Source organism: Coturnix japonica, chromosome 12 (genome assembly GCF_054131305.1).
Source record: "Coturnix japonica strain WE chromosome 12, WE-NBRP24, whole genome shotgun sequence".
Lineage (NCBI taxonomy): Eukaryota > Metazoa > Chordata > Aves > Galliformes > Phasianidae > Coturnix > Coturnix japonica.
Genome location: NC_140674.1, coordinates 22,172,419 through 22,235,421, shown reverse-complemented (window position 1 = coordinate 22,235,421; position 63,003 = coordinate 22,172,419). Strand labels below are relative to the sequence as shown.

The window sequence follows — 63,003 nt, the reverse complement described above, 5'->3', positions numbered from 1 at the left end:
AGCACCACTGCTGCCAACAGGGGTCTCTTGTTGAGCCAGGACCATTCTGGAGATGAGGCACACAGTGTAGCACTCAGCTCTGGGTGCTGGGGCTGCCAGGTCCTGCTGGCTTTGCCCGCAGCCTCGGGTCACATCCACGATGGGATATCCATACTTCCTTCCATATGCACGGGAGCATTTTACAGAGAAATGCTGTCTGCATCCTGAGGAGCTGCCACGTTCCGGCATCTCAGTTTTAACACCACGCAGTGTGAAAACACGAACATTTTGACTCCAACTATGGAATGACAAATGTGAGCGCCAGACATCTGCCACTCATTGCAGAATGCCACCGTTCCCCACAGCACAGCAGAGCTGGCTCAGGGCTGCGTGGAGCCCCAGGGCTGTGCTGCTCCTTTGCTCCATCCCTGCCCACAGTGAGGGATCCCAGCAGGAACACGCCATTCATACTGCACAGTGTGTGCCTGGGTCAGGGGCTCAGCTCAGCCAGCAGGCACGGTGCTGTTTGCAGAGCTCTTCATGCACAACAGCTGCTTCTGCTGAGCGGCAAACTGTGTGGGAAAGAACATCGATAAATAAGAAGTTATTAAATGTAAACAAAGGCTGTGCAGGAACAGCTGAAGGTTCAGAAGTTGGGACCATCATGGACTCCTTCCGTCATCCCTTGGGAGACAAATGGGACTTCTCAAGAGTGAGAACTGCTTTCCTTCCCTGCAGACCTGCCTGCACTCACTTCCCCCTGGCTGCAGCTGTGTGCAGACTGAGCCGTGCACACCTGGGAGCTGCACAGGGACACCAAGCTGCCTGGAAGCACCTCCTGCTGCAGTGTTCCTCCATGTAGGGCAGGTGGAGGAGAGCAGCACTGAGTGGTGCAGCAGCACCCAGCACAGCATGCGCTGCTTTCTGCTCCACTCAGTGCTGTTGGTTCCCGCGGGCTGTGGGTAGGATGGGGCCCATCTCGCCCTGCAGTGCTGCAGGAAGGAGCTGGCAGCAGTGGCCCCAGCATGGTTTGCAGGGAGGAAACCAACGCATGTGGCTGCACAGCTCTCAGTGCAGCACGGGGCGACGTGCAGATGCAGCAGGCTAATAGCCATGGCCAGCAGCATGCACTTAGCGCATGGAGGGCTGTCACATTCCTTGCCCCACATCACACTCTGCGTTTGCTCTGCAGCGAAGTGTGGGTGAGAACGCTCAGCCACCCAGTGCAGGTTCATGCAGCACTATTGTACGCCACAGGGCATGACTCGAGTGCTGCCCCAAGACGAGAGCCCCCAGTGCAGCCCCGGTCCCACACAGCCCCCGTGCTCCCACTGCTCACCCCAAACCTGTGTGTGTTCCCAGTTGGACCGCAGGGTGGAAGAGCCCGTCTTTCCAGGGGTGCGGTGGATGCCTGTTGAAGAGCAGCCGGCCCCTCTGCCTCCACTGTGAGCAGCCCTGTGAGTGCAGCACTTTCTGTAGCTGCAGGAGATGGATGCAGTGAGCTTCACGTCCCACTGGCTGCTCGCTGCTTTTTGCAGCTGGCTCTGAGAATTGCCAGTAATTAGGAAAAATCTATAACAAGAAGTACAAACAAGTCACAGTCTGCCATTAGCCAGCAAGTCTGCCCTCCGCCTCAGCTACAGCTTGATTCAATCAGAATAATGAAGCAGAAGCTGTACAGAGGGAAACAGTGCTTGGAGAAGGTCTGAAAACACAGAGGCACAGCTCAGAGAGCAGGTCTTGCAGTGGAACCTGAAGTGACGGGGTGTTGTGGGCTGGTGCTGGGCCAGAACCTCTGTGAGCACACAGCAGCCCATGGTGTGTCCAGGGGGCACTGGGGAAAGGCACCACACACAGAGTGCAGGGAGCAGAGCCCTTCCCCTGTCCCACTGCACAGCTGCTGTCCCACCCGCACCCCCAGGCCCATGGAAGTGAACGTGCTGCATTCATGATGAACCAGACCCTGTTCAGTGCCTGCACAGCTCCCCTGGCTGTGCTCATGCAGCACGGGCTGCAAACATTGGGACACGGCATGGGGATGCTGCAGAGGGCTCAAGGGGGGGCAGGCAAGGGGTGGCACCACAGCCAGCTGAGGCTCTGCACTCACAGCACAGCTGCACTGCTACCAGCACCACCAGCACATCACAGCTGCTCTCCTAAAGCTGTGCATTGGGATGGGGTTGCACTGGGATGGGGCTGCACTGGGAGCGTGACATGAGAAGAAAGCAATTTGTATTTACTGTTCTGCCACGTCCCAGTCGCTTCCTGTAAACCATGTGGCCACGGGGAACTGACCTCTTGCATTCCTCATGTTTAGCAGGCCTGGAGTCAGTGAAGATGGGTGGCATTGTGCGGTGACACAACTGCTGGGGGTTCCAGTATGGGGAGGGGGCTCTGGGGCTGGGGGAGCCCCTCTGAGCATCCAACATTAATGGATGGGGAGCCCCTGGCCGAGGCAGTGTGTCCCTCCTGCCAGCCGTTCTGTGCTGAGCCAGATCTGCCCCCATTAAGTGCAAGACATTAAAATCAATCATTAATAACTTTAAGAGGTTTGTGTAACAGCAAACGCACCCGCTCATGTTTGAACATTAACAGAGGTAATTTTCCTTCTTTAACTTCTCGCAGATAAAATCTAGAGATTACAAAAGGATTTGATAATTCCAATTGTGTTTTCCAGTGTATTTTCAGAGCAGTCTCTGCACCAGGCTGCTGGGGCTCCAGCCCTGGAAGCAAAGTTTGATCCCCAAGAGTCCCCCAGCCCAAGCAGCTCAGGCTCTGCCTGGCACAGCCCTCACCCCCCATCCCGGCTCTGCAGACCCCAGGCAGTGCCCACCCACATCACAGCAGGGCACTTTGGGTGTGCGAGGCAGCGGGTTCAAGGCTTGGCTCCCTCACTATGCAGTGCCTGCTCTTGTGCCTGCCTGGCTGTTGGGGAAACGTGAGCATCCTCTGAAAGCTGGCTGGGATTGTCCTCCTGTGCCAGTAGCCAAACCAAATGGTTTATCTATGGAGAATGGAAATTCCATTTAGAATGGCAGTATGGGCAGTGCCCTGGGATGAAATGAGAGCAGTTCTCTGGTACTCGCTGGTATCTTTAAACCATGAAATGTGGCTGCTCGGCTGGGACCACGAGGCCGCTTCCTCTGTGCAGCACGGCAGCGGTGTGGAGCGGGAGCCACTCGCGTGCTCTGGAATTCAGAAAGCACTCCAAGCTGCAGTTCAGTTACCCTTTGGTTTATAGTATGAGGAAGTTTTCATCAGAGAGGGAGAAGAAAAGACACAGTTTGTCTGTCTGGAAATGCATGACAGTCACGCTGGGTACTGTGCAGTATGGACTATGCACTCCAAGTTCTCATGTTACCCATTGCTGACCATAAAATTGTAATCTATAGATTACGGGGCTGTACTCTATACCCTAATTGCTGCTACCAGCCCCAGCCCACCAATGGCTCGCATTGCCAAGAGCCAAATGTCAGCTCAGGTACAACACGCACATGGCAGCACTGCTCCCACCAGATGGGACAGGGCAGAGCAGTGCACAGGGTGTGCCCTGGGCTGGAGGCACTGACCCCCCCAGGGATGGCCGTACACAGCAGCCAACCCTGGAGACACCACCGGGCTCTGCTCAGCTGCTGCAGTTGGGCAGGCAGCAGCCAAGCTGCTTCCCGGCAGCAGCGCAGACCCGATCTGCTACAGACACCCCACAGCCCTTATCAGCCCCACGCTGACGTCCCTGGCTTCCTGCACACAGGGGCATGTGGTGCAGGGGGGCCCTGATCAGCCCCAGCCCACAGGGTGCAGGCAGGAGGCAGAACTCACTCATTGCTCATCCTCAGCTTGGAGCAGCTCTTTGCACACCTTGCACTCACATTTCCCAAAAGCATTGCTCCCAAGTCACGGCCAAGCACGGGCACTCTCAGCAAGAAAAATGATGCTGGCAGATAGTGATAACTGTGATGAGCAGCCATTGCTAACAGGCTGTTGTTAAGCCTTTTTAAACAGCCATGAATAAGCCTTGCACCTCTTGCATGGAGTTTACCCACATCCGTTACACCAGACTTTGCCGAGCCGGCACTTTTCTGCACACACACACACGCCTGTACCCAGAGATGTGCCCACACCTTCACCACCAGCAGCTGTTGTGATGCTCACGCCCAGATCCCAGGCAGGAGCTCAGGCCAACTCGTCCCCCTGGCGCCCCAACGTACAGAGCTCTGCACCATTTCCCCCTCATGCTGTGGCCCCGCAGCCATCCTGGGCCATCCCTGCACACCCACACACGGCTGCGGTGCGGTGCTCATCGGCCCGGCTGGGAATTTCTGCGTGCTCTCCAGTGGGTTTTCATTTCTCATTAGGGATGTATCATCCCTTGAAGTTAAATCAGCTGTTAAAAGAACAAAACATTAGGTTTAATGGAAGCTGGCATCACAAAGCCCGGCGTGTGCAGGAGGGGAGCTGGGATGCAGAGCTGCAAAGGGTGGGAAACGGCTCCCAGCAGCATGTGCAGGAGCACGGAGGAAAGGTGCGAGTGGAACATGTTGGATGGTTGTGCTCCAAAATAAGAACAGATCAGTGGCACAAGCAGGAAGACGCTAATTTGCTGCCTGCAGATGAAGTCATGTAACAGCATGGCTGCTAAAAAATATGCCTCGTTCTTCCCTGGCGGAAGCGCCGGGCCTTTAACCGTTGCAGCGCTGCAGCCGGAACGTGCAAACTTTGAAGCGGAGCGTGGGACCACGGGAGGAAGGAGGACTTGAACTGCGTGAAAGGGGCTTAAACTCCGCGTGAAAGGGAACGTCCCGGTGCTCGCAGTGGCAGCTGCTCCGCGCTCCTCCCGGGGCAGCGGGTGAGGCGGGCACGGGGAACTCGAGGGCGCTGCGCCGGCAGCATCGCGATGCCGCGTCCGCCCTACAAATAGCAACAGGGAGATGGAAGCACCGGGAGGCCCGGGGGGGAGACGGACGCCTCGAGAACTCCGCCCGGCACACGGCGGCGGGGTCCTCACGGCGGCACGCGGCCCTCGGGGCCGAAGGCCGATCGGTGCCGGGAACGGATTCGGTCCGGCCGCGCTCCCGCAGTTCTCTTATGTACATCTTCGCATCCGTCCCCGACTGCCCGCGTGGCCCCACCGCAGCGTCACACCGAGGGCCACCTCTCCGCGCTGCCGGGACAACGTGGGGAGCGGGCGGTGCCCGGAGCGCGGCTCGTTGGCCGGCAGCGCAGCTTCTCGTTTCAGTGTCCGTCCTTGCACGAGCCCCGTCTGTCTCCAGGATTGACCCCGGCTGCCCGCGGCGGGACGCGGCTCGCACCGCGCTGTGCCGGGCTCCCGGACCGAGGCTGCGGCCGAGGGCACCGCCCCGCCCCGCCCCGCGCCTCGTCTTTCTCTTCCTTTCATGTTAAAGTTCAGCAAAGCAGCAACCGTGCAGTTATAGAAAAATGGGTGTACGAGCAGGAAAGCGCCCGTTAGGACAGAATTCCAGACGTTGCTTCGAAGTGGCAGCACCGGGCGGACGCCCCCCCCCCCCCCCCCCCTCAAGCACAGCGCCGGGCGGGACCCGGTTCAGCTCGACGGAGCGTTCCTGTAATTGAGCCAGACTCCGAAGTTTGAGGGGTGAATCCATATGCATGAGGCACTAATAACGCTCAGTCTCAGACGCGGCTTTAAGCCCAGAGCCGCTCCGACCGGCTCGCGTCTCGCCCGGCGAGAGTCTGAATCCGAGGCGAACGAGGAGAGATGGCAACGAGCGGCGGAACGAGCATCGCCACGACGAGCAGCACCGACGCGCGGAGCGGGGCGCGTGGGGGGCTCAGGGGGGGCCGAACCCACCGTGGGGAGCAGCGGAGCTGGCGGGGCGGGCACGCGGCGGGGCCGGGGGCCGCGGGCGGGGCGGCGCGGGGCCGGGAGCGCCTCCCGACGGGGCGGTGCGGGGCGGTGCGGGGCGGCGCCCCCCTGGGCCGAGCGCTGCCCGGGGCCGCCCCCAGCGCCGCTCCCCGCCCGGCTCGGGCGCTGCCTCCATCCCGCGGCGCGGGGCCGTGAGGCGGCGGATGGAGTCGCGGCCCCGCCATGGGCACGGCTGCGGGCGGGACGCCTCCTCGCGTCGCCGGGGAGCGGAGGGGAGAGCGCGGAGCGGAGCGCGGCGAGGGAGGCAGGTGGGGCGGCGCGGGGCCGAGGGGGGGGGAGAGAAGAGCTCGGCGCGGGCGGAGCTGCCATCCGCCGCCGGGTGCCCCGCACCGCTCCCACCCCGCGCTGCTCTCCGCGGACGGCGGCGGGTCGTTGCGCGGTGTGCCGGGCTGCGCGGCTCCGCTCGCCTTCCCGCCCGACTCCCCTGCTTTATTCTCCCTTTCCAGATGCGTTGCTATTCCCGTAGAGCCTTCGCCGCTTCGCCCCAGGCCGATGTGAGCGCGCCGGGAGGATCATGACCGAAGCCCTCATCTCTGCTGCTCTGAACGGGACGCAGCCCGAGCTGCTGGCCGGCGGCTGGGCCGCGGGGAACGCCACCACCAAGTGCTCCCTGACCAAAACGGGCTTCCAGTTCTACTACCTGCCCACCGTCTACATCCTCGTCTTCATCACCGGGTTCTTGGGCAACAGCGTGGCCATCTGGATGTTCGTCTTCCACATGCGGCCGTGGAGCGGCATCTCGGTGTACATGTTCAACCTGGCGCTGGCCGACTTCCTGTATGTCCTCACGCTGCCCGCCCTCATCTTCTACTACTTCAACAAAACCGACTGGATCTTCGGGGATGTCATGTGCAAGCTGCAGAGGTTCATTTTCCACGTGAACCTCTATGGCAGCATTCTGTTCCTCACGTGCATAAGCGTGCACAGGTACACGGGCGTCGTGCACCCGCTGAAGTCACTGGGGAGGCTGAAGAAGAAGACCGCCGTGTATGTCAGCTCGCTGGTGTGGGCCCTGGTGGTGGCCGTCATCGCGCCCATCCTCTTCTACTCAGGGACGGGGGTGAGGAGGAACAAAACCATCACGTGCTACGACACCACGGCCGACGAGTACCTGCGGAGCTACTTTGTGTACAGCATGTGCACCACGGTGTTCATGTTCTGCATCCCCTTCATCGTCATCCTCGGCTGCTACGGCATGATCGTGAAAGCTCTGATCTACAAGGACCTGGACAACTCTCCTCTGCGGAGGAAGTCCATCTACCTGGTCATCATTGTCTTGACGGTCTTCGCCGTCTCCTACCTCCCCTTCCACGTGATGAAGACCCTGAACCTGAGGGCCAGGCTGGATTTCCAGACCCCACAGATGTGTGCCTTCAACGACAAGGTGTACGCCACCTACCAGGTGACGCGGGGGCTGGCCAGCCTCAACAGCTGCGTCGACCCCATCCTCTACTTCCTGGCCGGGGACACCTTCCGCCGTCGGCTCTCCAGGGCCACCCGTAAGTCATCCCGGAGGAGCGAGCCCAACGTGCAGTCCAAGAGCGAGGAGATGACACTCAATATTTTGGCAGAGTACAAGCAGAACGGGGACACCAGTTTGTGAATGGATGCAAAAGGTGTGGGGACGGTTTGCAGTAGCCCTGCACCCTGGCAGAGCCGGACAGCACCGCACGCGTGTGTCGGGATGATCTGCCCGGCCCCTTTCATTTTAGATAAAGGCTCTTTTTCTAAGATTAGAAAAACCTTAACACAGTATGTGAAAGAATTTTAATCTTAGCAGAGAATAACATGTCAGAATTCAGCTTTGCTGCTCCTTACAGTGTTCTCATTTCTTTCTGACTTGTGTCAGATAAAGTAAAATGAAGCAAATCCCCTAAAGGAAGAAAGCAATCAAAGTGCTTCTGTTTTAATGGCTCAGGCTCCCACACTCCTAAAGGATCTTCGCCGGCCTCCCTTGCAAACAGGAAATGCAGACGAGGAGCTCAGCACGGCCCCCGGAGCTGCCCGTTTGGTAGCAGCGCACGGCGTGCCGGCTCTGCAGGCTGAGCGCTGCTGCTCCTTCCCGGCCTCGGCGATCGCCCGGCGCTTTGGCAGCGCTGGCACCGAACTCCGGCGTCGCCGAGCCGTGCCGACCGCCGCGCTCACAGGATGCTGCGGGGGGCGGCCGGGACAGCGGGCAGCGGGCACGGGTCGCTCTGCGGGCGGGGCGGCACCGCCTGGCACACGCGGGTGCAGCCGTCGGCGCCGTGCGGGGCCGGGCCGCGCTGCCGGGGGCTTCCTGCGGTTCTCACGGTGCAGCGCCAGGAGCGCGTGCTGGAAACGGCTCCTCCCAGACGAGCGGGGCTGCGTTACTTGAGCTGCCCGCGTCCTGCTGCGGGCAGGAGCAGCGCCGAGCCGCGGCCCTTCGGCAGCACGAGCGGCTTCCCAAGAAAATCGCCATCCAAATGAGGATAGAGACACGGCTGGTGTGCTACATCTGAGTATTGGGAGGGAACCGATCTCTTGTTTTGTGACAAATCGCTGCATTAGCGAGATGTTGTGAGACAGCACAGGCTAAACCCACTGCTCGGGGTGCACCTTCTCCCAACACAGAATAGGTCATCTAAAATTAGTTTAATGTTGCGTAACACGAGAGCGGTCGGAGCGCGGCTGAACTCCTCCATGGGCGGCCTGAACATTTCCTCATGTTTTTAAGAACCGTGTTTGAAAATATTGTGCTAAAACATTATGAAAGCATGCTTTACGTTATAGATTCAGTGTGCAGAATTGGGTTCTGTGTGGTGCTGGGGGTGACTGCAGCACATCCTCGTTCCTCTGCTCTTCACGGTAAGAGTGATGCGGCTCCCCGCTGCTCACAGACTCGAGCGGTGGGTAAGGAGCAGGAGCAGGAGCAGGATCAGGAGCAGGAGCAGCCCTGCTTACTGCCTGGCAGCTGCGCAGCAGCTTCTGCTCGGACACACAGCTCAGCCTGCAGAACCCCTATTTATTGAACTTATTTATTAGGAGACTAAGTGTCGAGTTTGTAAAGTGTGGTTCTGTGTTCATATCAGAATTGGGCGTTAGTGGGAAATTTGGCAGCATGTTCAAGTCACTGTAATACCGTGTCTTCTGACAGAGCATCTTTATAATAAACTCAATTCCACCCTGACTTCTCACTCTTATATGTAACCCAGAGATAACTTCAGCTCATGGATTGCCCATTGATAAATTAAATGCTGCTCAGGAAGCAGAGCTTCTTGAAGCGGCTTTACAAGCTCATTTAGCACCATAAGGTGAAGAACACAGAGAGGAAAAAGACCCCAACCAGGGGTCAATTGCTAATGAATCCCTACTGACAAACAGTGCTGAACAGCACAGCCTGCTCATACCAACAGAGAACAACTGAGCAAGTGCTGCAGTGTGAGGCTGGGCAAGCACTGATGGCAGTGGGCAGTGCTGCCTCCACCCCTCATCTCACTGCAATGCCAGCTGAGAGCTCATCTCCCCTCACTGTGCTGCGCCCACCTTTGGCTACAAATGGGGTTCCATGCATCAGGATTCCAGGTCACACCTCTGTATGGGAACTGCTGAGTCCCAGCTTGAACCACTGATGGAGCACCTGGGGAAATGACCCTGGCAGCACTGGCAGCACAGGTGAAGGCAATTCAGTGGTGTGGCTGGAAGGGGTGGAGCCTGGCTGCACTTCTCTTAGACCCCATTGAGGGGCTGCCTGGCACTGGGGAAGGTTGTCTGGTTGGAGATCCCTCCTTGGTGGGGCTTTTCCTGTAAGCTCAGGTCTGCAGAGATTGGTGAGTGCTTTCCTTTTTAATTTGTACTACCTTTCTAAAGTGCTTGTCCCTCTGTCATTACACCTCCTGTATCGCCAGTCCATTGTGTTGGCTTTTCTGAATGTTACACACTTCTAGCCTCTTTCTCCTCTATTTGAGAATCTTTTAATGAATGCAATCACTCCCAGAGGATGCCAATAGCAGCCTGAGGTAAGAAGCTCTTTGTAAGCCCAAGGCTGCCACTGCTGAGCGTGCAGGGATCCATGCAGGAAGGGGTCACTGTCAGTGGCCACACTGCATTGCTGCTGCTCGTGGGCTGCTTTTCTTCTCATTTACACCCATTAACTCTCACTTGTGGTAATCTTTAATACAAAAGTCAGGATGAAATACACGCAGGCTCTGCTGTCAGCACGGGCACCTTCATAGAACAATGCTGAGGATCAGCAGGTCCCTTCCAGCTGAACCACCCTGTTTTTCATTCTGAACCCACCCCATAGAACACAGAGGTGATGAGATGTTGGCCAAGAGCTGTGAGCGGAGCTCACTGAGCACCTCAGGCCCTGCACTGCAGCAATGGCTGGAGCCCCACCCTGTGCCATCAGAGCCCATTGCTGACCAGCACATCTGCCCAACCACATCACCACACCTCCCAATACTTTGCTGCCATACAACTTGCAGATTAAAGCTGCTGTTGTTTTGTGACTGGGAAATGCAGTGCACTTCAAGGGTATTTGTGAGAGTGTTTGTTTTTTCTGCTGCTCTGTGATTTAACGCTGTTGAGTTCCATTTTTGTGGGGCTACATTGAGATCTGGCTTTGCAGCACCCATGGAGACGTCATTACCTCTCAGTACTCGAGCTTTGAAGTTTCTCAGCTTACTCGACTGCTTTCATTAAACAGCAGTGAATAAATCCCTATTTGCATAATTGTAGTGACCAGGAGCTGTTCCTCCAGCCCAGCCCGGCCGTGCTCCGCGCCAGGCACAGCTCTGCAGCCGGGACTATTTTTAGTGGCCCAGCACTGCAGCGCGCAGCTCTGCACCTAGCAACCTGCATGGGAAGGGCTCAGCAGCAGCGCTCCTCCTGCCTTTGTGCTCCTGCCATTAGCTCACCCTCCTGGGCAAATCCTCAGACAGCAATTCGTGCTTAAAAATAGATAATAAAAGGTTTGCAAAATATGTATGCAGTGAGATGCTCTGAGGAGACCGATGGACCTCTCCCAACTCCAGCACACAGCCCAGGCAGCTCCTGCACCAGCTCCTTCCTGCACACTCACTGCTGCTCCCTCTTAGTGCTAATTGCTCTAATGAGGACAAGGTGAGTGCAGTCCTCCCCTTTCTCTCATATTGCTGGCCTTTTGCTATGGGAGACTCACTGAATGGCCTTGGCCTTATGAGATGTGGCTTTGCTCCTTCTAAGCCTCCTGACAGCCATCCTGGGAGCACTTGTGGTTGGTGCTGTGGTGGCCACAAGCGCCTTGTGCAGGGCCACTCTGCTATCAGTGCTCCAACATGAGCATCCCAACCTCGCTGTGCAGTGTGGGCTCTGAGAGCCCAGAGCTTATTCCTGCCCTACTAAAGAGAACCTAGAGCTCCTTTCTGCCCCACGGCTATGTGCACCACATGGCACAGTGTGGCTTCGTGCAGGTAGGCAGTGCTGGTGGTGCAGCAGATAGCCATGGTTTGGGCCACTCACCACACAGAGAAATGCTTCTTGTGCTCTAAGAAGAGCCTCACTAGTGCCAGGGACCCCTTCTGGAACAGTATGGCCCTCAAAACTGTGAATTAATTCAAAGCGAAGCAATGCAGGTTTTGTCACAGCCCGGGGACAGCCCAGGACACCCAACAGCACCCCTGGCAGCAGGAAATGCTGTGGTTTTGTTCCTGCTCTGAGTTGGTGACCCTGCCTTTGTGCTGCCAAGGACCCGCAGTGTGCCACAGGAAGCCAGCACTGGCAGAGACTGAAATGTCCCAGCAGAAATAATCAACCACTTTGCTAGTAGGAGGAGACTGCCCCAACGTGCTTCATCTGGAAGAGTTAAACAGGAATGTCAAATCCCCTTCAGACACCCTGTGCGTGAGCCCTGCAGGTGCTGGGATCACGGGGTTCTGGGGACAGTGGGAGCCCACTGCGAGGTCCTGGGATGCACCGGAAAGGAGCACAACAGCACTGGGTGTGCATGCATGTAGATGCTCCCTTTCTGTTGCTTTCTGTTATACTAATTTCATTGCAGCAGTGCTTACCTCCATGGGGCTGCTCAGGATGGCAGCACGGTGCAGGGATGACTCCCATTTCCACCCCCACCTCATCCTCACTGCTGCTCCATGCAGGACGCAGCTCTGCCAGGCACAGGATGGGCTTCACCTCTCCCTGGCACACCCAGGACAGGCTCTGTTACCAGGGGACGAAGCTCTGCAGTTGTGCAAATACCTGAACAAAAGCCTGTGAGGATCCTGTGCCATCCCCTGTGAGCAGCAGCCACCAGGCAGACAGCAGCGCAGCACGGCTCTGCCTGGCTCTGTCTGTGCTCCCTCCCAGCTGCAGCTCCCCTCCACCCCAGATGTGCTGGGGCACGTTGGGCACAGGGAGAAGCAAGTTGTCTGATATTCTGCATGTCCCAGGGCTGCGGTGTAGATGCTTCCTGCAGAAAATGCCCACGAGTGTGTGTGCTGTTACAGGACTCTGTGACACCAGCACTGGGCAGGGAAAGCAGCCCTGTTCCCCCTGCATGCGGCCGGCTGCCCATTAACATCCTGCTCACGCTCTCACACAAGGACTAATTTTGGCAGGAGCCACTCTTGCCCTACATTTCTGGAGGCTGCTTGCTTTAAACAAAATCACTTTGGGGAGGCGAGAGCCCAGGGAGCTGCCCCCAGGCCTGCACCAGGGCCCCTCCATGGCACAGTGGGAGCTGGGGGTGTCAGTTCCCATCAGAGCTCAGCGTGAGCTGGGACTCAGCAGTGGGAATGAGAGTGATCCAACGCTGCTGCTGACATTTACACACTAAAAATAAAGCTGCCGGTGTTAAACGCTTTCAGAAAACGATGCCAATATTCATATATTACTTAGGGGACTCAATTCAGAGCAGAAGCTCCTGTTCCGTGAGCCTGCTCCTGCTGCAGGCAGAGAAACACCAAAACGACCTTCTGAGTGCTCTTTTGCTGGGCAAAAAGCAACTGGCAGCAGCACTGAGTCCTGTGAGGAGCAGAGGAAGGGACCTGGGCTGCCCGGAGCAGCACGATGGGGATAAGCACAGAGTGGGGAGCAGCACAGCACAGCCCTCACTGCGAGCAGATGGGAGAGGCTGACGGAGCGCTTGGATGGCATTCAATGAACATGTTCTGCAGCCTCCCATTCTGCACAGGGAATGAATCTGCAAAGAAGAGCACTTCTCGGTGAGGTTGGGCTGGTATCGTCCCACTGATATCTGCATTGCTCGGCCAGCAGCATGTGCGTTCCTGAGTGAGCACCCAGGCAGGTTCCTCTGGCTGCTGCAGGCTCCTCAGCCACTGCCCAGGGCTGAAGGATGCAAAATGCCACTTGGCCACCACACCCAGGCGGTGCTGTGTCAGCAGCTGCATTAATGCACACATGGGGAGGCACAAATGAAGGGCTGGTCAGCAGCATCCCAGCTGCAATGCCCCAACTGCAATTCTGGTCACACTGCCCCAGCCCACAGCCCTGCACCAGGGTCGGGCTGCCCAGAGCTTTGCTGCTTGGAGCAATTCTACAGCCCATGCTGGAGGGATGACTCAGCCCCAAGTATAGTGCCCTGCATCCAAAATAGAGTGTAGGGCAAGCACCAGCAGCAAGCTGAGGTGTGCAGGGGAAGGTGGTGAGAGCTGGTTCCAAACACCCACTGCTGGCCCAGTGTGCCTGCTGCAACAAGTCCTGCCACGTGCACCCTGCTGCAACGAGTCCTGCTGTGTGCGTCCTGCTGCAACGAGTCCTGCTGCTCTTCTGGACCAGTACAGCTCTTTGTGGAGCTACTGGGACTGAAGACTTCAGCTGTTATTTTTCTCAATCAGTTTGTGCTAACCAGAGAGCTTACGGGTGGGATCAGTTTGCATTGTACCTAAAAATATACCATGAGCTGCATGCACACGGACACGCATATATCCATGCGAATAAATCTGCGTGTGCATATATACAGAGCGCCAGGAGACAGTGATGATTTACATCCCCTTTCCACTTTCAGTGCCCCATTGGTCACTGCTCACTGTGACACGGGGAGCGACACTGTGCACTTTTGGTCTCAGCTCCCATTGCAGCTGCTTAGAAATGGTCAAAGAGACAACACCAACACTGCAGTGTGGCCACGAGCACTGAACCCAGCGCAGAGCCGCAGTGCTGTCCCAGGCAGCCCTCTGCTCTTGCACTGCCCTGCAGCCACTGCTGTGAGTGCTGTGGGTCTTCTCTGCTGGAGACTGCCGCCTTGCTGCAGCTCAGAGCAGGGGGAGCAGACAGCGAGGTGCCAAGCAGAGTGCAGGTGGGATCCTGCTGTGCTCCAGCTGCAGCACCAGGGCCAGGAGCCACATCCATCCCAGCATCACAGTGATCCAGCAGCCACACTTGCCCTCCAGTATGAATTGTTGAGGACGCCAGGTCATATTCTGCCCCTCACAGTAAGATAAAACAATTACATCTAACTACATCTGGACAGGGTCTGCAGCACCACGTCACAGCACCATGTCACAACACCACATTACCACACCACGTCACAGCACCATGTCACAGCACGATGTCACAACACCATATCACAGTGCCATACTGCAGCACTGTGCCCAGGGTTCCCACCCAGGGGCAGGCATGGGGCTGGTGCATCTTTGCCCGCCCCAACCTGTGAGCTTCCAGGGCCAGAAATATGCACATGAGACCACTCCAAGTGAGTCACCCGTCAGTGTCATCTAATTATTAGCTATATTACATGATATTTGCCAGCTCATGTTGTAAACAGAGCTGCTCTATGGAGCATATGGGGAAGGGTGTTGGGCTGCTAGGGGTTTTCACAGCCTCTGCGTTGGAAGTGGTTTGCATGTGACGCTGTGTTCATAGGCTCCAAACCTGGGAAGCTGTTACTGTGCCTCATCCCTCCATCAAGTGTGGCAAAGAAAATGGTGTGGAATGCCTTTACTGGCACTGCTGGGATTTGAGGAAATGTCAGTTGCAGCAAAAGAAAAGCAAAACGGTTCCATGCACCGCTGTTCCCTGCTGCACAGCAACCGCACGTCAGGGCTGGCACCACTTCCTTCCCTCATATATACCTTCACTGTCAGATTGCAAGCTATCAGCTGATCTCCAGCCTGCTGCTTTCCTCGTAGGCTGCAATTTGCCATTTGCAGATGTTAATGCAAAAAGAAGTAGACTCAGCCCTTTGATAAGCGGCTCTGGTGCAGGAAGGGCCAAGTCTGCAGCAGCAGGCAGGTGGCTGCAGGACAGGGCATGGCTGGGAGCCGCCTGCCTTGCACCACGTGCTCACACACAGAGCGGAGGGGCACTCCCAGCAAAGCAAAGCTGCTGAGCTCTGGGAGAGGCCACCAGGCCTGGGCTGGCAATCAGCACAGCAGCAGACTCAGTGCAGGGACGTGGCCCTGGGGTTGGCAATGCTTGCAGGGTTTATCCATGCCCCCAGAGCAAAAAGACGCCCTGTTCCAAGGGGAGCAGTGCGTGGGAAGCAGTCCTGTCCCTTTCACACCCATCTTGGCACTGGCTGTGGTTCTCTCCTCCCAGACCAGCCATGGGGTCAGTGCTGCTGCAGTGACATCAGTTGTGTGGTTGTGGCACTCAGCCTGGTGTCCCGCTGCTGGGGGCAGGAGGTGGAGCAAGCAGCAGACAGAGCTTCCAGCCTTACTGCCCCCACAGCCCCAGTTGCAGCCATACAGGGAGCTGTGGGGTGGCCCATGGCCACAGAGAGCCCCAGCACGTGGCTGGACTCTCCATCTGAGTCCATCCACCTCAGCAGCATGCACAAACCAAGCACTGCACCCACAGTGTGTGGCACCCACAGCGTGCAGCACCCTCCAAGCGCACAGAGAACTCAGCACACGCAGTGAGCCGCAGCCGGTGACACCCCAGGACAGCAATGGTGCAGATGAACCGACACCATCAGCCACACCTGGGTGGTAACTCACTGCTGAGCAGTGCCTGGAGCACTTCCAGCATTGAGCACGGCCCTGCTGCTCCCTCACACACAAACAAAGCATTCCCCCCAGCCCCCGTGGCATCCCCAGGCAGTGTGTGCCCTGCGCCCTGCACTGCCCAAACAGTCGTGACTTAGCAGTAATCAGAGCTAAAACTGAGGGTATTTATTTAGCAAGGCCTTCCATGAAGGTGATGAAGTGCAGCCCACCACATTTCCAACAACTTAATTAGAAACGGGACACGGTAGGAAATTATCATACCACATCATTTCAACAGAAAGCTATTCAACACAAAGATTAAACAACTCCACAGCACACTAAGGTAGGAGCAGGTTGTAATTACCACTGACCTCACCTCATCAGCAGCATTTAATTGATGTCAGGGTCTTTGTCTGCCTGTTCAAATTAATCAGCATCTTCGTCCCCTAAACACCACGTCGCACACCCCCTCGGGAAGCAGAAAGCTTTGTGTTATTTTCTCTCTCTCTCCACCAGTCCCACCCACATTGCTGCCGGTGTGGGCACACACTGCTGTGCTGTGAGCCCAGCACGGACAGAGCACCGGGCACCGCCTGCTGCTGGGCTCCCCGGCTGTTGGCTGCTTGCTGGAAATGCCATTTCACACCTGGAGGAGCAGGCCAGCCATTGTGAGCTGCAGTATCCCCTGTTGGTCCCCACGCAGCCCACAGGTCTGCACTGTGCTGAAGGCACCAGGGAGCTGATGGTGCCAGGACTGAACTGAGCAGGGTTTGAGGAAGCTGTGGAGCTGACCGTGCAGCTGGGCACAGTGTGAGTGGTGCGGGCACCCGTGGGGCACAGGGCAGGAACGGGGCTCCCTGCATCACACCACGCCACACTGTGCCTGTCATTGCACTAAGCTGATTAGTGCCATTAAAACTGAAAGAGGTTTAATTCTATACTGTAGCAAATCTTCTCTACCAAATGCATTCAGGAGTAAAATGCCTCTTCTCAGCAGCCCAGAATCATTAGGAGAGATTTGCTGCCGGGGTCCACTCTCTGCCCACTCCATACGGTCTCCCAGTGCGCTGGGCTTTGTTCAGACTCCATTTGTTAACTGCACAGGGAAATATGTCACGCCAGCACTGGGCTGAAGTTGGAGCATGTCACAGACAGACACACTATGTGTCACCTCCATGAGCACAGCACAGTGTCACTGGAGCTCCTGAGTCCATCTCTGAGCACTGCTCTGCACCACAGCACTCTGCTGGAGCTGGCCCCGCTTCCTGCAGCAGTGCCAGAGGGCAGCTGTGCCATCCCTGTGCCTGCAGAGCATGGTGAACAGTGCCCACGTGCAGCGTGCAGCCAGCACACCAGCAGCCCTGCGCCACAGCACAGGGAGCAAAGCCCTGCTCCAGAGCACCCTTCCTGTGTGCGCAATTGTGTGAGCTGTGCTTTCAGCCCAAAGCTGGAAACAATGAAAGGAACCACTGCAGGAGAGTGATTGCTGTCACTCAGGCTAGGAGCAGCTCCCATTGCCCAGTGCTCCCACCCCAGCTGGCTCCTGCACACCACCCCAAGCCCCTGCTCTGCCACGGCCTGGCCAGTGCTTGGTGTGTTCACCGAGCACAGCGCCCACACTCTGGGCTCAGCCTGCACTTCAGATAACATTTAGTATTGCACAGCAGACAGGAACAGAAATGTTATACAAGGGATACCACGCACCCACGTTTGCTTTTTCCTGCAATAGCACAGCGTTTTGGGCTCCGCCAGCCCACGCACTTCTGCAGCCTCAGCTCCGTCCCCCCACCAGTGCCTGCAGAAGGAACCAGGGGGGAGCAAAATCTAAACTGCTGTTGTGGAGGGGAACAAATGTTAAACTGCTTCTGTGGGGAGAACAACACTGCAGCTGTGTGTGCTCCCTTTGGCTGCAAGGAGATGCAGCAGGGGCCTGGCTGCTCACACCGCACAGCACTGAGCACAGCACCCAGCCCACAGGCTGCAGGACAGACCCTCTGGCTCTGGCGGAGTGGGGGCAATGCTGGCAGCACCGGGCCCAATGTCAGTGCAGAGCAGCGATGCTCTGCTGCCTGTGCGTGATGCGGGCAGGGGGAGCGGTTCCATTTCATATGTTGTTTACAGCAGGCTGAGCAATTCAGAAGGCTTCTAAATGTAAATGAGGGGGAAAACTGCTGCTGATTTAGAAAGTCATTTTGTGCTTGGAACCAGCAAGCAGCTGTTTGCTGCCCATCACCCTTCCAGCAGAAGCCTGCCCTCCTTTTCAGCACCCCGTGCCTTGGAGGTGTTCCAAGGAGCCAGGTGCATCTCTGTGTGCCCAGGTCCTGCAGCAAGCAGCCCCGGCCCTGCCAGCACAGCACTGAGCACAGCGTGTGGTGCCACAGCAGCGGGGAAGGCAGGAAGGGGCCCAGAGCAGAGCAGTGGTGTTTTGGTGAATCACAAAATGTTCCAGCAGCGTGCTCAGAAAACAGCGACCTGAGTATGGAGGGTGGAAACAAGGCAAAGGATGTCTGCTCACCCTGGCAGCTGACAGAGTGCTCCAGCACTGAGGACTGTTCAGATGGGTCAGTAACAGGAGGCTGCAATGAAATCAGGAAGGGTTCTGTTTCTGGAGAGGTGATATATTGCTTTGGAGCTCCATAGTGTCCCAACCCCACTAAAAGAGAGACGAGGTTCTAATGTGAGCTCCTAAATAATGTATCATGGGTCAATTTAGAAGTGTGCCAGACTGTTGAGAACTGAAGGTTCTCTATTCCCCTTAGGTATGGTAATGCACTTGTTGGATCCCAGCATATCAGTGTATCAGAGCCTCTTCCTATCACACACGCACTGCTTGGCATGGGTCAGGGTTGGTGCTTTCTAATGGGCCTCTTTCCATATTGCAAAGCTTCAGGATCTGCCTTCAGACGGTGGCAGTGCAGGCAGGGGCACTGCCAGCCCCAGCAACACCCTCAGCTGGCTGGGGGGGCTGCAGGGAGACGCACTGCCACACTCCATCCACACACAGCCATGTGCATGGCATGGCTCCCTCTGCAAAGTTCCCAGCTCCAGCACAGCCACATCCTGCAGGGATCCCACACCAGTTTGCTGCTGCACAGAAAGCATGAAGAGGAGGCAGAGCACAGTGATGGCCTCCTCCCAGTGAGAGGAACCACAGCTGGGCACTGCAGATCGTACAGCAGAGGTGACAATGACAGCGGTCATCTCTGCTGGTGTGGATTTTGACAAGCGTGGCATACGGCTCTTACTCATCAGCGGGTGAAAATGCACAGCTAATGGTGGTGACTGTGTTGAAAAATAGTGTTTTGTAGCTGAGAACGTGCTCTCTCAAATGTAGCCAGAGCTAAAACAACAGAATGGGGATGAGCTGGTGTATGGCACCACTGCAACTTGGAGCGCAGTGCACGGAGCGGAGGCGGAGGGCCGTCTGCTTCCCTTCGTTCCGCACACAGCGGGTCCTGCTGCTCTGCCCACAGCCCCGGGAGGGACAGAGCGCACGTCGGGCCGAGCGGCCCCGAGCAGCAGCGCGAGGGTCACGGTGCGCTTCGCACCGGCACCAGGACGGAGCTGCGGCATTGACGGGGCCCAGGCAGCGGTCACGGCCGCACGCTGCCGGAGCTCGGGGAGCGCTGGGACACCGCGCGGATTCGCTTCGGGCGGTCCCTGTGGGTCCCTTCCAGCCCGGGACGCTCCGCAGTTCTGCGACCTGCGGCTTGAAGGAGTTAAAGGACCGCAGCCTTGCGGTAACTGCTGTAACTGGGGAGATCCGTCGCCACCCGCCCGGTCAGTGCCGCCCCGCGCTGCAGAGCACCCGCAGGGTCCGAGAGCGGAGCTGTCCCGCTATAACCGTTCGCATCCCGCTGCGCTGCGTGTCCGATGCACCAGGGGGCGGACGTGGGGCTGCGGTACGGCCCGGAGGAGGGAAAAAGGAGGAGAAGGGAAAGGAAAAAGGAAACGGTAAGGGAAGGGGAAAGGGAAAGAAGTGCAGGCAGGTGGGTGCCCATGGCTGATCCGACGTCAGCACCCAGTGCTCCCTGCCTAGGGGAGACCCCAGCCCACCTGCAGGATGTCCCAGCTCCTTCCCATTCTCCAGACATGCGGCTTCTCCCCAGGCAGGGCAGGGCCCCTGCTGACCAGGAACGCAATTTACTGTGTTTGGACAAAGCAGTTGTGCTTGGAGCCACCTGCAAGGTGGTCAGTGCTTAATCTCTCCTTGTAGCATTCAGAAGCTGTAACCAAATCACAGTAATTCTCTGTTGGACCAGAGAGCTCTTAGTGCTGAGTGCTGCTTAGAACTGGACCTTCAGTTTCAATCCATATCTGAGTGAGGGGCAGAGGCTGTTTTGGGGGGTTCTGTTGTCTTCATTCTTAAATCAGAGTGACCAAACTGCAGTGATTAGAAGACAGAAGGGTATAACTCAGCCCCAGGTGTGCTCCTGGTGCACCCTGTGGGCTCAGGACGTGCTGCCTGCTGAGCATCACAGGCTGTGCTGCGTTGCCTTGGAGACATTTGTCATGCAGCACGTGCAGGGCTCCAATCCTACAGCTCCTTGGCACAGTGCTGGGTCGGGGTGCTGGGGGCTGCCACAGGACAGGCGGTGGCTGCTGCTCCTTCTGTGCCCTGCAGGAAAAGTGCAGCTGCACACCTGGCCCTTGCAGGGGCACAACGGGAGGGAGGTGCTGCCCACGGGTGGGTGAGCACCAGCTGACCACGGGCTGCCTGGTGTGGCTGCTTTGTCTCCAGCTGAGGGCTGCTCAGTGCTCTCTGCTCTCATCCCAGCTCCCAGCCCTCTGTGTGCACACGAGCCCTGCAGCTCACACCCCGGGCCAGGATCATGCTGTGCAGTGGCTGTGGCTGTGGCTGACTGCCAGAGCTGCTGGAGAGACTCTGACCCTGGGGCAGCCACAGGTGTGAGCACCAGGCAGAGAGCTGAGCACTGAGCCTTGGGTCTGGGACTGCTGCCTACCTGGTGCTGCCTACCTGGTTCCGCCTACCTCCTGCAAACCAGCACGAGAGGTAGCAGCAAGGTGGCACCAGGCCACAGTCCTTATAAGCTCCCCAGGACTCAGAGTTTATACACTGGGGCAGCTCAGTGGAAGCCAGTGGAAGTGCAGCAGCCTCCCCCCACTGCTCAATAGATCCATGAATTCTTTGTGCACTCTCATCGCTGGGCTGTTCCTGGCCTGGCCAAGCAGGTGGCTCCTGCTGACCCTTGTCTCCCACAGCACAGCCCAGGGCACTCACGGTGTGATGGAGCTGTGTGTCCTTCAGTGCAGCACACAGCCATCACTGTGCCTCTGTGGCTGCACAGTTCCATGTAGCTGCTCTAAATGCACAGCCTGCTTGAACAAGTGGTTCTCATAGAATCATAGAATACTGAACGTTAGCACAGAACTCCAGAATCACCACCATGCTCCTGGATACTCACTGTCTGAACATTAAACATCTCCTTTGTGTGTGGCAGCTCACACACCCACCAGAATTTTATTTGGTTGGGCACATTCTGCCCAGCTCAGAGTAGCTGTGGCTTTACGTGATGCAGGAACATCCCTCGCCCTGAACCATTACACAGCTTTGATGTCATCTGGTTGAGGTGTCCCCCTGCTCCCTCACCCCACCCCAGGGGCTCTCCATTTCCACCAGACCTTGGCAGCTCCAGATGGTGCTGAGCACAGCGGGACTCCACAGAGCTCTCAGCACAAACCCCACCATGTGCTGGGGCTGGGGGCTCTGCAGAGCAGGGCACTCCTCTGCACAGGGTTTCAGTGATGTTATGTGACCCAGCAATGAGAACATGAGCAAGAACTGATGACTTCGTGGCAATGCTTATCAGTCTGGCAGTGCTTATCTGTCTGTGTCCTTCTGCCTCCTGCACTGAGATCTGCAGGAGCAAACCAGCTTGCTTCCCAAAGCCCTGAGGCAAACAGAGCTCAGTGCCGTGTATCAGGTTACAGGATATGGGCCCTGAACTGGTTCTGAACCAATGACCTAATCCCATTCCCAACCCTGTGAGTCATTCAGGTCCACCAGGAGCTGGTCAAGTATTTTGTGTTTCATGAAACTCACTGGGAAGACCCAGCATTTTGGAACTCCCTGGCCGTGCTGCTGCTGTGCTGTGGGTGCAAAGCGCTCTCACAGGCCCCAGGCAGCTCTTGTTCACAGCAAGGACATCACAGGAGCACGAGCAGCTCAGCCCTGGTCCTCTGCAGACTGAGCCCTGAGCAAGCTGTCCCCAGGCAGAACCCTGCCAAGTTCCATTTATCTGTTTAGGTCCGTGAAACAGCAGAGCTACCCCACACAGCTTCTGTGTATCTTCTAAAGCAAGCAAAAAACAGGAAGGCAAGAGAAAAAGCACACCAGGAACTAACTAGTGCCATCAATCATGGGCTCCAATCTTACAGCTCTGAGTGAAGATTTTGGCCAAAATGATGAACGAGGACAGCCCAGGCTGTTACTCCGTGTCTGGATGACTCTGTTTCAGAAAATATTGGACAAGGGTTTTTTTTCTTTGAAGATGCTGGTACTCACCGCACTAAGCTGCACCCTGCAGCCTCCCTGTGCAGCAGGGCCACCTCTCCTCCCATCACAGGCCCCACTCACACATCCCTCCAGGCCCTGTGCTCTGTCCCAGGCCATCCTCATAGCACCGTGCCAGAGCTGTGCTCAGCTCCTGCTCTGCCATTGGGCTGGAAGTGGACACTGTGACTCTGTGCTCCGTGCAGAGCCGAGCGGACAGCACGCCCTGTGTTCTGAAATGGTTCCTTTGTCATTAATCGAATTCTAATGTACGCCTCAGCTGCTCCCTTAGATTCTAATCCACAAACTATGGAGCAGCAGCGGTTATCTGCTGAATTAAGTAGTCTGAGTAGAAGAATCACATATATTGTTCCCAGGCAGTGGACACCATGAATGGAGCTTATGTAAAATTACTGGGAATGCATGAGCCATTTTGCAAAATGTTATGGAATTTCTTATCCCAGAGTCCATGTGAAGCATAAGTTACATTCAGATACTGACAGCTGAATCGTACTCAGCATTTATACAGCACTTCATAGATCCCAACTGCCACAAAACTTTCATTAAGGAAGACATCTCCTAATTCTGAGAAAGTGCACTTAAGGAGGCTCTGTGTGCTGAGCAGTTGGTGCCTGTGGGCCGTGCATGGTGAGGACCAGCACCGAGCTGCCCCTCCACGTCCACACGTCCAGGCAGGGCAGTGCAGGAGGACTGAGCCCAGCTCAGTGAGTCTCTGATTCTACCTCAGTGTTACCAATTTGTTCTTCCCACTGATCAGAAAACTGTGAGACTCAGCTGTCGGCAGTCCAGGTCAGCTCAGCACCTTTCCCACCAGCTGTGGGCCTGGCAGACTACAAGAAAGCTCAATGCACATTTATTATACACCAAGGACCACCCTCCCCAGGTCCCCCAGTGCTGTCACCAGGCCCTGCTGCTCAGCCCTTGCTGTGGTGGGATGCTTTGATTTGCCCTTACACAAAAAGGATCTTCTCACAGGGTGCAGCAGCCTGCTGGCTTCACCAGTCGGGTGATGCCAAAGCAAGAAAGTGGAGGATGGTTGAAAAGTGAACATCTCTGGCCATCGTTACTTTAGTTATGCTTGCAGGATAGCACCTCATCTGCTCCACTCATCCTGAGAGATCCTCAGAGTTCACCTCTTCCTGAGCAATCAGAACCAGCCCATATGAGCAGAAGCATGAGTAAACCTGCTTGGGGCAGATCCTGGGACCAGATATTGTGTTTGCTGTTTATGAGTGGAACAAACAAGCAGAACTTGGTTCTATCCTGGAGAATAGATATTTACATCCTGTAAATAAAGTAACTCGTGTACATTTCCTGTTTACTACAGATCAGCTCCTGACAGGTCACTGCACTTTTACCCACACACATTTCTCAGGTAAGCCTCGTGTTCTTTCCCATGTGGCCAGTCTGTGTTTTACTGGCACACACTGAGCAACAGAACCTTCGTAATGATCCTGCTGATGTCAAAGCATACAGAAATATAAACATGTCCTGATTCAGTGAGCAGTGATACTTTGTACGGATTGCTGCAGTTACAGTCGGTAGCACAGGGTGGTCTGCAGCACCAGGAGCACAGAGCAGTGGGCTCAGGGCAGTCAGGGGCCTGTGGGGTGGGGGGCCTTGCAGGAGCAACCGGTGTGCTGGCAGTGTGCGAGCATCACCACTTCCACATGCATTCTCTAAGGCTTGTGGTCACATCAGCATTCCTGGCTGTCTGAACTGACAGCACTGAGCACAGCTTACAGATCAAGCAGAATCAACATCACTTCATCTTATCTGTACATTCTCATGAGGTCACCTGTCAGTAGAGCAGAGGTTGTTGATGCACTGCGACTCAGCCTGGAGTCAGGCTGGGTGGGGTTATCTGCAGAGGCCAGGTGTTGCAAGACTTGGTTTGCTCCCACATTTGTGGCAATCTGGCCCAGCAGCCACAGGTCTGGGAATATGAAAGTGCTTGGTGAGGGCACTGATGGCACAGCCAGCAGTCAGCCTCCAGCAGCCCTCCAACCCTGACCAGACAGAAGTAAGCCTAGCATAAGCTATAAGCAGCAGGCCTCTTACAACACACAGAAAAGGATATGTTTGTTAATGTGGAGGACTTGGAGAGATTTGAAGTCTATTGAGGCTGAAATAGATGCCTGAGCCTGCCGTGTACCTTGGTTTCCTTAAAAAAAAGCTACGCTGTTGATGTGCTTACCCAAGATGTGCTTGGAAATACTCAAATACAACGTACACGTGTAAATAATAGCAACCAACATCTACATTTAAATGTTATCAATTACCTGACTGTAAGGTGGAATGACACAAAGATGGTAACAGATATTCAAAAGGTTGCCTCAGCTGATTAATCAGAGGTTCAGGCTGTGATTACCAATTTCCCATACACTGACATAGCAAAGAGCTTTGCTGATTACAGGGGAAGTATATATACTTTATAAAGAATAGTGTTGCTTTCCACACTGAAATGAATGCTGCATTCATTTCTAAGATCTTGCCTTATGTATTCTTCTAGGGTGACTGAAGAGTGAAATTATGCAACTGGCACTGAAATGGTTCTCACTGACCTGCCATGTGGCCGTTAGAAAGGCTGACAAATCTGGCACAGTTGTTTCATAAACTGCCATTGCCCATATGGCCACATAGCTTGCAGAGATTTGCTGAGCCTGCGGTCTGCCTGTGCATTGCAAAATAAAGTTCAATGGAGCAGGAGGGTCCCCTCGTCTGGCTTAATTTCTTTCCTCTTTAGTCCCTCAGAGTAAGGCTGAGGGATCCAGGGCTTCCTGGCTTCATGGGAGCTCGACGTGCTCAGTTCAACAAAGGGCCATGCTGTAAAGCTGCAAATATTTTACATGTTTGCACCAAGTACCTTAAGATGGGGGCAGTTTCTTGTGAGCTTCCCTAAGTCTAGAAATGTCACCCTTGACAAAACTGTGTGCAGCCAGACTCAGGGAGAAGAACATGCTGTGTGTCAGCGTTCCACCCTGCACAGCTCTTACCATTGAATCTCTCAGCCAGGAGTAACAAATAAAAATAGATTTGCTTTTAAAAAAAAGGAAAAAGCAGACAACTGTGCTCTGTGCATTCCTCTGGTGTTAAAGCTTTGACAGCTCACTGTCTATTGTACAATGCTTGTTAAACCTGGAGAGACAAACTGCAGCCCGTCTTTAGCAGCCATCAGAGAAATGCTATTTTAAGCCATTTTCAGCACTATCTGATTTGGCTCGGGAGCCTAAAGGTTGGGTCTGCTACCGCAGGATGGCGAACAATGAGTCAGTCTGCAGAGCCGCATTGATCTACCAGCTCACCTGCAGAGTTATGTCAGTGTTCCTGCAGGTAGAATATGTGAAATTCCTTCTTAGCCCCATCCAGTTTGTCACAATCACTGTTCCCAACTCAGCGTTTTCCTCTTGTAACCATCAGTAAACAATAAAGACCCTAAAAATGAAAACCTTTCTGTGTGCTTTTGCTACAGCTCCATCCACAGATACACCCTCATTTTTTCAAATGAGAACATGCTCTTCCCACTGGTACCTAGGTGAGAAATCCCCAGACTTTAGCAGCTCCCAGTAACTCCAGCCATAATTTCACATCACAGACTGGGGCAGAAGATGAACTGTGGCAGAATCCCATAGCCCAGCGAAGTGCACAGCCTGCCTCTGCCTCCTCGGGACTGCTGGAAATTCCCACCTCTCTTACCAGACAGGATAAGATCGCAGCTGAAAGCACTGGTGCCTCACTGCCATGTGACCAGAAGTGTCTGTCAGGGGCAGCTCCTTGTTCCTGGTCAGGTGATGGAAGAAGCAACAAATTCAACTAATGAAAGAGGGAAAACTCTCCACGCTTCAACTTGCTGCTGCTTACTGCCAGCAGAGTTCATAGTGCACCAGGCCAGGGGTCAAGGAGGAAAAGGCATTTTTTGACAAAAAGGGCAGTTGCTGCAGACAGGAAGTTTATTTTTGAAATTAGTCATCAGTTTCGGTTCATGACGATGATACCATTTCCATTAACATACAATAGCTCTGTTTCCACACAAGTGCTATCAAGATTACATTTATGGTTCCACAAGCCCTTTCAGCACTCCTGCCTGCTGCATGCACTGACAGATAAGCCTTCTCTCTTGGTTTCACATGCTAAAACCCCAACCCTCACCACTTCGTATTTAAGCTGCTTCCGAGGTAAATGTGAGGGGATTGATACTTGGTGACGAGCTGTAGAAGTAGATCTGAACTTGGATGTATTATGCATGTTTTTACTAGAAACACTGTATCTATGAGTGGGATACAAACAAGGCACTGAACACAGAGAAGTAAGCCGGCATCATTACACCGGTTCTAATGAGACTGTGCAGTGAGCTGTGGCAGCATGGGCTGTATTTACAGCAGGGACCGAGTGAGCTGGGAGAAAGCAGCTGACACTGCTGCAGCACCTCACACTGCAGCACTAGGCAGCGCCTTTGCCCTGAGTCACTGTGCAACCCGTCTTATCAGTTTCTTTCTGATTATCTGGGTGGAACAGATGGAACGGTTTCACTTACAATAAAACGGCTCTGCCCGTGGAATTACCCTAATTGACTTCTGCATTTAGCGCCATATGTAGGCATCTTGATTTAGAATAAGAATAGTTTATGCCACAGGCTGAAGATAAACAGAAATTAGGCAGCCTTGTTTTAGATATCTTTTCACACTCAGAATTACCAGGAGTAGCTCAAGGTGTAGACAGGATAATTATTGCTGGATTTAAAGTCTCTTGAAATGCCAGATTATTTTTTGTGAAGAATTTGAAGGTTCTTTCCTGTTCTTTTCTATCTTAAATATGAACCTCCTGTAGGAAAACAAGTGCAACGTCACTGACAGTCCCATAGCTGAGACACCGGAGTGTCCACTGTGCGCACATTTTGGGGGGGAGAGCACAAGAGTAGCATAGTTCATTACAGCAACCTGCTGCACTGCTGTCTGATCAGCACTCTGACTTCCTGTTATTGGAAAGAGGAAGGATGGAGCCGGAGAAGCAGAGATGGGATGAAAGAGATCTTCAGTCACCCGCTGCCAGGATGTGGTCACGCGTTCAGAAGCAGTCAGCAGCTTCCACTGCTATTCCTAAAACACGTTCACACCCACCGCATAGAACTTTCTTGCTGACTTCTGGTTAAATCTGGCAGCAGGTTTTGAGGGCTGGGTGTCCCTGTTGCACAATGCTGAGTGCAGTGCTGCTGTTCAAGGGGAGCAATCTGGTTTCAATGAGGAACGAGGATGCTGTTTCAGAGCAAAAGAGACACATCGAATGTCAGTATTAACATTATTAGATATTACTGTGGCAGAATGAACTGAATATCAACCAGGGCCACTCACAGCTAATGAAGGGGCAAGGGAAGGCATTTCTGGCCATGTGAGCACACAAAATCTTAAGAATTGTACTTTTTCCCAAATCATTATTAAAAATGGCAGATCCTTTAAGCTGTGAATACTCACATATTTGTGCTCAGCAGCTCATCTCCCTCCTCAGCTCCCTAAGCAATGTGCAGTCAAGCAGCTGGTGAATCCACAACGAAGACTTCTGTGTGCTGCTGAGTTGAAAATGAGTTCAGGCCCACAGATCATTCACATTCATGTATTCCAAATGAATAAACATGGAACATTTTCTCCAGATTTGTCCAATGCCAGAACACATTTGGTGTAACTCAGTACCTTGAACTCATGGAGATTAATTCATCTTCTAGCTCCCCTCAGTCAGTATTCTCCCTTTACTTACAGTACCCTGATAATACCCATGTTATGTATTGGCGCTACAGGAGCAGGAGAACAGCAGCTCTTTCCAAACGATTCCAGATCCTCTCAGTGTAATTGTTCTACACTGGATGATGAGCCTTCTAAGTCACAACCTAAGTGAAAAGAAGCAGATCTCTGACCCAGGGCACAGGTCAGCTGTGAGGCAGTGAGACAGCTCTGTGCACAGTACTATGCAACCATAACTGCCCATCAGGGTTTCTTAGCAGCAGTGCTGAATTAAGACATCCTCAACCCCAGTGGGGCTGCTAAAAACACATCAATTCCCTGTTCAGTTCTTAGTATGTGGCCCCAGTGGCCCACAAGCATTTAAGCAAAACCCACAACAGAAGGATCTATTCCTGCCACGGATCAGTTGATGGTTGTTGTAGGGCCTGGTTACACCATGGGTCTAAAAACAACTGCTGTATAACTGAGGGCAAAAAGAAAAAAAAAGGGTGTGAGGCCATTTAGTCACATTGCCAAGGAGGAAAGGAGGAAGAAGGTGTATGGAGCTGCATCTTCCATTGAAAATTGTTACATAAAAACATGCTAAACATTGTTACTATAATCATTACTGTTTCATTAAGTTAAAACTAATATATTTAGTATTGTTTGTAGCTTTAAAGTCCAATCGTCACCACACCTACCCAGCCGGTGGCAGAGCACCTAGATCTTGGATGAACTCATTCAGTCAGAAGCATTTCCCATGTATTAATAAACATGATTTAAATGAACAGCCACTGTCAGAAGCCAGAGGAAGCCTAAATGAAAGTTCTTGTCTCCTTCCACTTGAACTTGAAGGAGTTTCAGACACAACCACATCTACACACACCGAATTGTGAGCGTATTTTCACAGGGGCTGTTTTAACCAAAGCAATGCATTTCCTGCAGGCTCTGGTTCCTTTGCAGAGCTCAGGCCTTCTGAAGTCTGGAAGCACACAAACTCCAGCTAAGCAGAACACATCTCACAGCTCAGCCCACCACCCTTCTGTCCTTCTATTATTCCACAAACACAGCACAGGTTTTCTATCAAATACTCATCTCAAACAAGCTCAGCTGGACTTAATTAGCACTCAGGTTATGTACCCCTTAGTTAACACTGACTCTGGTGGGGGGTAACACTGTGTGTGTAAGCAGTTTGGCTGCATCTGCTCCAAGAGGAGCAGCAGAGGAGCTGGCTGGATGGTTGTACCAGAACACCTCCACCTGTGCTCTGGGTGTCACATCTTGATGTCATCAGACACTGATGGACATCCATGGTACTGGGATTTACAGTTCCGTATGTGCTGCTGATTTAGCCTTTACCTGTAGTTATTTAGGTATATTCGGGGGGAAATCAAAACAGAGCAAGCAACACTGCTTTGGAGCTGCGTGATGCTGATACTCATCTGGACAAATGGAAAAGGCCAATGGCTTGATCTTCTACGTCACACAGGGAAATAAGTGTTACCTGTCTGCTGGTTTCCTGAATGAGCAGGGTTACCCCACACAGCGGAAGCTGGTTGCAAGTGTAAATACTGTATGGCAAACTGTCTACCAACCATGTCTGTGCTTTTTATGCTGATTTGTACATGACATTTCTGAGATGTCAGCAGCATAACCAGCACGTTTTGCTCTGAACACAGTACATTCTCTTCTTCAGAAGTAACAACAAGCACTCCCATTGTGTGGCATGAAAAACCAGACACTGACATCTTATTGTCACTAAGAACAAACAAACAGAAAGAAAATAACAACAACAAAACCCAGCTCAACAGCAAATTTGGATTTAATGGGCCGATTCAATCCAGAACCATCATTATCTGATCTTTGTAAAAGCTGCTCCTGCCATGTTAGAAAATGCAGTGTAAGTCACTTTCGTGTGAGTTTGCTATGGAGGAGACAGAGGTAAACAAACATGTTTGTCCCCAAAACCTTGGAGCACTGTAAGTGAAACAAGTCGGCAGAAAATTGTTTTGTCTCCAGTACTGCAGCCTGCAGACACCATGCAGACACCATGCAGACACCATGCAGACACCATGCAGACACCATGCAGACTGGGCGGGCTGGGAAACCTGACGGAGCTGCATGTGTCCCAATGTTGCAGGGGAGCTGGGCTGACGGCCCTCAGAGGTCCCTTCCAACTCAAACCATTCTGTGATTCTATGACTCTTAAAGTATCCCGTCCATCTCCAGGTTGGTCCGTACAGCTCTGCAGGCGTTACCTGCAAGGAACCTGCAGCCAAAGTTTGCAGATGTGAGTGCAGCTGGGGAAGCAGGCGGCAGCCTGGCGGAGCTGTGGGATCCCAGCAGGCAGACCCACACCCACAGACCGAGCAGGAGAGTGCTGGGTTTCAGGTGTGTGATCTGAAGAAGGCTGCAGCCCAACACTTTGATTTTATCCTGGGTGAATGCAACATCCCTTACCTGCAGCCGCAGCACAGCACTGGGCGCTGCTGGCAGTAGGAACAGTTTGAGCAGCCACCGCTGGCACAGCAGGGCTGGGGGAATGCAGCTCTGTGCTCGTCGTTGGCAACAACATGACCAGCAACACAGGGGTTTTGTGTGAGCTCCTGGCTAGAGGTGCGGCTCTCACCCACAGATGGACGCAGCTCTCAGTAACAACAGTGTGCAGCTGATGGTTTATTTGGGGTACTTTACCTTCGCCTACCAAGGCCCGTGTCACCCACGGGTGTGCCCCAGTGACACCTATCAGCCTGTAGTCAGCAGGACGCACGTGTTGCAAACACTTGAATAAAGGTTGGGAACCGTAAGGAACCGGGTGAGATGTAAACGCAAAACCTTATGGTGCCGAAATAACCGGCGACACGTCCTGGAAAGGAACGTCCTCTGGACAGAAAGTGCAAGGAAGCCCCGTAAGAACAGAGGCGAGCAGGCAGTGCCCGCACCTCAATGCGCCCGGCCGGAGAGCTGGCAGCGGGCAGATCCGCTCCGCCCTTGGTGGATCCTGCGCAGCGCTGCCCGACGGCGCTCCGGCATCAGGGAGCGGCTGCCGCTGCCCAGCGCCGCTCGGGGCTTGGGCGGATCTAACGGGGCTCGGGGCACCGCGACCCGCCCTAAGGAGCGACAGTGCCCGAGGAGCGGCCCGCGGCGCTGCGCAGGGCCGATAGCGGCAGCGGGCCGATATCTGGGCAGTGCCGCCCATAAGGGGCGGGCGGGCAGGAGCCGCCATTCCCCGCAACTCTGAGCTGAGCGGGGCGGTGCTGCGCTGCTGTGCCGGCAGTGTCTTAGTGCCGCCCCTTCCCCTCCTGTTCCCCTCCTCCCCGCGCAGGCCCCGCTGCCCGCCCCTTCCCTCCCCTCCCCGGGGCGCGGCGCTGCCCGGCGGGGCTCGCCCGGCGCGGCTCCGCGAGGCGCGGCCGCCCCTTCTCCGCCCCGGCGCCGGAGCGCGGCCGGCGGCAGCAGCGCCCCTCCTTCCCCTCCTTCCCCTTCTTTCCCTCCTTCCCCTTCTTTCCCTCCTTCCCCTCCTTCCCTCCGCGAGGGCGGGCGGAGAGCGGCGGCGCCGCGCGGGAGGCGCTCCGGAGCCATGCGGGAGTACAAGGTGGTGGTGCTGGGCTCGGGCGGCGTGGGCAAGTCCGCCCTCACCGTGCAGTTCGTCACCGGCTCGTTCATCGAGAAGTACGACCCCACCATCGAGGACTTCTACCGCAAGGAGATCGAGGTGGACTCCTCGCCGTCCGTGCTGGAGATCCTGGACACGGCGGGCACCGAGCAGTTCGCCTCCATGCGGGACCTCTACATCAAGAACGGGCAGGGCTTCATCCTGGTGTACAGCCTGGTGAACCAGCAGAGCTTCCAGGACATCAAGCCCATGCGGGACCAGATCATCCGCGTGAAGCGGTACGAGCGGGTGCCCATGATCCTGGTGGGCAACAAGGTGGACCTGGAGGGCGAGCGGGAGGTGTCCTTCGGGGAGGGCAAGGCGCTGGCCGAGGAGTGGAGCTGCCCGTTCATGGAGACCTCGGCCAAGCACAAAGCCTCGGTGGACGAGCTGTTCGCCGAGATCGTCCGCCAGATGAACTACGCCGCGCAGCCCGGCGGGGACGAGCCCTGCTGCGCCTCCTGCGCCATCCTCTGAGCGCCCGCGGGGACGGACCCGGCTCCGCACCGCCCGGGCCGGGCACACGGGGCGCCGCCTCCCGCCCGCCCCATCGCGCTGCTCCGCTCCGCGTCGCGGCCGTAGCGGGGCCGGGCGCCCCGACACGCTATGCAAGGTGGAGAGCGGCGCCGTCCACCCGGACCGGGACCGGACGGAGCGCGGGGCGGAGCGGGGCGACCGCCTGTGAAAGGATTCTCTATTTTGTTTACCTGCTGTATCACAGGGAGTCTGCAGGAGAGTGGCAGGGCGTTCTTTTTTAATGGTTCTTTTTTTTGCGATCAGCTGTGAAAACGTTACAAGTCTGCACAATGTTTAGGTGTGCGTGCGTGTGTGATTTCGTTATTTTATTTCCCCCCAACCCCCCGGCGGGTGAGAGGGCCGTTCCTTCCCGGGGCTCTCTCTGGGTCGTCGCTGCCCCGCAGTGCCCCCACCCCCTCCCCCCGCAGCCCCGTGCCCGCAGTGCCTTCCCCGCACCCCGTGCCGGCCCGTGCCAACCTGTGAGCGCCGCAGAATCCCCTTCTCTGCCACTCGGAACCCACGCACAGTTCCCTCTCAGTAATCGTGCCCAACAGGCCGGGACAAAAGGGCCCATTGTTGGTGGGATTTATTTCTTATTTCCATCCGAGCCTTTTAGCTGTAATTTCCACGTCTTGCAAGTTTGGCCTTCATTTACTTCAAATTTGCAAGAATTCAGCCTTTTGGGACTTTGAGCGGTGGGCTTGGTTTTTGTTTCTTTTTTCTTTCTGCCTCCTTTGTGTTTCATTACTATCATTATAGTGGGGTTACTTACCACCAGCCGGCAGAGGAGGAGATCTCAACATTGTGACGTGCCCAGAAGATCCCCCCAGCTGTCCTTTTGGTTCCAGACCTGCAGTTAAGAGATATCTCTCCATTTTAAGAGTTTTAATACAAGTGCTGTTTTTTAGAAACCAACTTTGTGCTCTTTTATGTATTACATGGAATGCTTTGACATAGGCCGTTAATCCTGATTCACAGCAGAGTTGCAGTAAGGATGGGCACGAGGGGCACGAGTTAAGCTAAGGGTGCTGTTTAAAAACAAGAAGGAAAGAAGCCCGAATGCTGAAGCCCAAGGTGCTAAACAGCAGTAGAATAGTGATGCAGTTTTCCCTTTGTGTTTAGGTCCTGATCCTGTGCAAGGCAGCAGGCACAGAGTGCTGTGCTCAGTAGGCAGCTGTAGGAAGGTGGCGTGTTGTAATGCAGCAGTGTCTCCTAAGGTTGGGACCCTGTGGTTTGCTAGAGCAAAAGTCTGAAAGTCATTTATGGCATCTCAGCTTTTCATCCCTTTGCATTTTAATGCCTTTAAATTGCGGTTTCCTGATTTGAAGAGGGAGCTGGGTGGGAGGAGTCTGTACCTTCAGTGAGCTGGGATGCCTGGGCTTTGGTGGTCGCCATTACCTTTCTCTCTCCTCTCCTCTTCAACGACTGGCACACAAAAAGTGTGTCTTTTTCCCTGTGCCAAGCAAACTTGAAATTGTCTTACTGCATGAAAGCAGCAATTGAGCAATGCTGCGCGAAGGGCTTTTAGTTAGGCCATCTGCAATCAAACTGCCTCTATGCCCAGCGTAAATCGGATGGTTTCTCCTTTTAGGTAGGTAAGCTTTCTGCTTCAACACCAGAAGAAGTGGTTTTAGTTAAATTCCATACAGTGAAACCCCAGTGATGGACATTACAATTATAATAGTGTATTTTAGTTGAAGATTGGGTATTGATTTTAGCAACATCCAATACCTGCTGAAAATTTGGATGCTGAGTAATAGGGGCTTCTTTTGACAAAAACGATGTGTTGGAAAGAAAGCCTGACTGCAGGCACATCTTGCACTAAGTTTACAGAAGAAAATTTGCCATAAATTCACATCTCAGCTATTGTGATGGTCAGCGTTTGCCTTAAACTCAGTGGGATTGTGTGGTGTTCGACACCTAACCGGCCTCGTGCCAGATCAATGTATTGAAAGCAAGTCGTTCAGCTTGGTAGAAGCAGTTCTCTGCAACAGACTGCAGATTTGTCATGTTTTGTAGTGCCTCCTGTTTTTCTATTGCCTGTGTTGTGATTGAGGAATGATGCACAAATGGATGTAAGTGGCGCATGGTGGGACACAAAGTCCCGTGTTCCTCAGCCCAGCAGAGCAGCTGAAGGCAACTGAGGAAATTCTGGACTGCGCTGTTTTTTTTTGTAGCTATACTCTTAATTCTTGCCAAAAAGGTGCGTTCGTCAAACGGCGAAGGATTAAAGACAACATGGCGTGGGTCTAATCAGAGTTCGGAATGTATGCAAGTGTTCAGTGTTCTCTATGACTTGGTGAGGACAGTACAAAAGTAGAACTCTGTGTTTGATCTTCCAAATCCTCTGAAGTGTTCTGGTGCTTGTTAAACATAGGCCTTGTCTATCAAGTAGAAACAAAATCACACTGCTTTAACTTGACTGGATAATGAAAGCTATATTTGCTTCTACACTAGAAAAAAAAATGTTGTATCAATGTAAAGGTACTCTTTTATTCCTTTTCCCTGTGGGAATATGTTATACCAGTGTCAATACAAAGGTGGTATATAGCTCTTTTCACAGTGAGAATTGCATAAATGTAGTTGATTTGGAAGAAAAATGACATTCCCAGCCAGAATACTTCCTGACAGTGCAGAAATTGTATAAACAAGGCCTTGGTTTAAGGCTGGTCTTATGACCACGTATTTTGCTGTACATAATGATGGTATTTTTAAAAATCCAAGCTTGTTCTATCGCCAGAAAGCATGCCTCTGAAATCCCAGTCTGTGATTGTAACTATGCCGTGTTCCAGACCTCGTTGCAAATACAAGTGTGGTTCTTCCCAACCCCGTGCTCAGGCTCTGTTGATGCGTGCAGTTCTGAGGGCCATGTTCAGTGCTGTGGCTGTGGGATTCCTGGAGGTTCTGCTGCTCTCAAAAGAATGTATGGCAGGTTTTTCTCAAAGAGCATTTCTTTTCAGTAAAGGGCAGCTGGCTCTTTATGACTTCATCTGGATCCTCCTCGCGTGCAGGTGTTGCTGAGTATCGCGTTTCCTCAAGGAGTGACAAAATGCAAGAACTTCCATTTTCTCCAAGAGCTTTGTGTGAAAAGGAGCGGCACGTGTGTCCCTGGATCCTCTGCCATTCAGAGTAATGGGCAGCTCCCTCGGGCGGCCATGGGAAGCATTTGGAGCAGCAGGCCATTAGGAGCTCTGTGACTCACACATGAGTAGGGCAGGCAGCCCAGGAGCCTTTGTGGCAGAGCTTCGCTGTATCCTGGAGGACTGCTGCCATGAGTGCCCATTCGTGGGCTGAAGAGAGTCTGCTGTGGAAACGATATATGTGTGAGCTCTGTCAAAGGCAGGGTAGTCTTCAGTAGTGGTCTTCACGGTGCAGAGCCTCCTCCTGCAACATTTATAGCTTTGTGCAAAACGTGTCAAAAAGGTTCCCCTTCTGTCACACCGTGGTAACATCATGGTCTGAAATCTCATTTTTTAGGAGTTCAACATCTGCCTGACTCCTAAAATCTTATTTGGAAGTGAGGAACTTTGACAAACATATGCTTACATATGCCTATGGGAGTGATTAAATAGCAGCATGGCTCAGATGGTTAAAGGTCCCTGAGTGAGCTGAGTGCAGACACCTGGAGCACAGGACTGGGCCGCCTTGGTTTGGCTTTAACTGCACCTCACACTGTGCCAGTCTGTAATGGGGAAGCTCTCTGTGTTTCCCTGGGTAAGAGTGGTTGTGTATGTTTGTGTGTTTCTTCTGACATGGCTGGAGTCAAAACTCATCCTGAGCAGTGACCTCAGCCTCTGTGGTCTCCGTGCTGCATGCAGTCACTATTGCACGGAGAAAACACGCAGTGAAACCTGAACTGGTTGGGAGATACTGACATTAAAATTTCTCTGTAGCAGTCTTATTTTCTGGGGGGCCATGAGTGCTCGAATGCACATCGGGTGCTGACTTAATATTGTTGATGCCAAGCGTGGTGGTTCAAGTAGATGACGTACTGTGCAAAAAAACCAAGCTCTACAGATAAATACTTAATCTGCAAAATCTAACAACGTGTCTTAGATCCTATCTAAAATGCTGTGAAATTAGAAGTGAATTAACCAGAACTTGTAAGCTGTTTAAACAAGTCTTAAAAGATTGGAAGCAGCTGCTGTGCAGTAACTTTAACATCTCAACAGCATCTGGGTCTTTGGGATTTTTGGGCCCAGACAAGGCAAAGTGGTTCAGAGTCCAAGGCTTTGTCTTGATAATCTGGGCAGAAGATTAGAGGTAGTGTCAGATGTATAACTTCAGCTTTAGTGCTTTAAGAAAACATTTTACTTGTACGAAATTATTTGGTTTTAAGGGAACCTCACAAAAAGTGCCTAATTAATAGATGTAAAGTCTAGGTAACAGATTCCAGATGTGTTTGCTGCAAGAAATCCTGTAGCAAACAGTCTGATCAGTGATGCTGTGCTTCTGGTGGGTTGTTACCTTTTTGTGCTGTGACGGTAGGATGCAGTAGGATGTTTGAGGTTAGTCGTGAGGATGGTTGTAAATCAGCTTCAAGGTAAAAACTAACCCACCAAAGAAGTGTTTTTCCTTTGACTGAGGAATTTGAAAAGGTGCAGACCAGCATTTGTATCAGTATTACTTTGCCAGTTTCTCGTTGGTTTATCAGTGTAGGTTTTGTTTCTACCATGCTACTGTTAAACCAATTAAATAATTATTGTGAATTCCTACTCACGTTATTTTGTTAGAGTTCCAAGTAAGAGCACAAGCACTGAGCTGCAGGTGTCTGCCTGTGTTTGACCTGCTGTTATTAATGGCAGGGTTAGCAGGTACAGACCCCAGTGTGGGTGCTTGGAAAGAAGTCTCAGTTTAGCCATTAAAAGTTATCCACCTGCGGATGTTCCTGATGAACAAGATGTCCATGGCCTGTGTGCCAATTTGTGTTCTGCAGGGTGAGAGCAGACAGCAGAAGAAGGTGCATATCCTGGGTTGGGGGGCCTGGCGCATCCCTGCTCACAGCGAGCTCTTCCATTCCTTGTCTTCTTGCTGCCTCCTGATAGCTTACAGCACCTGTACCGAGTCAGCAGTGACAGGGATGGGCAAGGCCTGACCTGCTGGCCGTCAGGTGCCCCCTGGTACTGTAGTGTGCCATGCCTGCTTCTGGCTCCCTGCTTCAGTGTGGGACTGCTGTGTGCTTGTAGTGTGTCTGTTCTGCTTTCCACAGCTCCATTTTTGCACTGCGTGTTTTGTCTAAGTACCACTTTTGGGGCAGGTGCACTGATTTCTCCCAAGGTTTTCAGTCTGGAATTGCAGTACCAAATGAAATAAAGGAAGATGGAGAGAGTGTGAGGGCACTGCAGAAATGTTTCTTACAAGAGGATGTGACCTTTTCCATTAAGACAGAGGTAAACATTGGAAGCCAATTTTTCAATGAATGTCTAGCAGAAATCTTGGTTTCATCAAGCCTTATGTGTAAATCAGAAGAAACACTTAAGACTCCTTTGAGTTGGAGGTAGAGCACTTGGATGATTTCAGAGAATTATCTTCACACTTTCATCACCTGGTATGAGTGCTTCGTATTTGCTCTTGCACATCCAGAAAGCTGGCATGCAAGAGAGGTGCTGAAAGTGCTTTCTGTATGTGCATTCTATGGATGGATTCTAGGGGTGAAAGCAGAATCTTTGTGGGCTTTTTATGTTGTTTTTAAGAAACTCGTATGACTTCTGTTTAAATTCCTTGCTGGGTTGTAGTTCCTGCCCCTGCACATTGTGCCCGGTGTGCTGGGAAGGTCTGCTTCTTTAGAAATCATGAGGGTGATTAGAAATAGCATAAATGCTGTTTTCAGAGCCATAACAAAAGTAAGTCTGAGGGTTACTGTATGTGTGTCCCTGATGCCCTGTGCACTGGTCAGTCTCCTGCTGTGTGTTTCTGTGGAGTGGGTGTACATGACCAAGGGCTAGCAACGATGGGCCAGTGAAACACTGCCTGGGTAGGACAGGAATCTGAGGTGGAGGAGGACTGAATCTCGGGTTTGTGGTGTGAGACTGGAGGTGGGAAGCACGTCTGCTGAGACAGGGGTGTTCTGGGAGATAACTGGTTGAATTCTTCTGTTTCACCTGTAAAGTAACACCCTTCTGTTTGTGTATGTCATGGACAGAGTAGCTCTGAACATTTGGATTTACTTCTCTTTCCTCCCTGCCTTCCTGGGTGAGTCTGTACTTCCCTGTCCTGGGCTGCACACAGCCGTACCAGCACAGTTTGGACTGACTTTGCTTGTTTTGTGTCTTGTAACTTATTAGGTACAAAACATGCATTTGTAAAGGCTGAAATTTTGGGTTAAATGTGAGTGATCTTTGGAAGGCAATCTGGTGTCCCTGCGTATTGTTACCAAACAGTACTAGTGTCTGTTGTACTATACAAGTTTCTGAAAGCATCAATTTTATGTGAGTAGTTGTCAAATTGGTGATGTACTAAATAGTTCTTTTTCTAAATCATACTTTTTTTTTTCCAGCCCAGATCTCATAAAGGTACTGAGGGACTCCTGGGCTGTTTTAATGAGCTGGTATATACGTCGTGCAGTTCCTAACATCTTGTAAACGGCTGCTGTGGGTTTTATTGGTGCTAAGTGGATTCAAAACTGCACAGGGAGTTTGTGCAGTCAGTGTTACGCACCAGGGATGATGATGTGCTGTGTCTTCCTAGCTTCTGTACGCTATAGCTCACCTGAGTCTCTGCTCACCTGTGTACGACTTGACAATGATGACGGTTACAGTGTGACTCAGTTGGAAGCCGTATGTATTTAAGGACTATAGTAGTGATAGTTTTATTCTGTGAATGAGCTATGGTGATATCACATACCTCAATTCAGTATTGGGAGTTTCCTGCCAAGTTTACTTGATTATTAACAGAGTTAAGATGAAAGCATGCTAATGAGGTACTTGAGTAATTAAGTTTCTAATACTTGAGATCTTGATTTCCAGTCTCTTTTAAATAGTCTCCTGCGTTCCAGATTGGCTGTTTTTCTGCTGGGTTTCTTGTTTCAAATACTGTGTTTCCTTTAGTGTGGGTTTTGCTTTCTCTTTGGCTGTTGGATCTTTTGCTTTCTCCTTAAACCAGAGGAAAAAACAGAGAGGAGATTCACGTTTGATTACTGTAAAGCACATGCTGCCTGGATTCCAGCAATACCTGCCCTGTACTGCACGTGTTTTTGCAATTAAAACAAGGAGAATACTGTATATTTAAGGTAATTCCAAGGCTGGGACATTCAGCAGAGAAACAGCTTGAAAAAATTGATTTAGCAAAGAACTAGGTCAGTCTGGTGGAGCGAGCTAGAGTGCTCATAGGTGCTTTGGTATTTGTTTACTTACAGAACTACTGTACTAAAACCCTTGAGCAAAAGCCACAGATTTCTAAGCAGAAATATTTATGTCTGCATACAAAGTTGGATCTGGTATCCACAATTTGGGAAATGTCCATGTTTTTCTACTCTGGGCATAGAGAACCATGAATAAGGTGCCTACAGGCACTGAATGTTAGACTAGTAGCACAGGAATATAGACATGTATTTATACAGTCAATTAGGAGCAAGAAAAATGAGTCGTCTTGTTCCTTTTCAATCATTTTTGGCCTGGCACAAAATAATTTTCAGCATCCCTAAACCAGAAAATCACAGCGGTTGTTCAGTGTGTGCAGCCTTGCACCAGCTGCAGGGGCAGCAACCAGTTAAACTAGTTGGAAGTGTCTGTGGTCAGTGCTGTCTGTGGATGAACCTTCTAGCTCATGTCTCGCTTCTGTATTGCTCGTGATAAGTAAACTGAAACCAAACCTGCCTTGACCAAAACACTGGGAATTCGAGGTTGGGCATTCTTGGATTCCTTGGAGACTTTATGATTAATTGGAATTGCTCAATGTGCGACTGGTCATAGCTTGTTTCAGGCGTTGGTGAGATGCTGACTTCCTGTATCAGTCACTCGGGGGTTTTCAGCGCTTCTTTAACAGAAATTAACTGATGGGTAACTGGAGTTTGTTTGGCAAGTGTATTGTGCATGTGGGTACGAAGACATAAACTGTATTATTCCAGGATGTAAACAGACCCAACCGACATGTTCGGTGCCTGCCTGCCTGCAGTACAACTTTTAATGTTACTTCAGTCATGAAGTTAAATGATGTCTTCATGTACACCATTAGGAGTCTTAACTAATTCTGTAGTGTTTTGAAGACCAAGTTGTTCTAAATTGTGCAGTCAGTTTGAGAAAGAGACTGTAAAAGATCTAGACACATACTTTTAAAATAATACTGTAAGCAGTGACCCTTCTAACAGGTTTTTGGTTCTTACTGCACATAAGGTCCCTCTGTCAGTAAATGAGCTAAACGTTTTCAACGTGCAGGTTTCAGCAGAGATCTCTGGCAGAGCAGTGGTGCAGGGGCACACACTGCCCACAGTGCTGGGCTGCCTGTGCCTGGATGCACTCAGAAAGACAAGGATTGGCGCTGAGGGATGTGGGCAGAGGCATGCTGGGCTGGGGCTGGGTATTTTCCTGTTGTAATTATGCTGTGATTCCTTGATCTGACCCAGGTTCTTTGGCCCCAGGAGCGGTGCTCACCTGCTCAGCAAGGACATTGGCAGCGCATTCAGCCACACCACAGAGAGCGGGGAGGACACGGTTGTGCCTCCTCCTGCCTGCACAGCCCCCATACAAATGAGTCTGTTTCTTTTTTGTCTCACTGCTCCTGGAAATCTGCTTCAAAGATGATTTCTTTATTGCTTCCCTTTACTCTTGGGAAGGAAGAAGGGAGTGAAAAGAGCCTTGTGTGGGGCGCGGGGAGCTCATAGTAAGCATTACTACGAGCATTAAATGCATTATTGAGGAGGCTTAATTGAATGCCTTCCCCTGTGACTTTAGCTGGATTTTCAGATGTCTGAAATGCAGCTTTTTATAAACCTTGGTGGGTTTTTCTCATCTCGAAGTCATACCGGGTTAGTGTAAATTATGAAATGCCAACTTAAAGTGGCAAAAGGTTGATAGAAAGTAAATTTTACACAGTTGTTTCTTTCCATTCTGTTGGAATTTACAATACATTGTTCAGCAAGGTTTGTTCGTGCCCATTATTCACATCTGTTAGGCAACCTTTTATCCTTGCAGTGTTATCTCATCCAATGTGCTGTGCAGGGGTGCTGCAGGCTGGGCAGCTGGGCTGTGTGCAGGGTGAGGCCTCTCCTCAATCCTGGTTGTTCGTTGCAAAACTTCAAGACATCAGTTCCGAATAGGATTCCGACTACCAAATCCAGCATCTTTTTGGTATGTTTAACAGCATTTTACTTGTGAAAAGACAAAAGAACCCTTTACCCTGTAAGGCCCAAAGGATGTTGAGGTAAGCTTACAAGCACAAAGGTTTATTTTCAGAGTCCACAGCTGATGTCATACGTCAACTATAGCAATAGAAATTGCTTTTGCTGAAACCTTCTTTAAAAAAGAGGCAGAGATAAGAGGGAAACCTTGCACTAGCGGTCAGCCAGGAGGAGAAGCTCTTGGGCCTTTGCAGACAGGGATCCTGCTGGGGGTTTGCCCTCCAGTGCAAACATCAGCCTCCCACAGTGCTGTTTCTGCAGCGTCTGTGGTTTTCCAGGACCTGCTCAGACTCCCTGCAGGCTGCTCCTGTCCCTTGCACTCGCAGTGCTGCTCAGGACATGCCTGGGTCAGATGCAGGTGTTGCATGCTGGCTGTGCATTGAGCTTCATGCACGCTTGTTGCTCAGCACCGTGCATTGCCTACGTGAAGGATAATGATCTGCCAGGTGAGTTCTGTGTGGTAGTTTATCAGATTGAAATCCACAGCAGTTCTGAACTAATACAGAAACTAATCTTTATCCCAGCAGTGCAGTCCATGATGCCTGCTGCAATTGCAGCAGCCGGCAGCCAAGAGAGCAGCGACGCCTGATGGCTCTGAAGCCCGGAGCCTGCTGTGCTGTGACTGCTGTGCTGTGCCCTGAGCACACTCCTCCACAGCTGCTCTGAGCTCTAAGCCAAAGAGCAAAGTTAGGCAAAGCTGTTGCTTTCTTTTTTTTTCTTTAGAGACCGATGCCAGGAACTACATAAACCCCTGAACTATGTCAGCATTGGAGGGAGAACAAAGGTGCCCTCAACTTTCTTTTTCCTCCTACCCTTTTGCCTTTTCTGCGTTTAGAATCAGATGAACTTGGGAAGTGTTGGAGTCTGTGGGTCACTGCAGAGGCGTATGGTCCGAGTGTATGAAAACATATATATTCTAAACTAAAAAGCCTTGCTGTTCTGCACTTCAGGAAGCAAGACTTCTGGTGTAAGTACTGTGCTGTGCTGGAGAATTTTGGGGAAGAGAATCATTTGTTCCTTTGACTGCCTCCCTCACCCTGGGCTCTTTGAAGAAAGCTGGAGATGTTTGTGTCTGCAATCCAGGGGCTGGGTGTGAAAGGTGCTGTGCGAGGGTGTGCAGATGGAATTCATTTGTAAATGTTACAGTTTGTGTTTGTTCAAAATTGGGTCAATTTCCAATCAATCCCTTTGAAGGATAAAGCGTGCTTGCTTCAGAAGGGCTTTTGTGATGACAAAGAGTATTGAGAAAAAGTTTTGAGAGTTATAGTTGGAAGCAAGGTCAACCTCAGCAGCAGCTGCGGCTTTCTGTCAAGAGTTGGCATTAATTTTGAAGTTTAATGATTACCCTTAAGGAAGAGGAAGAAGTCGTTTACCACTCTTGAGAAAGGTTCAGTCAGGAAAGTGATGACTGCAGGACTCTGGATGGGGTATGGTCATTTCTATTCTGCACTGGTAATTGGAAGGGGATGCATATCTGAGCTTCACCATCTTGTGGAAACTTTTAACATGGAGAGTGGCATTTGGATCGCACTGTGCTCAGTCTGATCTCCGTGGGCTCTGTCTGGAAGGCAGCACCTGCTGCCTTGTTCTGCGGCCTTGGGCTCGTGGCACTGCACAGCGTGGTGTGTGGAGCTGAGGGCAGCCCTGCAGGAGTCCATCCTGCTGCACATCCCTGATGCACATGGGGAGCAGGCACAGCTTGCTGCAGCCAGAAATACAGCAGCAGTTATTTCTGCAGTTGTGGTACTTCTTCCTCTCTTCCCTGTGACAGTTGTCCATCCCTGCAACCAGGCAGCATGGCAGGGTGAGGAGCAGGGGACTGCTGCAGTGTAGGGTGGCTTGTGGGGGGTTGGACCTGTGCTGCTGGGGGGCACAGCTGGTTACATACAACTGATTTATTCCTCTTTACCTGAAAATACCCCAACTTGTGCAGCCTGTCTGTGGGAGCTGGGTCACCTCGAGTCCTGAGGGCTGAGCGTGCTCCAGCAGCTGCTGGTGGTCAGCAGGGCCTCCTGTGGGCTGGGGCCAGAGGGAGGTTGGAGGTGACCTCATTACCTGGTACCTTTTCTGTCTGCTTGGAAGAAGGGCTGCAGAACAGTGTGGCCATCCAGGCTGGTCATGGAGAGCATGGTGTGCAACCCCATGCAGAAGCCAAGCAGTTGGAGCTCAGCATGGATCTGATGGCTCTTCTTCCTTCCAAAGTGGTGCAGGTAGGTGAACATGTGAACAGTGCGTGCATGTGCAAGGAGGAATCCCCATCATGTGAGGCCTTCAGGGCTGGGTGACTTTTCAGGAGATGCCCTGCAGCAGCAGTGGTGCTCTGGCTCCATCCTTGGATTTTGTTTCTTTGTAGGAGTGTATCTCCAGAAGGGGTATCTCGTGGCACCTCCAGGATCTGTGTTTGCTTCAGGTCCTCACAGGGTGTGTGCACACCTTGATACCACAGTGCTCCTTGTACAGCTTTGTGAACTGATAGTGGCAGGAGCTGCTGGCTGTCAGTAGTTCTCTATGGGAGCTGTAATAAGAAGCACAACCATGCTCTGAGCGAGTAGAGTGAGACTGATGCAGAAAGCACAGAGCCAGCACCTCATTCCTCTCACCTACACACTCAGCTCACCTGGTGCTTCACAAAACACAGACCTAGTGGGAGGGGTGGGGGCTGTGCAGCCTGAGGTGGCTGCGTGGTGTCTGGAGGGACTGGCAGGCTTTGGCTCCTGCTCTGAGCTGTGGCTGTGAGTTCTGGCCGAGCACCTGTGCTGGTGCATGCAGGAGGGCACAGCAGAGCACGGTGTGCACGTGGCACTGCTGCTGTCAGAGGCCTGCAGGTGCTTAATTCACACTTGGAAACCAGGGCAATTTACTGCGTAAAGGAAAACTGTTGTGTGTATTATACCCTTTTCCGTAGCCATACTAATTCCCTAATATGTGTTAGGAGTTAACATTCATGTTTCTCCATAACTGGATAAAACAAAAATGGCTGGCATTTCAAAGCCTATTAGCATGGAAAGTTGGGAATAAACACCCACTTTGAACAGTTTCCCTTCAGCCTTGCAGCACTGCCTGCTCTGAGCACCGTTGGAACTGACAGGCTCCAGGTCGGACTCCTGGAACACGCTGCATGAGGTGCCTGAATGCCTCCTGTCAGTGAATCCCCATCCGAGTTCTGAGGCAGTGCTGGCAGCAGGGCAAGGGAGAGCGCTCCAGAGGAGGCTGCATGAGGCTTCCTCAGCTGAGAAGTGCTGGCCAGGCATTATTTTGACGCTGGTTAGCAAGGCCTGGTTTTCTGCCAGTGCTCACCTCCTTCATCCACCCTTCTTTTCTGGGAGTACCCAAAATAGGCAGAGCCAGTTACCCTCTGCATAGAGGAAGTGGCAGTCAGGGTTCCTGATTGTTTTCAGCATCACACAGATCTGAAGGGACTGACATTTCTGTGAGGATGAGGCTTCGTGCCACTGTTGACAGGGGTGGTGGGCATGCAGTCAGGTGCCTTCTGCATAGAGCATACAGTTAGATAATTACAACATACTGTAAGTTCATGAAGTTTTAGTGTTCCTTGTGCTATCATTATGAGTGCAGCTGATACTTGCTGTTGGATGTCAGCTAATCCACACATAGATGTTTCAGTAGCAGTCATACTTATCTGAAGGAAAAGTATCTTTCCTTTGCTTCAGTTTTCCTCTGGTCTTTTCCATGGTGTCCGTTCACAGGCGTACATATGAATTTATTTTTCTGATTCTTTTCTTTTAATGTATATTTAATTTGCACTTTATGGAGAACATACAAGAATTGCTGATTAATGCTTTCCCTGACTGCTGCTGACAGATGTGGTTTCCAGCTGTGCTGGCACAGCCTGCCCTGTCTGCCTTGCTGGCTGGGGGCAGCAGGGGAGGGCAGTTTGCAATGGGAAAGGAGGTGTGGCATCAGAAATGGTGCGGTGTGAGACGTGGGAATGATTTCTTTTCACTTAGCTTCCTTGTAGCCTAGTGGGGAATGCTGTGCGCTCAGGAAGTATCTGGACAGTGCTGTTGGATTTCATGCCATGTAAGCAGGAATAGCGCGTGTGTTGCTCCACTGCTATTCCAGCTATTAGAGAAAATACACACAGATGTATTCATCTGAAATCATTGTTTACTATGCCAAATAAGTTTATTTCAGAGTGCTTTCTCCCATGTCCAATCACAGTGCAGATGTTCCGCACAGAGCAGCAGTGCTACCCTCTGTGCCCTGCTGCAGCTGGGCCACGGTGTGCCTGCCATGGGGCAGCCCCACACTCTGCCCACAGAGGGGCTGTGTTCATGGGCCCCAGCTGTTTTCTTTACTGGTACCAAACTGGCTCTTTCAGTAGGAAAATGAGACTGCAGAGCCCTTCCCTATCCACTTGTAAAACCACTTTTATGGGCTTCAAGGTAGATCATGAAAGCTTTCTGTGCAGCACTTGGATGCTGACTGCAAGTGCTATGAATAAAATGCCCATCCTGAGGTCTTACGTTGATTTTTGATGGAACTGTTAACCTGCTGACTGCCCTGTGAGGAACCAGTGCAGGGACTCACGGTATGGACGATCCAAGCTCTGAAAGAAGTTCCTATTTACAGCATCCTGTTGGTGTTTATGCTGATTGTATGTATTCGACCATAACTTACTTTTGTCAAACATATTTGTTCTGGGATTAATGCCAGGACAAAAACTGAAGGAAATGAAGAAACCAGCAGAAACCAGCCCTTTCTGCTCCACTCCAACTGTTCTCTTTATTTTTAGGGCGTTTATTTAATTAAAGAGATTGGCAGAATCTCAGGCCCATGTTCTTTGTGAAGTTAAAGAAAGCACAAGCTTCAGCGCAGGAATTTCAACATGTCTCCAGGGCACCTTTTGCTGGCTTCGGATTCTTTACCAACATTTTCTGTCCTGTGTTTCCTTCTCTTAACAGTGATAAGAATCTCATATCAGCAGAATTTTGATGTCCTTTTAAAGCTTCCCTATCAAATGTTGTACTACGAGGTTTTCCTTTGCCATTTACTTACTGCTCAGAGCAGCTCTCCTATGAAATGTGAAAACTGCTCCCAGTGCAGCATGGCGAGGGGCAGCGTCCTCTCTTCTGGCTGCATGGAGCTTTGTTTCCTGTGCTGTGGTAGATGATGAGTATTTTCCAGGCACCATCTTCCAGAAAGCATAAAGCAGAAGTCTGAGTTCCTGTAGCACTTTCTACTTCCAGACGACCCACATAATCCTGGCTGCAGCCCTCTGAGCTGTGCTGAGTGCTCAGTACCTTCCCACGTGCACACCAGGTCCCCCAGCTGCACGTGGCAGCCGTGCTGTAACCCCCATGTTGTGATCTCTGCAGAGTTTTCAGGTGTCAGAATTTCAGATATTTACAGGTATCTTTTATTGCAGCTTCTGTGTACGAATGTTGTGAAATGAGGCTTTGTGGTGTAATCCTGTAGGGGTAGTTAGTATTGTTTTGTACAGGTACTTGTCCTTCCCCGCATTATGGCCAGCTGCATGCCCTATGTTTCTGCAGCACTCTGCTGGGCTGGGCTGCACACTGGTCCTGCTGCTCTGTGCAGTGCTTGCTGCTTCCAAAACGGATGGCTCCTTTTGCACGCGGCTGGGCAGGCAATTTATGTGCTGATCACCATAGAAACCTGCAGATCCATCGCTTGGTCAAACCGTTCCATATTGTATCAGCGAGCTGGCATCGGGAAATGCAAATGAGGGAGGTGAGAGGGGGCTGGTGAGCATGGAGATCCTCTCCTTGATCGTACTGGTGCTAAGAGCATTCCAAGCCACCCCTGCCCCTTCCAGCCCCAGCTCAGGCTCTTCCCACAGCAGCATTCTCCTCTTGGGGTGGCTGTGCGTGGCCGGGCCCTGTGGCTGCCAGAGGCTTCAGTGGGGCTGCATTGCTCCAGCACCACCATCCCCAGGTGTGGGGGCTGCTGTGCGCCCAGCTCTCATTGTCAGAAGGAATGCTCATCTCCTTGCAGAGCAGAGCTGTAGCTGTGTGAGGTGAGGGCCCGGGCTGCTGTGCTGTGCAGTCCTGCAGGTCCCTGGTGGGTCAGTGCAGGTCCCGAGCGGTTTGGCTGCCCTATGGCCCTGCTGTCCTTGCTGTGGGCACCTGTTTGCCACCATCTTGCCTGTCACCATCTCACTGATGCATTTTGAGGATTTTCCCCTAATTAGAAAGGTGATGCTTGGAGCTGTAAAGGACTGAAACAAGGTGTCAGAAGGAAATGAGTTTACTGGAGCAGGGTGATTGCTGTGCAAGTGGGCTGGTGTGCCAGGTGAGAGGACTTGTCTGGGTGAGGGCCTTGCGTTCTGACATGGCATGGCTGCCCAGGGGCTTCATAACCTGCTGTGCGGTCATCTGGGCAGCTGTCAGTACTGCTGTCCTATCCCATATAGGGTCCCAGCCGTTGTGGTGTCCAGCAGCCTCATTCAAAACCAAAACCTTGTGCAGCACACAGGTGAGTGATGCTGGGGTCACTGGGATGTGATGGGCTGGGCTTGGGGCAGCAGGAGGATGTGGTATGAGGGGTTCTCCTTTGGACTTCTCTTTCAAAGCAGCAGTTGGACAGGGCCTACCCTGTAGAGCTGAGCACAGTGTGTGGTGTGCGTGGGGCGGGGGAAGCAATGGGAAGCGTTCTGTTTCGTATTTTCCAAACTAGGCTTCATTTGGGAACTGCTAAAAACAGATATGCTTTTTTGCTTGAAGGCATCTTACTTTCAGTTTAAGAATTGGTCTAAATTGGATCTGGATGTGCTAGAACAAAAACCAAAATGTTTCTTGTGGTTTTTTTCTAATAGAGTTTCTTTATTTGCTGAACAACTTTAGATTGGAACAGATTCTGCCTCAATGTAGCTTGAATTTTTGATGCTATTTCTCGAATTAGATACCAGTAAGGAAGCAGGATCGTAATCCAACAGAACAGTGTCATCGTTTCAGGATGTCTGAGTCCTTTCCCATCAGCTCAGCAATAGCGAAGGTTGTAACTGCTCACGTGGTTATTGCAAACCCAGAATCCCAGTCTGGTGGCACCCATCAGATGCTGTTGTTGGGTCCTCAGCTCTTCCTTCCACTGTGGGATTCATTTCTTCAGGAGTAGTTTGCCCTTCTGTACATCTGATTTTGGGAAATCCATTTGCATGGTGTCTGAATGTTTGACGCGATAAGTCACTTTTTCCACTACAAGATACAAACTGAAATCAGGATCACACTTACTGCACCTTATCAAACTCTTGCTTTTTGTTGCTTTTGAAGTGTTAAAACCAGCTTTCGATATTATGATTTTAATTGGCCAGGATTTGACTTTGGAAGTGGCTCAACAGTTTGTGTGGTGAAGGAAGTCTTCTCTGCGGCCATTGCAGCCTGCAGTGGTTTCCTCGGCACGAGGCAGCAATGTGATTTATTGTTTCTGCTGCTGCTGTCTTCCTTGGGTAGAAAAAAGGAAGGGGGTTGATTTTTAGAAGACACGCTGCGTGGATGAATAAGGTTTGCATAATGTGAATGTTTGTAGGCTCTTTGTTCAGATTGCACCCATATAATATATACTGTGTTTCTGGTGGCTTGGCAGCCATCTAGGAGCTCTGCATAATAAATCAGAAATCACTGCTCCATGTGCATAACCAGATAGATGCACGTTCTCTCTAGTTTGAGTGCCATGCAGCAGAAATTTAACTGGTGTGTATCCACTGTCACACAGTGCCAGGTGATCCAGAACGTGGTAACCAATGAATTAATGAAAACCAGTGTAGCATTTTTGTCTCTCTGTTTTGCAGTTGAGTGTTTATTGGTGCATCTTTTAAACCTTTTCCTTGCTGCTCGTTTCACGGTGTTCCTTTTTGGTTGCTAAACACATTTTGGGCAGAACAACGTCAAGCGAAAGGTGGGAGGTTGACTTTGGAATGCACCGCTCCGTTGTACCCATAGGTGCACGCAGCCCTGGGGCTGGGCCTGCCTCTTAGCACACAGATGGGTTTCTGCTGTGATAGTGCTGAAGTTGGCTCAAGGTTTTGCTTCTCAAACTTACTCCAGAGATCTGTGCCTCTGTCACAGCATTTGTGCAGTTTGCATATGGGAAAGATGAGGCAAAGCTAGCAGTTCCTGGCAGTGCTTTTTGCTTCTTTGTTTGCAGAGGGGTGCGTGGCCACTGCAATTTGTTCCAAAGCAGAGCACTCCCATTAATGAGTTTCACGTGTCTTCCAAGCCTTGACTGATCAAAATATTACGAGATACATATTTTTGTCATTACCAGCCCTCTCCTCCTTGCTTTTCTATTCAACTTGAAGCCTAAACTTGTAGGAATCTCAATCTCAGTCCTCCTGTATATTTTAGAGACAGCTGCTGATGCCTCTCAGAGAGCTGTATGCAATTGTTTGCAATGTTTTTAATCACACCGGCAGTTTACTAAGGCTAAATTATTTAAACCAGTGTTCTTTTCTTTAAGAATAAATGAGACAGAACAGAAACACAAACTGCGTGTGCCAAAATAGCTTTTGATTTTAATGCAGCATCTGTAGTCAGGGATCCTGTGTCACTATCCTGGAGTCCTGCAGGGTGTGTTTGGGTGACCGCATCGCTTTTGTTCTCCTCAGGAAAACTGGTGGTGACACTGGGACATGGACAGGGGCTCCTGTGAGGACCCAGCACCTCCTTCTCAGTTGGCCCCATGCAGGAATGCACACTCCTCTGCCCCTCTAGAAGGGCGCTGTGCTTCCCTGCAGTGCTGGATCCACATGCTGAGCCCTCCCTCTCTGGACAGAGCATCTGCTTCAATACTTCCTCCTTCTCCTGGGATGGATGTCACTGCTGGTTATAAACTTTGACCTCTTCCCATCTCCCATCCTTCAGAAGCTTTTTTTCTGTGCTAGTGTTTTTCTTTCTTTAAAGCTGCAGGTAGATGTGACTGTCTGTATCTTTCTTAGCACTACTTTCTGGAGGATCTTGGCTGTGGCACTGAGTCAGTTTCTTGAAGGCTGTCAAACGTCTGCAAGTGGCAGCTCAGAGATGTGCTTTCTGCATTAGGTAGCGGATCAGCCTGGAGAAAGCTGTTAGAGGAAAAAGATGTGGCTTCCCAGCCTGCCTGTAAATACTGACAGCAGCAGAGAACGCGGCCAAGAAACACACACACCCTCACAGCCTGTTTTCTCCTGCCTGCGATGCTCCTGCTGAGCTACAGAATTTCAAATCAGCCTTTATAGACCTGCATCGGCTCATCAGGGATTCGAACAAAAATAGGTTCGTAACAATACCGGTGTACAGCAGTGAGCAGTTATAAGGAGAGGGGATGACAGCCCCGGCAGGTCACAGTGCCCACAGAGCTGGGAGCAGCGCACTGTGCTGCAGTGGGTGTGGGCTCAGCTGCTGGCACGGGGAGGCAGTGCATCCTGGGCATAGTGTGCCAGAGCTTTGTGCTGTTGGGGGTGGGAGGGGATGGAGCAGCGAGCACAGTGCTGGGGGCTGATGGGCTGAGCGGGGCTGTGTTGGGTGCGTGGGCACTTGACCACTACAGCAGTTCTGTATTGTCTGGGCTCTGTACAACCCAGGGTGCAGCAGTCTGAAAGGAACCTGGGTGGTTCCAAGTAGTTAGCTCAGCTCTCTGTTAAATTTGTGTATCTTCTCTTTCAGGCCTACTCTCAGGAGCACCGGTTATTGTCAGCCCCTGTTAATTGCTCCTGTTTCATAGCTCTAAGTTTATTGGCTTTCCCCCAGGTTTGCTTAACTAACAACGCTGATCAGAACAGTATGTAAAGCTATGGATGTGTACTCAAGCATTTTCAGATCTCAATTAATTTCTGAGGCTTAACAGGGTCAGTCAGGCCAAGTCATTTTCACCAAGATGAGCGACAATTGCTGAGGAAATAGAGAAGGGCTCATTAGAGCAGCAAATTCAGAATTATGCATAAAGAAGTAATAACTGATCCCACTAAATTCCCTCAGCACTTTGACACCGAATAGCTCTCTTAATTGAATATTGGAAGGGAACATTGTTTTGCTTGTCTTTCCAAGCAGAAAATGATCCAATATCCACACACCAGCACTGGGCAGTTGTTGTCCAGGCCCCACTGCCACCTAATGCAGAAGTGCTCCTAAATATTACAGCAGAGCACACATTCCTCCTGCAAGCTCCCCCAGGCCTGGGCTGCAGAGCACCTATTTGTATTTTTCTTGTCTTCCCAAGCAAAGGCTTAGAAAGGCCGTTACTGAAACAAAGGGTTTATGGTTATGTTCCTGACTCTTGGAATCCATCAACAGCCATGGACATCTCCAAGACAAAAGCTGTGCTGCACCATTCCAGCCTCATTGCATGAGAAATGGATTCTGCCTGTTTGCTTCCCCTCCTTATCTTCTGGGGCTTTGGTTAAGCAGTAGGAAATCTGCACGTAGAAGTGAAAGGGAGATTTCAGTTCAAGCTGAGATCTGTTTTGCAGAAGTTCCTGTGCAAAAGCATGCGGTACGTGTAAATATACTGGGCAGCACGGCTGCTGCTGTGCTTGCTGACCTGAGCTGTTCTCTGTTCAGAGAGAGCTGCGGTTACTATGATGTGTGCTGGAGTTCTTCACAATTTTTGAATCATTTGGCACCCATCTCTATTGCAACAAATTGACAGCACAGAAATTCTTGCCAATGAGAGTTTTTCCTTTCTGTTCTGAGAAGGAAACTTTTCTACTATGGAACGGAACCCAAGAAAGGGGATGTTGTGGACACTCCTGGTGCTTTGGGCCGGGCTGGGCAGGCACTGGGCAGGATGCAGTGGGGAAACAGGTAATTAGAAACACTCCTTCATGTTTATTCATTGGAGGAGTTCTCAAAGAATAATGATCAGGGTTTATCATCACTCCCATTCAGAAACAAAAGCAGGCATAGTGTGTTCAAGAGCAGAGTAAGGTGTTTAGCATCTCCTATTATTCTACAGACCGCTTTAACCAGGCTAGCAAGGAGGGAAAGAGAAGAGATGGATGGTTTGGTGCTGTGTAAAGAGAAGAGATGGTTTGGTGTTCTGTGTGAAGGTGTGGAGTGGCTGGTGGTGCCCAGCCTGCCCGGCACAAGGTCATCAGGGCTCACGTGTGCTGCTGTGCAGGGCCGGCACAGCAAAGGCAGGTTGCTGCTGCCCAGTTCTGGTGATGGCACACGGCCTATAATTACCAGGCAATGCAAGCAGTGAGCACTGAAAGGCAATAATGAACGGTGTAGTTTGGAGACTCAATTAGACTGCAGCTCTGACAGCACTGAGCCCCTCAGTGCCAGCTGCTTGCTTCTCAGCCCCTCAGCTCTGTGCCTCAAAAGGGACTCCTCCTCACTCAGAGCTGGGACCTGGCTTTCTGACCTGTTCTGTGTGGGCAGAGATCTGTAAACTAAACAGGAAGGTAGAGACAAATCCCCAAAGAAACTTCATTTGCTGCATTGTCTGGTGCTGTTGAGCAGCTCCAAACTGCTGTGTAATGTGTGCCTCCCTAGTAGTGCGAATGCTCTGCAGGCTGGGTGTCCTCCCAAGGAGCCTGTCCCAGCTCTGGATGTCAGTGTGTAGAGGCGAGGCCATGGGCTGGATGCTGGTGTGCAGATCTGCCTGCCAGCCCTGTACAGGAGCCAGCACAGTCCGGTCATTTTTAGAGGCCCAATTCTCGTGCTCCTTTACTGCTCAGCACTTTGTGTCTCACACCCTGGCAGCTGAGCGCTCCACTCCTGCAGCAGCCCTCACTGGGGGTGGTGGGGGTGGAATGGAGCTGCCTTGCACAGAAGGAATTTGTTGTTTCTAAAACATAGCAAATGCATTTTTATGCATCTAATTCAAATTTTTCCCCATTTTTAACAGTCGTTTGCTTAGCTTTAGCACTTCTAATTTTTCATCAGTTTCAACAAATTAGAACAGGAAGCACACCATCTGTCACCTCCTTTACATTAGACTTGTGCTGTATTTTGGCTGAAAACTCCCTCCAAGCTCCATTTGTCAGCTTCTATCCCAACTGGAGGTGTGCCTATGGGGGATGCCATGCCCAGGGCTGTCGGTGAGGTCTTTTCTATCACTTCAACTGTACTTTGTTGGTTCCAAGAACAACAGATCAAAATTATTCGCCATGATGTCATTGGCTGAAAAGAGAAGGGTGGGAGCTGTAGATTAAACAGCTGAACAGGAGAAATAGCCCTGGTAGAAGCACCACCAGCTGTGATGCAGTTACTTTATAGCACAGACCCTTGCCTGAACCGTTTGTTTGTTGCATGAGAAGGAATGAGCGCTGCATCTTTGTAACTCTTAAACTTGCTCTGAAACAAATTGACTTCGCATGCGAGTCCTATCTTTTCTTCCAGGCAGTTCTTTTGTTCTCATAGCGCTGCTAAAATCTGTCTCCCACAAGCTCACAGCCACACAGACTGTCTGAAACGCTGCCGCTTTTTCATTTGGGGAGAAAGCTGCTAATTAGTTTGAATGTGCTTGTCCCAGCTATAAATATGTGCTTGCTGATACACACTGTCAATGGAAAGTCATTTAGGTGACATAAATTGGTTTCATGTCATTGCACATCATGCAGTGTGGCACCTGAAGTGCTAGGATGCCAGCTGCTCTCTGGAGATAGAAAGGACATGAGTGTTCCTCTTTTTTCCCCCTCATTTCTTCTTTTTTCACTGTAGAAAGCAGGTAGAAAAGCTTTACAATTCAATACAATTTTCCTCTTTGTTCCAGCGTTGCAGGGCAGCATTGCTGAATTTTCTTTTTTGTTTTTGTTGAAGGGAGTATTGGAAGCCAAATGACTGCTTGCTAATTAGAGACCCCGTTTGGCGGCGTGCTTTGTTTTATTAGGCTGTTTGGAGAATGTAATTAGCCATCAAGCCAGGATAAGGCTGTGTATCTCAAGCCGTACTGAATCAGAAATGTGACTTGGTTGTTGTTTGGTTTTGAGGTTTAATATGAGGTGGTCTGCATTTAGCAGTTTGGGTATCTGCAGGAATTCCCTTTTTAAATGCCCTGATCTTTTTGCAGTTACACTGAGGATGTTCCATGGGCAATGGCGGTGACAGAAGCAGCTGGGCTGCGCCCTCAGGCAGGACAAAGGTGCTGCTTTCAGCAGGTGGAGGAGTTCCAGGCTTCTTCTCTAAGTTCATGGAAGCAGATTTAGGGAAATCTGTGTCCTTTGACAACTTCTTTCTTCTATTTACAGCTGCATGAATTCAGAATCTCACAAAGTAGGCAAGGTTGGAAAAGTACTATAAGAAGCAACAACGTGCAGTGATTGTGTTTATGGATCTTATCAAATCAAGGCAGAGATTGTGCTTGCAGTGCAATTCCAGAGGCACAAGTGGAGGAGAGATGCAACAAATGCTGTTTTCTATTGCATTTCATGGCTCATTCCTCCTTTAGCTGTAGTTATAGTGGGGGGCAACAAACCAGGGCAACGTTGCTTACAGGCATTTGCTTATACTAAGTATTTGCTTATTCGTTTTGTCTTACTTTTTTTGTTTAAATAACCAGTGTGTTCATGATCAGGGTTCAGGCTGCTTTTTTCCTATATTTCCATAGATGTCTTTTGTTTGGCTGCACCTGTGGTTCCCAAGGTTTCATTACAGCACCTTCATGCATTCCTCTGGCACATATGAGTTCTTCTAACACTTGTTTTCTAGGTGCATTTTTAATCCCCTCATTTTCTCCCTTGTGAGTTCTGTCAAAGCTCATTTCACACATACATAACTTTGATGAAGTATCTTCTCATGACTAATGCATGTCCCAAAGCTTCTACCTTTAGTTGGCTGTGTTTTCTCCTCCATCTATAGAGCTATATTCCACCGGGACCTCAGTAAATGTGGTGAGTTCTCCCCATCATCTTCTGTTTTTACATTGAAAAGAAAATGCCCAACAAACTCAGCTTTGTTTGCTGCTAACTCCTTCCTCAGCCCCTCCAGTCCCCTCCCCCTGCCCAGCTTCTCCCACCCCCTCCAGCTCCACGGCCCCAGGTTTGTTTGGACCCCCCTAACCACCCAGCCCTGTGCTGCTCTGCAAGATGAGCTCCAGCAGAGCCATGGTGCTGTTCACTGCCACCAAGCAACCTGCAATGAATGCAGTTCCAATCAAATTCACTCGATGGCATCTCTCTGTTGTGGTTGCAGATTGCTCCATTAGATCAAGTTCTTGTCAGCTCCACTGTTGTGACAGTGTCAGAAGCTCCACAAGCCAGTGCTCAAGCACATGGCTGCTGCAGGAGCAGACTTGCAGGAGCACAGCACAGGCTCTGGTGCATGTGGGTTTTCTCCAGCCCAGCTTCTCTGCTGTGCATGACCTGGACAATTGTTCTGTACATGAATGGTGATGTTTCCGGTGGGCTTCAGACACAAACAGGAAAACCTTCCTTCCTGAAGTGGTAAATACATTACCTCATCTCCAACAGTGCTCATTACAATGGTGTTTCCCTCTAATAGATGGCTGGCCACAGTGCTGTGAGATGAAGGGACCTGCAGCAAGAGCTGTGAGTACAGCAGGATGGGCAGCACGGCTGCCTGTGGGTGGTGAACAGCTGGGAACTGCAAGGATGATGTGCTGGGCCTCACAGGGAGAGGTGATCCCTTCTGAAGCAGTGACAGGAGAGGATTAATGCTTTCCACTACATGGATCTATGGGATAGACCTCATTATCTGACTTGGAATATGTCTGGGTTTTGGCAGCTTTAATACCTTAATTTTCTTAGTTCATATAAGGAGATTGCTAGGTGACTTGTCATCATGTAAATGAAAAAAAAATTGTTTCTTATTCATAGGCAACATATCAGCATATCGTACATATCATGACCGGATGGGTTCCCACAGCTTGTGCCTTGCAGTGAGGGCTGCTGGGCCTGGAGCTGATGTTCTGCTGTGCCAGGGCTGTGGCTGCCCAGCCAGCTCCAGGCTGGCTCAAATCATCCCAGAGCACCACCAGTGAAGAAGGAAGTTTTGCATCGAGATGTCCTTCAGGGCCAAATCACCGTCACGTAGCACTTTGTACTGATGAGCCCTGATGACTGTCACAGCTAATGCTGTACTGAATCTCACTCTCAGGTTTGGGTCTGAACTGAAAAAATACAGTTTAGATTTTGATTTGTAGCACATTTCCATGTGCAGACACAGCTGAAGTGCTCAGGAGGACACGGGTAGGCACGCTCGCTACATCTGCGCCCATTGCAGGTCTCTCTAGGCAGTCTGTTCAGTGGCACAAGTGGGTCACAGCGTGCTGCTACAGATCAACCGCATCGATGCCTGGAACATAACCTCAAACCACTGAAGAAACAAGTGAGGTAAAGGCAGCCATCAGCAAGCACGGGCTCCTCTGTGCTGTTTTAGTTTCAATTATTGCTTAAAGCAAAACTCACAGTCTTGATATTGAGACCTCAGTGGTCATGCAGCTGAATGGAATAAAAAGGTTTCATTTTAAGAAAGGCAAGCTTAATTGTTTCGACAGTGCTTTAAAGGTTATAAAGGTCTCTAGACAATAATACTATTCCAAAGTGCACTGTGAATGCCAAAAGAAGCTCATTGAGGTTGGTTTATTATGCTTAAGGCTTTACGGAAAAAATCACTTTAATAGAAACTAAGCACATCGTAAAAGAAATAAACTATGTTCTGCAAAAGCAAAGCACAGAAGGCAGAGGGCTGCCTGAGTTCACTGATACTGCAGCCCAGTGCGTAATGAGACACATCTTCCTTTGCTCCCAGCCCTGCTTCAGTGTGATGGGTCCGATGGAGGAGGATACGAGGGAATAAAACACGCAAAGCATTATTCTGTATTACAGAGAACAGCTTATAGAAGGTAGGTGGAGTTTTTCTATTAAGATTAGAACTCTTTGTGGAATTTCTTCTTCAACTCAAAATGTATTGTTGTCAAAGAGCATCTAAATAAAGATTTGAGCTGTTTGGGACTAATAGGATCCCACACTGCAGTGTTTCTAAGGGGCTACTTCCGAACAAGACTTTTTCCATTGAGCTTAGACATTCCAAGGGAGAAAGTTAATGTTCTTGATTCCTGTAGAGTTGAAAGGTCTCTTCTTTTAAGGATGCCAAATTATAACTTCATTAAAATGGTCCTGATTTGTTTGTCTTAAATGTCATTTAGTATAAATGATGTGGGGTTCTTCTAATATTCTGCTTTGTTACGTCTCTTTAACAGGAATGTCAGTAATCCTCAGATACCTGTGCAGGAGGGTCAGGTATTATATATATTTATTGGTTCAGACCCGAATCAACCTGTTGTCTTTGTTTCATAGATAGGTTCTGTCCTGCAGCACTTACGGCTGCACTATGGAATAACAAATGCTGTTGGCAAACCATGGAGTAATGCAGGAATCGCTGCTGTGTCCTTTGGAGCGGTTTGGTGTAAGGTGGGGGCTGCAGGGAGCTTTTCCTTCTCCTGATGCACTTCCCAGCTGAAGCAGGCCTGTCTAATGGAGCAGATATTGCAGTGCTCTCAGTTCTGTTGGTGTTTTACATGGAACGCAGAGCACAGTAAGTGTGAAGCTGCATATTAGAATTTCTGAAAGATGGAAGTTTCCATGGAGACACTCAAGCAGCCAGAGAGCTGTTGGTGCAAACACTGTTCCTTTGGCTGTCAAGGTGTGTCTGACACGAGCTGTTCTGCCTCTGCTTCCCACCTCATTGGTTCTGAAGCTGTGGGGCTCCTGGATGCTGTGCAGGGCAGTGCTGTGTTCAGCTGCTTCCTCAGGTGAGGGGTTGCCGCAGCTGGCTGAGGGGTGGGGAGCTGAGAGCAGGAGGGACACACGGGGCTCCCTGCCCGCCCTGCTGCTGGGGGAGGGTTGTAGTGTGGACTTCAAGGCTTTCTGGGTTTAGCTGCAGTTTTAATTATGGAGACAGCTAAGAAATATTTCTGCATTAAAAACAAGAGCTGAAGCCAGAATGCGTTTTACATATGGGATCTCTTTTTGCAAACTGGAAGTGCTCTTTTATCTAAAATAGTCTGAAGCTGGTATTTCCTACACAATGTGGGTCCCAGCATTAGTGGGGTGTGTAGGAGAAATGAGCCAGGAGCTGAGGAGGTGTGGTTTATCCAGCAACATGGCTTTTCCATGTCAGTGTATTTGGGGGGGTGTTTCTGATTTCTAGGCAGGAAACTTGAAAAGCAGAAGGGTGATGGAATCTGTGGGTTGAGAGCACGTTCTCTGAGTGAGGTGGGGGAAGGGTAAAAAGCAACAAGCTCAAAGACAAAGAAAATAATTTGTTATTAATTTTTGTGGGCTTTAAGGTGTCTGACTGTACTGCTGGAAAGGAATGTGAAGTTTGGGGAAGTTCTCCAGCCTGTTCAATCGAGCACTTGTACTTCTTTGCACACCTCAGCATTGAGGAGGAGCTTCAAAGGCGTGGGTTTGTGTAAGACAAAGTAACTTAGGCACAGTCAGTCTCAATGGTAACAGCAGAAGTTGAGCTGTACGCTTCACAATGTGCTTTACTGAGAAGGGGATGACAGGTGATGTGCATTAACAAGCTTGATTCCTCAGCTTGCCCTTCTGAGCCCAAGGAAGTCCCTCTTTTGCTGTGCAGCAGAGCTCTGTGCTATGGAAGGGATGCTCTGTGTTGCAGGATGCCCTTTTGCAGCTCTGTGCAGCGTGATTGCAGAGCTGGGCTGATGGATGGGCTGCAGCTGGGTGGGAAGGGATGCTTCTCTCCTGGCTTCAAAAGTGCTGGAATAGTTTCTGTTCCACTTTGTCTCTCTTTGGCAAATAAATAATTTTATTCTCTAAGTTGGAAATACCATGAATGACTTTGCTGTAACATGTGATTTATAAAGCTGTGTAGGTTATAGATGAGAAATTTCACCTTTATCAGAAGAGACAGGAGTGGTGGGAATCCCTGCTGTGAAGCTCCCAGCGCTGTGTGAGCCCATCCTGATGGCTGATGAGATTTCGGGGCTTCATGTGCTTATTGTCGTGGCTGTGTGAAGGGAGGAACACGGCAGCCTTCCCATATTAACTGTGAGCTGCATTAAAAAGCCAGAAAGTGAACAGAACGTGGTGGTTGTACAGTAGAAAATGACTGAAGAATCTACCAGTGTTGGTAGAGCTGAAACCTTGAGGGGCCGTGTTATTTTTGGTGGCTGTGGAGTAAGGGAAGCTGTGGGACGCTTCCTTTGGCAGTGTGATGTTATGGGAAGGTGTGAGCATCCTGCGGAAACGAGGAGGAAATCCGTAGTGCTGGGGTGCAGTTGGCTGCTGGGAGGGTCAGCTGCAGTTTGGCCAGGTCTATGGGAAAGCAGGCAGTGAGATTGGAGAGGTTTTCCAGTAGGTTTATGAATGAGGAACCTGGTGTGAATGACAGAAACATGGAAGATCCCCTTCCATCAACACAAAAACGAGACTTGGCTCCAGGCCTCCCAGTCAGCACCTCTCTGCTGTTGGTGTTGGTGTGCTCACAGAAGTGTATTTCTCTGAGTTGCATTAAATAGCTGTGAATGACAGTCTTCACAGATTCATTCACGCTTTCTCTCACCTGCACTTCCCTATGTTGCATTTCAGTTTGTTTTCTCAGCAGTGGTGTGCAGTGTGGGGGATGGCCTGTTTGGGGAACGTATGTAAGTACTGCAGCACCGCTGGTGCTCTGGCAGCGTTTGCTGTTTGTGTGTTGTTTTAATCAGCAGAGCAAGCTACAAATTATTTTCTTCTGTGGAGGGATTTGGAGGCAAGGCTGCAACTGTTGAATTTCCTGCAAAGCTTTAGCTTGTTTCTAAGAGTCTGAGTTTTCTTTTTTGTCATTACTGGTATCTGGCAGGTTCTAATCTAGAGCAATAATTAATTGCACATAAAAGCATTTTAAATATCTACAGTTTCAGTCATTCAACTCTGAAATTGAATTTGCCTGTGAAAATTGCATTGTAAAGTGAGAGAGTAAGAGGTGCTGCAGCTCACATGATGGGATTGCCATAAATCAGTGATGAAGAAGCAGCTGAGCAGTGGTTTAAGACAGAACTGCTGTTACTGCTGATGAGCCTTCAGACTGCACGGCGTAGCTTCAGCAAGATCCTGGCTCACATCAGCTTCAGCAGATTGACTTTAAACTAGAAGCAATTTGAATAGGAAGGAGAAATGGAAGCAGTTTAATCCAGAATTCAAACAGCAGCTGTGATGTTGGTGTTGTTAACTGTGAAAAGTGCACCATTAAGTCTTTCAGCACTGCCTGCTCCTCTTGAAGGCTGTCCTGCTGCCATGGTGGGAACATGTGAGAGTCCTTGGATTTGGGAATAGCAAAGTGTATCCAACTCTCCATCTGAAGGGCAGTGTAATAAAACAGTCCTACCCAAGATGTTATTTCAGTGCTTTTGGGAGAAGAACATCTGTGAGTGTGACATGGGCAGCCTTGTCTTTAGTTCAGGTATCAACTCTTTGACATGCCATCACCCAAAGAATGCAGTAGTTATTTTAACATGGTATGATTCTGGATGAGACTTCTTTTTTTGCTTAATGTGATGTTTGCATGCTTGACTGTGACAACACTGTGGCATTTTAGTGCTTTAGAGCATGAGCTTTCCATTGTTTTGGGAGGTTCCTGTAGTCAAGGATGCACCATGCTGTTCATGTATGGAAGAACACCCAGATGTGGTTAAGATGTAGTGTTGCAGAAGCCTCAGTTCAGTACTGCAGGGTGCCATGCAGTGATGCCCTGCAGTGTGCTGGTGGGGTGGCACTGCATCCCTATAGCACACTGCTCAGCTGCATGTCCTGGGATTCACAGCGATGTGCTAATGACCTTTCCTGGAGATTTTCCTTCTGATTCACAGTGGAGCGTGGAAGTTCTTAGATTGATGTTTTCTTTCATTCTGGAAGGGTTTGTCTGAAAGAAAGAACTACTGGTATGTCTGAATCCTCAGATAGCTAAAGCAGGAAGCTGGCATCAGAAGGTTATCTCACTGTGTCAATTCCAGTTGATTCATACCTCAAAAGTTTGAGAATTCTTGTAGATTTCTGCCAAATTCCCACAGCTCTGCTATGGCTCTCCAACCTGCAGCATCACGGCAGGGCTGCGGCCACCTGTCGTTGCCTGGGATCTCTCTGCTGTGCTTCCTGCTCCCGGTGGAGGGACTGAGCCCAACCAGTGGGAACTGGGGCTCCAGAAGCTGGAAGGGGATCTGGTGCCCAGCTGTGGTATGGGCGTTCTGTGGGGTGCTGTGTGGGTCACTTACAGTGGTGTGGAATTCTTAGCTGTGTTATTCTTACATGGCGGTAAGCAACAAATCTCTTTGCTTATGCACTGGGGAAGAGGAGCAGTGTCACGTTGATATGGGTTTGCCTGTGAAGAGCTGTTTGCAGATTCAGGGCCCGGGTTATTTCTGCACCCTGAGCTATTTCTGCAGCATCAGGAGGTAGATAGAAGTGAGGGGTGGTGGATGGCTTGAAGGCAATGTGGTGCTCTGGTGGAAGATGTGTTTTCTTCTGACTGGTTCAGCACTGAGCTCTTTTCACTTCCATGATTGATTTGGCAGGCACCTTTATTGAAGTCTTATTTGTGTCAGTTCATTTCACCCAGTACTGTAGAAGCAAAGCCACTTAAAGGTGGAAATACTTAGTTTTCCTGCCTCTTGAATTAATAGTGTGTCCAGCTCTTTGATTTTACTTACTTGGATTTGGCAAATCAGTCAACAATAGCAATAAAAACAGGGCCTACCTTTAAGGGCCTAAATATTAAAAAGTGTAGGAAATGCCCCATCCCCATTCCTGCCTGTAGCACTGGGCAGCTGTTCTACTGTGCCCACTGCTCTGCTGCCACACAGCTCAGTCTGTGTGCCCGGGGGTTCTGCACTCGGTGGGATGGAGCGGCCTGACCTCAGTGCTCGGAACATGTGGAATCTCTGCCCAACTTTCAGGGCTGTGATTTTCTCCCCCTGCTTTCTGAAGCTGCCGTTTGCCACCTCGTTTAGTGGAATGTCTTCCTGTCTTTCAGATCACTGCTTTTTACCACCAGTAATGTTCGAAGGGCTTTGGGGTAGAGGGAAGGGAGGAACAGGAGATGTAGCAATTATGAACATGTTTGGTTAGCTTATAAAGTCTCAAGGCTTATTAAAAAATGAAAAACCATGGCAACCTCAATAATAAATCCCACACATATTCTGCCTAACTAACAATGTACAGAGTACATTTAGAAGAGAGAAATTAAGCAGAAAGAAGAGAGGAGAAAAAGCCTTCTATTCTCATGGTGCTATTTTAGACCTTTGAATGGGGAGCACCAACACACGTGTGCTGGCAGAGCCTCTGAGCTCTGCCTTTAAAAAAGAAAAGGAACTGATGGTGGGACTGAGAGTGAAGTTTCTCTTAAAATGCCAGAAGTGTGGCCTGGCCTTACCCTCAGGGAGGCAATGTCACAGGAGGAGGAGAAGTTCCCTTATGTTGCCTGAGACTGTGACCATACCTGGGACTCCGGGTGGCTGCAGGCTTCGGTAGACCAAAATTTTAGTAAATGCGGGGAATTATTGAGCAAAAAAAAAAAGGTGTTTGATGCCAGCTGGGCTTGGCAGCTGCAGGAACTTTGTGCTTCTCCAT

The 63,003-nt window shown here is 51.0% G+C and overlaps 2 protein-coding genes across 3 annotated transcripts; both read left to right on the top strand.

The window, feature by feature from the left end:
* Positions 1-5,962: 5,962 nt before the first annotated feature.
* Positions 5,963-9,029, top strand: P2RY1 (purinergic receptor P2Y1). 2 transcript variants are annotated; one of them, XM_015872223.2, is made up of 2 exons: positions 5,963-6,129; positions 6,328-9,029. In XM_015872223.2, exon 2 carries the CDS (start codon positions 6,396-6,398, stop codon positions 7,482-7,484), a length of 1,089 nt encoding a protein of 362 aa, XP_015727709.1. In that variant the 5' UTR covers positions 5,963-6,129; positions 6,328-6,395; the 3' UTR covers positions 7,485-9,029. The 2 variants fall into 2 exon arrangements, with proteins under 2 accessions (XP_015727709.1, XP_015727710.1); XM_015872224.3 differs by having other exon boundaries at positions 5,984-6,125.
* A 20,792-nt stretch (positions 9,030-29,821) lies between these two features.
* RAP2B (RAP2B, member of RAS oncogene family) lies at positions 29,822-35,005 on the top strand. The gene has a single exon (XM_015872193.3). The coding sequence runs from the start codon at positions 31,589-31,591 to the stop codon at positions 32,138-32,140; it is 552 nt and encodes a 183-aa protein (XP_015727679.1). The 5' UTR covers positions 29,822-31,588; the 3' UTR covers positions 32,141-35,005.
* Positions 35,006-63,003: the final 27,998 nt, after the last annotated feature.

What these genes read in the sequence shown, in the direction of transcription:
- RAP2B (XM_015872193.3), top strand. Translation starts at nt 31,589, where the DNA reads ATGCGGGAGTACAAGGTGGTGGTGCTGGGCTCGGGCGGCGTGGGCAAG.
- P2RY1 (XM_015872223.2), top strand. Translation starts at nt 6,396, where the DNA reads ATGACCGAAGCCCTCATCTCTGCTGCTCTGAACGGGACGCAGCCCGAG.